Here is a 72,089-nt window from a genome sequence, read left to right as displayed (position 1 = left end):
GTATATTAGTAGTATATTAGCAGTATATTAGTAGTATATTAGCAGTATATTAGCAATATATTAGTAGTATATTAGCAGTATATTAGCAATATATTAGTAGTATATTAGCAGTATATTAGTAGTATATTAGCAGTATATTAGCAATATATTAGTAGTATATTAGCAGTATATTAGCAGTATATTAGTAGTATATTAGCAGTATATTAGCAGTATATTAGTAGTATATTAGCAGTATATTAGCAGTATATTAGCAGTATATTAGTAGTATATTAGCAGTATATTAGTAGTATATTAGCAGTATATTAGTAGTATATTAGTAGTATATTAGCAGTATATTAGTGGTATATTAGTAGTATATTAGTAGTATATTAGTAGTATATAAGTAGTATATTAGTACCGTAGAATATTTTTTAAGGGTAAAAATTAAAATTAATATTTTAAAGGTTCCCTTTACGATTATTCTTTCTAATTAAATTTGGGAGACCTAACCTACGCAGTGGTCAGTACCACAATATTATTTATATATCAGTAGTATGTTAGCAGTATATTAGTAGTATATTAGCCGTATATTAGTAGTATGTTAGTAGTATATTAGCAGTATATTATTAGATTATTAGCAGTATATTAGCAGTATATTATTAGTATATTAGTAGTATATTAGCAGTATTTTAATAATTTTAGTAGTATTTTAGCAGTATTTTAGCAGTATTTTAGTAATATATTAGCAGTATATTAATAGTATATTAGTAGTATATTAGCAGTATATTAGCAGTATATTAGTAGTATATTAGTAGTATATTAGCCTTATATTAGCCGTATATTAGTAGTATATTAGTAGTATATTAGCCGTATATTAGTAGTATATTAGTAGTATGTTAGCTGTATATTAGTAGTATATTAGTAGTATATTAGCCGTATATTAGTAGTATATTCGTATTATATTAGCAGTATATTAACAGTATATTAGTAGTATATTAGTAGTATATTAGTAGTATATTAGTAGTATATTAGCCGTATATTAGTAGTATATTAGTAGTATATTAGCCGTATATTAGTCGTATATTAGTAGTATATTAGCCGTATATTAGTAGTATATTCGTATTATATTAGCAGTATATTAACAGTATATTAGTAGTATATTAGCAGTATATTAGTAGTATATTAACAGTATATTAGCAGTATATTAGTGGTATATTAGTGGTATATTAGTGGTATATTAGCAGTATATTAGTAGTATATTAGTAGTATAATAGCAGTATATTAGTAGTATATTAGTAGTATATTAGCAGTATATTAGTAGTATAATAGCAGTATATTAGCAATATATTAGCAGTATATTAGTAGTATATTAGTAGTATATTAGTAGTATATTAGCAGTACATTAGCAGTATATTAGTATTATATTAGCAGTATATTAGTAGTATATTAGTAGTATATTAGCAGTATATTAGTAGTATATTAGCAGTATATTAGCAGTATATTAGTAGTATATTAGCAGTATATTAGCAGTATATTAGTAGTATATTAGCAGTATATTAGCAGTATATTAGTAGTATATTAGCAGTATATTAGTAGTATATTAGCAGTATATTAGTAGTATATTAGCAGTATATTAGCAGTATATTAGCCATATATTAGTAGTATATTAGTAGTATATTAGCAGTATATTAGCAGTATATTAGTAGTATATTAGCAGTATATTAGTAGTATATTAGCAGTATATTAGCAGTATATTAGTAGTATATTAGTAGTATATTAGCAGTATATTAGTAGTATATTAGCAGTATATTAGCAGTATATAAGTAGTATATTAGTAGTATATTAGCAGTATATTAGTAGTATATTAGCAGTATATTAGCAGTATATTAGCAGTATATTAGCAGTATATTAGCAGTATATTAGTAGTATATTAGCAGTATATTAGTAGTATATTAGTAGTATATTAGCAGTATATTAGCAGTATATTAGTAGTATATTAGTAGTATATTAGCAGTATATTAGTAGTATATTAGCAGTATATTAGCAGTATATTAGTAGTATATTAGTAGTATATTAGCAGTATATTAGTAGTATATTAGCAGTATATTAGCAGTATATTAGCAGTATATTAGCAGTATATTAGCAGTATATTAGTAGTATATTAGCAGTATATTAGTAGTATATTAGCAGTATATTAGCAGTATATTAGCCGTATATTAGTAGTATATTAGTAGTATATTAGTAGTATATTAGCAGTATATTAGTAATATGTTAGAAGTATATTAGTAGTATATTAATAGTATATTAGCCGTATATTAGCAGTATGTTAGTAGTATATTAGCAGTATATTAGTAGTATATTAGCAGTATATTAGTAATATGTTAGAAGTATATTAGTAGTATATTAATAGTATATTAGCCGTATATTAGCAGTATGTTAGTAGTATATTAGCAGTATATTAGTAGTATATTAGCAGTATATTAGTAATATGTTAGAAGTATATTAGTAGTATATTAGTAATATGTTAGAAGTATATTAGTAGTATATTAATAGTATATTAGCCGTATATTAGCAGTATGTTAGTAGTATATTAGCAGTATATTAGTAGTATATCAGTAATATATTAGTATATTAGTAGTATTTTAGTAATATATTAGCAGCATTTTAGTAATATATTAGTATATTAGTAGTATATTAGTATATATTAGTATATAAGCAGTATATTAGCAGCATTTTAGTAATATATTAGCATATTAGTAGTATATTAGTATAAATTAGTATATAAGCAGTGTATTAGTAGTATTTTTGTAGTATATTAGCAGTATATTAGCAGTATATTAGTAGTATATCAGTAATATATTAGTAGTTTATTAGAAGTATTTTAGTAATATATTAGTATATAAGCAGTATATTAGTAGTATATTAGTAATATATTAGTAGTATATTAGTAATATATTAGTAGTATTTTAGTAGTATATTAGCAGTATATTAGCAGTATATTAGCAGTATATTAGTAGTATATTAGTAATATATTAGTAGTATATTAGCAGTATATTAGTAGTATATTAGTAATATATTAGTAGTATATTAGCAGTATATTAGCTGTATATTAGTAGTATATTATTAGTATATTAGCAGTATTTTAGTAATATATTAGGCTTCTCATCTCTCCGGAGATAAATATACACGAGGTGTCTCTCATGTTCTCATAGTATTTGTCTTCGCTCATGGGAAATAAATTCCTGACATCCTGGGAAATCTCGGCCTCCCGGACTCCACTTCTCAGAGGATTTGGGATAAGATGAATAACCGTCTGCCTCAGGCGATGCTCCGTCTATGGCCAAAGTCCAAAGCAACGTTCCTTATCCGTCTGCGGATCTGACTACTCACTGACCGGTCACACGGATGAAGGGACGTCCATGACACTTAACCTACATATCAGAAGATGAACCCCAAAGTCTCCATGTTTGAGGTGATGACTGAGATCGCCCACACCTGATCCTACCTGAGGAGCGCCCACACCTGATCCTGCCTGAGGAGCGCCCACACCTGATCCTGCCTGAGGAGCACCCACACCTGATCCTACCTGAGGAGCGCTCACACCTGATCCTACCTGAGGAGCGCTCACACCTGATCCTGCCTGAGGAGCGCTCACACCTGATCCTACCTGAAGAGCGCTCACACCTGATCCTACCTGAAGAGCGCTCACACCTGATCCTGCGTGAGGAGCGCTCACACCTGATCCTACCTGAGGAGCGCCCACACCTGATCCTGCCTGAGGAGCACCCACACCTGATCCTACCTGAGGAGCGCTCACACCTGATCCTGCCTGAGGAGCGCTCACACCTGATCCTACCTGAAGAGCGCTCACACCTGATCCTACCTGAAGAGCGCTCACACCTGATCCTGCGTGAGGAGCGCTCACACCTGATCCTACCTGAGGAGCGCCCACACCTGATCCTACCTGAGGAGCGCCCACACCTGATCCTGCCTGAGGAGCGCTCACACCTGATCCTACCTGAAGAGCGCTCACACCTGATCCTGCGTGAGGAGCGCTCACACCTGATCCTATCTGAGGAGCGCTCACACCTGATCCTACCTGAGGAGCGCCCACACCTGATCCTACCTGAAGAGCGCTCACACCTGATCCTGCCTGAGGAACGCCCACACCTGATCCTGCCTGAGGAGCGCCCACACCTGATCCTGCCTGAGGAGCGCCCACACCTGATCCTACCTGAAGAGCGCTCACACCTGATCCTACCTGAGGAGCGCCCACACCTGATCCTGCCTGAGGAGCGCTCACACCTGATCCTACCTGAAGTGCGCTCACACCTGATCCTACCTGAGGAGCGCCCACACCTGATCCTGCCTGAGGAGCGCCCACACCTGATCCTGCCTGAGGGGCGTCTACACCTGATCCTACCTGAGGAGCGCTCACACCTGATCCTGCCTGAGGAGCGCCCACACCTGATCCTACCTGAGGAGCGCCCACAACTGATCCTGCCTGAGGAGCGCCCACACCTGATCCTGCCTGAGGAGCGCCCACACCTGATCCTGCCTGAGGAGCGCTCACACCTGATCCTACCTGAAGAGCGCTCACACCTGATCTTACCTGAGGAGTGCCCACACCTGATCCTGCCTGAGGAGCGCTCACACCTGATCCTACCTGAGGAACGCCCACACCTGATCCTACCTGAGGAGCGCTCACACCTGATCCTGCCTGAGGAGCGCTCACACCTGATCCTACCTGAGGAGCGCTCACACCTGATCCTACCTGAGGAGCGCCCACACCTGATCCTACCTGAGGAGCACCCACACCTGATCCTGCCTGAGGAGCGCCCACACCTGATCCTGCCTGAGGAGCGCCCACACCTGATCCTGCCTGAGGAGCGCTCACACCTGATCCTACCTGAAGAGCGCTCACACCTGATCTTACCTGAGGAGCGCTCACACCTGATCCTGCCTGAGGAGCGCCCACACCTGATCCTGCCTGAGGAGCGCTCACACCTGATCCTACCTGAAGAGCGCTCACACCTGATCCTGCCTGAGGAGCGCCTACACCTGATCCTACCTGAGGAACGCCCACACTTGATCTTACCTGAGGAGCGCCCACACCTGATCCTGCCTGAGGAGCGCTCACACCTGATCCTACCTGAGGAGCGCCCACACCTGATCCTGCCTGAGGAGCGCACACACCTGATCCTACCTAAGGAGCGCCCACACCTGATCCTGCCTGAGGAGCGCCCACACCTGATCCTACCTGAGGAGCGCCCACACCTGATCCTACCTGAAGAGCGCTCACACCTGATCCTACCTGAGGAGCGCCCACACCTGATCCTGCCTGAGGAGCATTCACACCTGATCCTGCCTGAGGAGCGCTCACACCTGATCCTGCCTGAGGAGCGCTCACATCTGATCCTACCTGAGGAGCGCCCACACCTGATCCTGCCTGAGGAGCGTCCACACCTGATCCTACCTGAGGAGAGCCCACACCTGATCCTACCTGAGGAGAGCCCACACCTGATCCTGCCTGAGGAGCGCCCACACCTGATCCTGCCTGAGGAGCGCTCACACCTGATCCTGCCTGAGGAGCGCTCACACCTGATCCTGCCTGAGGGGCGCCCACACCTGATCCTGCCTGAGGAGCACTCACACCTGATCCTGCCTGAGGAGCGCCCACACCTGATCCTACCTGAGGAGCGCTCACACCTGATCCTACCTGAGGAGAGCCCACACCTGATCCTACCTGAGGACCGCCCACACCTGATCCTGCCTGAGGAGCGCTCACACCTGATCCTACCTGAGGAGCGCCCACACCTGATCCTGCCTGAGGAGTGCTCACACCTGATCCTACCCGAAGAGCGCTCACACCTGATCCTACCTGAGGAGCGCCCACACCTGATCCTGCCTGAGGAGCGCCCACACCTGATCCTACCTGAGGAGCGCCCACACCTGATCCTACCTGAAGAGCGCTCACACCTGATCCTACCTGAGGAGCGCCCACACCTGATCTTACCTGAGGAGCGCCCACACCTGATCCTGCCTGAGGAGCGCTCACACCTGATCCTACCTGAGGAACGCCCACACCTGATCCTACCTGAGGAGCGCTCACACCTGATCCTGCCTGAGGAGCGCTCACACCTGATCCTACCTGAGGAGCGCTCACACCTGATCCTACCTGAGGAGCGCCCACACCTGATCCTACCTGAGGAGCGCCCACACCTGATCCTGCCTGAGGAGCGCCCACACCTGATCCTGCCTGAGGAGCGCCCACACCTGATCCTGCCTGAGGAGCGCTCACACCTGATCCTACCTGAAGAGCGCTCACACCTGATCTTACCTGAGGAGCGCTCACACCTGATCCTGCCTGAGGAGCGCCCACACCTGATCCTGCCTGAGGAGCGCTCACACCTGATCCTACCTGAAGAGCGCTCACACCTGATCCTGCCTGAGGAGCGCCTACACCTGATCCTACCTGAGGAACGCCCACACTTGATCTTACCTGAGGAGCGCCCACACCTGATCCTGCCTGAGGAGCGCTCACACCTGATCCTACCTGAGGAGCGCCCACACCTGATCCTGCCTGAGGAGCGCACACACCTGATCCTACCTGAGGAGCGCCCACACCTGATCCTGCCTGAGGAGCGCCCACACCTGATCCTACCTGAGGAGCGCCCACACCTGATCCTACCTGAAGAGCGCTCACACCTGATCCTACCTGAGGAGCGCCCACACCTGATCCTGCCTGAGGAGCATTCACACCTGATCCTGCCTGAGGAGCGCTCACACCTGATCCTGCCTGAGGAGCGCTCACATCTGATCCTACCTGAGGAGCGCCCACACCTGATCCTGCCTGAGGAGCGTCCACACCTGATCTTACCTGAGGAGAGCCCACACCTGATCCTGCCTGAGGAGAGCCCACACCTGATCCTGCCTGAGGAGCGCCCACACCTGATCCTGCCTGAGGAGCGCTCACACCTGATCCTGCCTGAGGAGCGCTCACACCTGATCCTGCCTGAGGGGCGCCCACACCTGATCCTGCCTGAGGAGCACTCACACCTGATCCTGCCTGAGGAGCGCCCACACCTGATCCTACCTGAGGAGCGCTCACACCTGATCCTACCTGAGGAGAGCCCACACCTGATCCTACCTGAGGACCGCCCACACCTGATCCTGCCTGAGGAGCGCTCACACCTGATCCTGCCTGAGGAGCGCCCACACCTGATCCTGCCTGAGGAGCGCTCACACCTGATCCTACCCGAAGAGCGCTCACACCTGATCCTACCTGAGGAGCGCCCACACCTGATCCTGCCTGAGGAGCGCCCACACCTGGTCCTACCTGAGGAGCGCCCACACCTGATCCTACCTGAAGAGCGCTCACACCTGATCCTACCTGAGGAGCGCCCACACCTGATCCTGCCTGAGGAGCGTTCACACCTGATCCTGCCTGAGGAGCGCTCACACCTGATCCTGCCTGAGGAGCGCTCACATCTGATCCTACCTGAGGAGCGCCCACACCTGATCCTGCCTGAGGAGCGTCCACACCTGATCCTACCTGAGGAGAGCCCACACCTGATCCTGCCTGAGGAGAGCCCACACCTGATCCTGCCTGAAGAGCGCCCACACCTGATCCTGCCTGAGGAGTGCTCACACCTGATCCTGCCTGAGGAGCGCTCACACCTGATCCTCCCTGAGGGGCGCCCACACCTGATCCTGCCTGAGGAGCGCTCACACCTGATCCTGCCTGAGGAGCGCTCACACCTGATCCTGCCTGAGGAGCGCTCACACCTGATCCTGCCTGAGGAGCGCTCACACCTGATCCTGCCTGAGGAGTGCCCACACCTGATCCTGCCTGAGGAGTGCTCACACCTGATCCTGCCTGAGGAGCGCTCACACCTGATCCTGCCTGAGGAGCGCCCACACATGATCCTGCCGGAGGAGCGCCCACACCTGATCCTGCCTGAGGAGCACTCACACCTGATCCTGCCTGAGGAGCGCCCACACCTGATCCTACCTGAGGAGCGCCCACACCTGATCTTGTCTGAGGAGCATTCACACCTAATCCTGCCTGAGGAGCGCTCACACCTGATCCTGCCTGAGGAGCGCTCACACCTGATCCTGCCTGAGGAGCGCTCACACCTGATCCTGCCTGAGGAGCGCTCACACCTGATCCTGCCTGAGGAGCACCCACACCTGATCCTGCCTGAGGAGCGCACACACCTGATCTTTCCTGAGGAGCGCTCACACCTGATCCTGCCTGAGGAGCGCTCACACCTGATCCTGCCTGAGGAGCGCTCACACCTGATCCTGCCTGAGGAGCGCTCACACCTGATCCTGCCTGAGGAGCGCCCACACCTGATCCTGCCTGAGGAGCGCACACACCTGATCTTTCCTGAGGAGCGCCCACACCTGATCCTGCCTGAGGAGCGCTCACACCTGATCCTGCCTGAGGGCCGCTCACACCTGATCCTGCCTGAGGAGCGCTCACACCTGATCCTACCTGAGGAGCGCCCACACCTGATCCTGCCTGAGGAGCGCTCACACCTGATCCTACCCGAAGAGCGCTCACACCTGATCCTGTCTGAGGAGCGCCCACACCTGATCCTGCCTGAGGAGCACCCACACCTGATCCTGCCTGAGGAGCGCCCACAACTGATCCTGCCTGAGGAGCGCCCACACCTGATCCTGCCTGAGGAGCGCTCACACCTGATCCTGCCTGAGGAGCGCTCACACCTGATCCTGCGTGAGGAGCGCCCACACTTGATCCTACCTGAGGAGCGCCCACACCTGATCCTGCCTGAGGAGCGCTCACACCACAATTAAGCAGCTGATAACATAGATCATTGTTATGCAACAGCATCTACTGATGGTTTATTATAGCCCCTAATTGGGAGCCAAAAAATGTGTAAAGAAAGTAAACAAAAGTTTTTTTTTAAACTAACTTCCCCCTAATAAACATTAAAATCCCCCCCTTTAAAAAATAAATAAATAAATAAATAAAGGTATTTGCTGTTGCTGCATGTATAATTATCCAAAATTGCTGATTTTTGGTCATGTCACATGTCAGGGAAAGAAAAACAAAAACATGCAGAAGTGATACGGGTAAAAATGACGGCTTGGATGGGGTTCACCTCGGGCGGCAGAGAGGCCTCCGTCATCTAGCCTGGGTGGTGTTATCGCTTCTCTCATTGGATCCACCAGTTTATTCGTTTTACCTGCAATTTGCCGTCATCTGATTTGATCAACGTTCTACTTTTCCTTCGTTTTCTTGATGTAGGTAAAAAGAAAAGAAAAATCTTATATGAAGCTTCAATAGAAAAAAATCAGCTGGAATAAACTATGTTTTTTTTTATTCCCCACATCAGTGTTTACCAACCAGGGTGCCTCCAGCTGTTGCAAAACTACAATTTCCAGCATGCCCCACAGCCTTCAGCATGCTGGGAGTTGTAGTTTGCCTACACTAAAGTTACTAGTGTTGCCTCTTAAAGGGGTACTCCGGACGGTCAAAAATGTTTTCAAATCAACTGGTGCCAGAAAGTTATAGAGATTTGTAAATTACTTCTATTTAATAATGTTAACCCTTCCAGTATCAGCTGCTGTATGCTCCACAGGAAGTTGTGTAGTTCTTTCCAGTCTGACCACAGTGCTCTCTGCTGACGCTCTTTTTATTATAAATATATAAAAACTTAACAAAACAGAAAAACAGGCTTAACTAGCATTAACAAAACACAACACAACAAAACCTGCCTAACTGGCCAGCCCAACTTAACTAAACTAACTAAACACATAACATTATACCTACATAGAAATGATCAAAAATACTATCACACACACATACCCACACATTCTTTACATAAATATAAAAATAGCTTTACTTAGCTTTAACTAAAAACAACCAGACTTGGTAAAACTCAACCATACATTACATTCACAACTAACCCACCCCAAAAACCCCCACCACCACCCCCCCCCCCCTTATTTTTTTTTATATATGTTTTTTAATATTTTTTAATTTTTTTTAATTTTTTTTTATATTTTATTTTTTTACTAAAATTAATTTTTTTCCCTCACATATATACACATATATACATATATACACACACATATATATATATATATATACATACATACATAAACATACATATACACACCCTTTTTTTTAATCTACACTACCATAATACAACCAATATTAAATTAAAGTAATATAAAAATGTTAACTAAATCGGATCCGACTGCCTATCCCCATCCCCTCAAATAAGATAACCAATCCATACTATATAATAATATATACAATACGAATATAAAAACACAAATACATAACCTAAACGCAAATACATACATAAACTATATACACCAACAAACCAAAATATACACCTACAAAACACATGACATCCTACACTAGACTAACCCATTACCCACACAACCACCCACATTGACATGGGTCAGAGTCCATAGTCCATGGATATCGAGTCCAGTCCACAACTGACCCATGCCAGCCCCTCCAAACATCCACCAACCCACCAATTCCCCCACCCAACCTAATCTATACCCAAAACCAACTATACAAATACAACTTCATAACATAACATATACAAAACAATACAACCCACCTTAGGCCCAAGTTCGGTCACCTGTAAGCCCTTTACGCAATCCATATTCTGAAAACAAAACAAAAAGACTAGGGTGTACATGCATAGCCCACCACCAGGAAGAAGGATGGCAATCCTGATGTTACTTTATAAACTCTCTCCACTAACTTTTCCCTACGACTCACCCTACTGTTATCCCTTCAACAAACTGACCCTGCACTCACCCTCTCTCTGTCCCTACATTGCTATCCCTAACCAGAAAAAGGGGTACTCTACCCAAGAGGTCTAGTACCTAGGGCACATCAAATGAAAAACCTCTCCACAGGAGAGAAGCCCTGCTGGTACCAAGACTGCCATACTCCAAAGACCTGATCTTCCCGAGGTCACCGGTGATGTTCCTACAGACCTCCACCTCGGAGAGGACTTTCCGCTGTGTAGATACTAGACACCGTGCGTTCCACGTGTAGTACCTAACTACTAAGCTGACTACAAATAAAGTGCCCCGGTCTCGGCCACCCAGGTTCCTGAATGCCCCATAAGCCCACTCCGGATAGGTAAGGCCGGCAAGTTGACTCCAGCCAATGGAAGCACCCACCCGGTTGTAGACCCCTATATTAAAGGGACAATGAAGCAGGAAGTGGTCCATGCTTTCCAGCATGTCCTCGCACTCTTCTCTGGGACATCCCCGGTCATCAGAGCTCCTACACTTCAAATTGTCCCTCACATATAGCTTCCCCTGAAAGCAGCGCCAGGCCAAGTCCCAAAACTTCTGGGGGATCCTTTTCATGTTTAAAAGGTACAACCCCACCCTCAGATCCCGACCTGGGCAGTCCCTGAGCGCCAGAGGCTTCTGGAAGTGGGTCAACAGAACCCGTTTGTCAAGGGACTGTCTTGACTGGGTCCTGATCTCCCACACTCCCAGACCCCACCGACGTATCGCCTTCAGAGTTGGGGTAGCATAAGCCGGAAGATATCCGTGTGGCGTACGGAGGTCCTTCACTTGCCCTCCTGTCTCCCATTCCTGGAAGAAAGGCCGAAACCATTCCCTGCAGGAGAGTACCCACGGAGGAGCCGTCTCTGACCAGAGGTTTGAGATGTTAGCTTTCAAGAAGGTGTTCGTTAAGAACACCACAGGGTTTACCATAGATAAACCCCCTAGTCTCCTCGTGTGGTACGTAACCTCCCTCTTGACTAGGTTCATCCTGTTCCCCCATAACAGTTGGAAAAACAGGCTGTAGATCCTAGTGTAGTAAGCCTCTGGCAAGATACATACGCTGCCCAGATAGATAAACAAGGGGAGCAGGTACGATTTGATCAGGTGTACCCTTTCCCTGAGGGTCATAGACCAACCCTTCCATTGGTCCTCCTTCTGAGCGGCATCCTGGAGCTTACCATCCCAGTTTTTGGTGGGATAATCATCCTGGCCGAAAGTGATGCCCAAAACTTTTGCTGACTCTTGGGGCCCTGGAAGGGTGTCCGGGAGATCAAACGTGGGATCTCCCCCTCCCAGCCAGAGACTCTCACACTTATCCCGGTTGATCTTAGACCCGGATGCCTCAGAGTAGCGGTCCACTTCCGACATCACCACATCGACCTCCTCTCTCGAGGACACGAAAATGGTGACATCATCAGCGTACGCCACTACTCTCTGGGCGACATCCAGCTCCGCCAGACTCATCCCGACTCCCGCCAACGGCCCACAATCTACCCTCCGGACGAAGGGATCGATCGCAAACACGTATAAAAGCGGGCTCAAAGGACAACCCTGACGGACTCCGGACCCCACCTCAAAAGAGCGGCCAGACCAACCATTCACAAGCGGGAAACTCTCTGCCCCTGCATACAAGATCTTAAGCCAATTAACAAAAGTACTTGGTAAGCCATATCTCAGTAGGACGGACCAGAGGTAGTCATGGTTCACCCGATCAAATGCTTTGGCCTGATCCAAGGACAGCATGTACCCCTTCCAGAGACCCGCACTACTCCGCTCCACTGCCTCCCTGACTCTGAGGACAGCACTTAAGGTGCCTCGGCCTGGAACAGAGCAGTGCTGGGCCCCCGAAAGGAGCCGGGGTGCAAACTTCACCAGCCGATTAAACAGTATCTTGGCCAGAAGCTTCCTGTCCATATTGAGAAGAGCTATGGGCCTCCAATTCTCAATCCGGCTAGGATCTTTACCCTTTGACAGGAGAATCAGGGCGGACCTCCTCATTGACTTCGGCAGAGTGCCCGAGGAGAGACACTCATTGAATACCTCAGTCAAGAGGGGAGCTAAAGACTCCTTAAAGGTCCTGTACCACTCGGATGTTAAGCCATCCGGACCTGGCGACTTCTTAGGGGCAAGCCCCTCGATCGCCAGTCTCACTTCCTCTTCCCTGATTTCTTCTGCCAAAACATCAAGAGAGGGGTCTACCCCTGGCTCAGGAAAGGTTTCAGCCAGGAAAACCGACATCCTGTCTCGATCTAGATCCTTCCTTCCCAAGAGGTGCGAGTAGAAGGATCTGACGACCTCCAAGATCCCGATCTGGACCGATTCAGAGATCCTGTACTATCGATCAGTCCTGAAATTACTTTACTACTCACTGACATCTTACAGTTTCTGTAAGGGTCGGGCGAGCGGTACTTCCCGAAATCCCTCTCAAAAACCAAAGATGCGTGCCTATCGTACTGACACCTCATCAGCAAGGATTTCACTCTGGAGATATCCTCTCGGCTACCTCCAGTCGAGACAAGAAGCTCGAGTTTCCTCCTCAGACCCTGATACAAGCGATACCTGTTCAGGGACCTGAGGCTCGAGAGCTGGCGGAAGAACCCCGCAACCCGCTTCTTGAATATCTCCCACCACTCCAGTTTATTACTACAAAGATCCAGTAAAGGTACCTGACTCTGAAGAAAATCCTCAAAGGACTGTCTTACCTCCGCTTCCACCAGGAGGGACGAATTCAGCTTCCAATAACCTTTACCCATCCGGGGGGTCTCTGAAACATTCAGGGAAAACAAAATCATACAGTGATCGGAGAACTCCACCTCAACCACGGACACTGCGGAAGAGACGGCTTCCTCCTTTAAATAAAACCTATCTATTCTAGACCTGCGGCTACCTTGATGATAGGTGAAACCCGCGTGGCCCGAGGGGCTCCGGATGTGGGCGTCCTCTAGGCGAGCTTCTCTAGCTATGCTAATCAGTGCCACACTATCACAAGTCAGCGGACCATTGGAGCCTCTCCTATCCTGGGACCTCGTGACATTATTGAAGTCCCCTCCAAAGATCACCTGCCGACTCGTAAAAAGAAAGGGCTTAATCCTCATAAAGAGATCTTTACGGCCCCGCTTAGTTTGCGGGGCGTAGATGTTAATGAGCCGGAGCTCTTGTCCCTTCATGAAGACATCAATGATCAGGCACTGTCACGATGCCGGCTGGCAGGAGGTGGATCCTCTGTGCCAGAGAGGGATTGGCGAGGACCGCGCTAGTGGACCGGTTCTAAGCCACTACAGGTTTTCACCAGAGCCCGCCGCAAAGCGGGATGGTCTTGCTGCGGCGGTAGTGACCAGGTCGTATCCACTAGCAACGGCTCACCTCTCTGACTGCTGAAGATAGGCGAGGTACAAGGGAGTAGGCAGAAGCAAGGTCGGACGTAGCAGAAGGTCGAGGCAGGCAGCAAGGATCGTAGTCAGGGGCAACGGCAGGAGGTCAGGAACACGGGCTAGGAACAGACAAGGGAACGCTTTCACTAGGCACTAAGGCAACAAGATCCGGCCAGGGAGTGCAGGGGAAGTGAGGTAATATAGGGAAGTGCACAGGTGATCACACTAATTGGTAATTGGGAAGATTGGGCCAGGCACCAACATTGGTGCACTGGCCCTTTAAATCGCAGAGACCCGGCGCGCGCGCGCCCTAGGGAGCGGGGCCGCGCGCGCCGGGACAGGACCGACGGAGAGCGAGTCAGGTACGGGGACCGGGGTGCGCATCGCGAGCGGGCGCCACCCGCATCGCGAATCGCATCCCGGCTGGAGGCGGTACCGCAGCGCACCCGGTCAGTGGATCTGACCGGGGCGCTGCAGCAACGAGGATGAGGCGAGCGCTCCGGGGAGGAACGGGGACCCGGAGCGCTCGGCGTAACAGTACCCCCCCCCTTGGGTCTCCCCCTCTTCTTGGGGCCAAAGAACCTGAGGAAAAAAAAGTCAATTTTTCCGTGATGAGGTCCGATGCACATTAGGAGGGGTTCTGTGCGGAAACGCATGAGACAGTCCAATCTTTTATTGTTAATACAATAGATGTAGAGGGGTCTGGCGAGACTGGTCACAGGGACGTAGAACCTGTTGATAAGAGAGGCCAAAAAAAATTTTCCTGCAGATCCGGAATCCAAGGAGACCATAGTAGAGAAGGAGAAGGTAGAGGCAGATATCCGCACAGGCACAGTAAGGCGTGGAGAAGCAGAGTTGACATCAAGAACTGTGTCACCTTTGTGCGGAGTCAGCGTACGTCTTTCCAGGCGGGGAGGACGGATAGGACAATCCTTCAGGAAGTGTTCGGTACCGGCATAGTACAGGCAAAGATTCTCCATGCGGCGTCGTGTCCTCTCTTGAGGTGTCAAGCGAGACCGGTCAACTTGCATAGCCTCCGCGGCGGGAAGCACAGGAACGGATTGCAGAGGACCAGAGGAGAGAGGAGCCGGGGAGAAAAAACGCTTCGTGCGAACAAAGTCCATATCCAGGCGGAGCTCCAGACGCCATCCGGAAGAACGCATGTCAATGCGAGTGGCAAGATGAATGAGTTCATGTAGGTCAGCAGGAGTCTCTCGTGCGGCCAGAACATCTTTAATGTTGCTGGATAGGCCTTTTTTAAAGGTCGCGCAGAGAACCTCACTATTCCAGGACAACTCGTAAGCAAGAGCACGGAACTGAATGGCGTACTCGCCAATGGAAGAGACACCCTGTTCCAGGTTCAGCAGGGCAATCTCGGCAGAAGAAGCTCGGGCAGGCTCCTCGAAGACACCACGGACCTCAGCGAAGAAGGACTGGACTGTGGCTGTGGCAGAATCATTGCGGTCCCCATCAAACTTGTCCGGCAGGGACAAGCAGGGGTTAGGAACGGCCGGTTGCTGCGGAGGAGTTGCAGGAGCCGGCGGAGGAGATGGTTGTTGCAGCTGTAGCTGTGACTGAAGTTGCTGTATCTGCGGCAGCAGCTGCTGTGACTGAAGTTGCTGTATCTGCGGCAGCAGCTGCTGTAACTGTGACTGAAGACGCTGTGTCTCGGAGATCAAGTATGCCAGCTGTTGATCTCGTTGGGCGATCTTTACGCCAAATTTGTCCGGCAGGGACAAGCAGGGGTTAGGAACGGCCGGTTGCTGCGGAGGAGTTGCAGGAGCCGGCGGAGGAGATGGTAGTTGCAGCTGTAGCTGTTGCTGTATCTGCAGCTGCTGTATCTGTGACTGAATACGCAGTGCCTCGGAGGTCAAGTATGCCAGCTGTTGATCTCGTTGGGCGATCTTTAGGGCTAGCTGGGCGACCAGTGTAGGATCTTCAGCGGGATCCATGGCCGGATCTACTGTCACGATGCCGGCTGGCAGGAGGTGGATCCTCTGTGCCAGAGAGGGATTGGCGTGGACCGTGCTAGTGGACCGGTTCTAAGCCACTACAGGTTTTCACCAGAGCCCGCCGCAAAGCGGGATGGTCTTGCTGCGGCGGTAGTGACCAGGTCGTATCCACTAGCAACGGCTCACCTCTCTGACTGCTGAAGATAGGCGAGGTACAAGGGAGTAGGCAGAAGCAAGGTCGGACGTAGCAGAAGGTCGAGGCAGGCAGCAAGGATCGTAGTCAGGGGCAACGGCAGGAGGTCAGGAACACGGGCTAGGAACAGACAAGGGAACGCTTTCACTAGGCACTAAGGCAACAAGATCCGGCCAGGGAGTGCAGGGGAAGTGAGGTGATATAGGGAAGTGCACAGGTGATCACACTAATTGGTAATTGGGAAGATTGGGCCAGGCACCAACATTGGTGCACTGGCCCTTTAAATCGCAGAGACCCGGCGCGCGCGCGCCCTAGGGAGCGGGGCCGCGCGCGCCGGGACAGGACCGACGGAGAGCGAGTCAGGTACGGGGACCGGGGTGCGCATCGCGAGCGGGCGCCACCCGCATCGCGAATCGCATCCCGGCTGGAGGCGGTACCGCAGCGCACCCGGTCAGTGGATCTGACCGGGGCGCTGCAGCAACGAGGATGAGGCGAGCGCTCCGGGGAGGAACGGGGACCCGGAGCGCTCGGCGTAACAGGCACCTCCCCATTTCTAGCTCAATAACCCGTCTGCATTCAACAGGAGCGGAAAAAAAGACCGCCACCCCACTATACGGCTCAGCCGCAAGAGACCAGTGGGAGGGACCGCGCCTCCACTCTCTCCTGGCTTTTGCCAGAGAGGCAAGATCTGACAACCTGGTCTCTTGTAAAAAGAAAATGTCGGCTTCAACACGGCCGAGAAAATCAAAGGCTGCAAATCTAGCCGTATCCGACTTTATACTGGCACAGTTAATAGATGCCAGCGTCAGTGGGGTGAGTGCCGCCATCATGGGTGATTGAGTTAGATGGCCTCACCCCTTAAACCTTCTTCCTCTCCTTCCCTCCACCCCCATCGGAATCAGAGGAAGACCCTTTACTTCTTTTTAAACTCTGGGACATATCCATCCTAGGATCTTTACCTCCGGCACCTGGTGTTACCTCTCCCCCTGAGGAAACTACCCCAGAGGAAGGAGGCTCGGTACCTCCTGGAGGCCGCACTGCCTCCTGACCCTCGAGAAGAGGAGGGGAGATGGTATCCCCGAGGGCCTCATATCGATTCGAAAGGACGATCAGAGGGTCAGAGACTGAGTTGTTCCTTCTATGGTCTGAGGCTACAATTGAAGAGGAGGACAGCGCCACCTTACTCTTACACTTCTTCCTCCTCTTCTTTTTCTGGCCACCATTTACTGTCTGCCCCTCCTCCTCCTCCTCCTCATCCACAGTTTCGGATTCAGAGGTATGACTGGAGGAAGGAGCATCTTGACCTTCTTCCCTACGCAGTCTCCCTATCTCCTCGTCCAGTTTGGCCTCACCCAAAGCCTCAGAGTTATTCTGACCTCCTTCTGAGCCAGTGTCTGGAGTGGGACCCCGAGCTACCCCTGGCACCTGGGCATTCTCAAGGGCCCTCTCCAACCTGCGCTTCTCCTCTCGCCTCCGCATAGAGGGGGTCTTATGTTTTTCCTTCACTGGCTTTGGTGCCCCCTCTCCTCCACTGGTCCCCTCCCCCGCCGGGGAAACTGTTAGGCTTTCCCCAGACGGGGCGGTCACAGCATTAGAGAACGAGCGCGGACACCGGCTGAATGGGTGACCTAAGTCACCACACAAGTTACACCGAATCTGCCCACAGGTGGCCGCCAGGTGACCCACCCCACAGCAGAGGGCGCATATCTGCTGAGTGCAGTTGGCATTAAAGTGGTTTGGGTCACCACACCTGTGACACAGCTTCGGCTGCCCCTGGTAGAAGATCTGAATCCTGTCGCGTCCCAGGAAGGCGGCCGAAGGAATGTGGGTGACCGTGTTCCCGGAACGCCTGAGACGGACGGAAAACGTCCAGGCCCCAGACCATATATTGTGCTCATCAAAGTTTTTCCGGGGGATGTCCATCACCTCCCCGTACCTGCCCAGCCAGGTCATAATGTCATAACAAGAAAGTGACTCGTTACAGGTCAAAACGGTCACTTTCTTTACCATACTCTGGCGAGATACTGCTTTTACAGCGAAATCTCGCCATCCGGGCTCATTTTTCACCAGCTCATAATTAGACCAGAAGAGATCTAGTCCCTCCGGCCTAACAAAGCTGACGTCAAACTCAGAGGAGCCGAAAGGGTGGATCAGGGCAAAGATGTCCCTAGCCCTGAAACCCATCTGGAAGAGAAGCTCCACCACCTTGCCCCTTTGGGGGCACGCATCTTCGCCTTTCCAGACCAGACGGGCCACATTCCTGCGACCTACCTCCTGCCCGGGTGTCTGGAGGGACCATACAGTCTCCCCATTTCTCTGTCGGAACGCTCCCAGACCATGTCTCTCCACCCAGAAAGATAGGTCCATCTCCTTTCCCTCTACCTGGAGGGTCCTTTCTCCTCTCTTTAGTGCCTCCAGGAGGCGCCGTTGCAACTGACCGTCACCAGATACAGGAGGTAAAGATCCCACTGAACCCCCGGCCGCCACGCTGGCATAACTCCTGGCGACCGAGGGGGCAGCCGGACAAGACCCTGTCCCTACGGCCCCACCTAAACCACCTGCACTGCCACAAACGTCACTATTATACACACCACTACTACTCCTCTCATTCACTCCACTATCACTCCTCCCATCTGCACCACTCCCACTCATTCCACTACCACCCTGTCCATTCACTCCACTACCACTCCTCCCATCCGCACCACCACCACTCCTCCCATTCAATCCACCACCACCACTCACTCCACTACCACTCCTCCCATCTGCATCACTGCCACCCCGCCCATTCACTCCACTACCACTCCTCCCATCTGCACCACTACCACTCCTCCTATTCACTCCATTACCACTCCTCACATTCACTCCACCATCACTCCCACATACACTCCTTTCATCCACAGCACTACTACTCCCATCATTCACACACCTTGTAGTGACATTGCTTTTGGTTTTATTAGCAGTGTTTTTGGGATCAGCCGCTGCTTCACCCACTACCTCTGGGCTGGCCAGGACATGCTTTAGCTGGATCTCTGTCGGCGATGCTGATTCCTCCTCCATGGGGGATGTCACCGCAGACATCACATCCCGAGGCCGAGGCTGCCCCTCCAAGCGCACCTCTGCCCCTCCAAGCGCACCTCTGCCCCTCCACCTGCCACTGACTTGCAGGGACCCTCCTGCCTCACAGGGGAAATCCCTACAGCGTCCATGCCACACACTGCGCCTGACTGCACGGGATCAGCAGCGGGTCCCGGTGCCTGGACACTCCCCCCCCTCTCAGGGGAGTGCCCTGCAGAGCTGATAACAATGCCAGGGACACCCACCATTAACCCATCCTGCTCTTCCCTACCAGCAGGATGCGTGACTGTAGCACCCACGGCCATGTTGGATGCAGCACTGTACCCCCCGTGCTGGTCCCGTTCCACAGCAGAAACTGGATCTGGCAGGGGGGGGGGGGGGGGGGGGGCCCAGCAGTCTGAACCAACTTCTCAGGTGGCCCAGACTGCTGGATAGGGAAGAAAACAAACATGACTTGCTCCTCAGCCTTTTTCTTCCTCCTGTTCTTTTTCTTCTTCTGGCTCTCCTCAGGGCCCAGGTCCTGGCCAAAACTGAAATTTTCCAGACGGGTGGGTGACTCCTGCATCACTATGGCCCGCAGGAGCCCCCCACCGACCGTGCCGCTGTCACCACCATCAATACTGTCGCTTTCCTCTGAGGTGGTTGGTAAGGCGACTTGGGCAGGGTTAATATATTCTGCACTTGGGGTGACAGAGGTCTTAGGGGTACACGGGGTATCACACACATCCCCCTCACTCTCATCACCCTCACTGCCGCCATCTCCCTCACCACCTTCCTCCATCTTCTCCTCTGTATCACACAGGTGTTCTTCCTCCCCCTGGCTATCCTCTTCCTCCTTCACAGGGGTCCGCATGATTTTATAGCGGTCCTCGTTTTTTAATTTTTCTTTAAACATACCCGCTCCCTCTATGATCTGCATTCGGGCTCTCACCACCTCCTGCTCCTCTGCCTTCAGCTCGCACATTCTAGCAGCAAACTTAGCCCTCATGGCCTTGGCAGAGTTATCTGTCTGGTAGCGGGCAAACTTCAGATCCTCCCTTAACACTTTCAGCTTCTTTCCCAGCTGTTCGTATTCCACCAGCTTTGCCTGCATGCGGGATCCAAACGTGGCAAGGGACTCCCTGGGTCCCTTCACCCCCCATTGCTGGGGTTCCGTAACATTAGAAACAGTCCCTGAAGACACAACAGTTATCTTCCTACCGTATGCCTTGCGGTTTCCAGCGATGGACGGGGGAGTGGGCTCCACATTACTGCGGAGCCTGCTGGATCTTCTGACCCCGTCCTTGGAATCGGCCGTAACTCTCTCACTCCCACCCCCCGCCGGCCTAGTACGGGAGGTGGAAGGCCGTGGGTCCATAGCAGGAGGCTCTTCCCAGGAGTCTGCCACCCTCCTGGGGAAAAGGTTGCTGGAAAAAACTCCTTCTCTCCTCTCTCTCTGGACAACTCTGGAAGTGAGACACACCCAACAGCTGCTGTGTTCCACAGGAAGTGCTCTCTGCTGACACCTCTGTCCATGTCAGGAATTGTCCAGAGCAGGAGCAAATCCCCATAGCAAACCTCTCTTGCAGAGAGCACTGTGGTCAGACTGGAAAGAACTCTACAACTTCCTGTGGAGCATACAGCAGCTGATAAGTACTGGAAGGGTTAAGATTATTAAATAGAAATAATTTACAAATCTGTTTAACTTTCCAGCACCAGTTGATTTGAATATATATATATTTACTCCATTAATGTGCACAGTATTTACAGGGCTGTCTTTGATTTTGATTGGACCCTGGGCTAACAATTTTATTGGGCCCCATCCTGTGCGGGTCTGCGGAGGGCCGGATTGGGATCAAAAATAGGCCCGGGCATAATAGACTATGCAGCCCATTTTTTGGGTGGGGAGGTCTTAACAGTCGGCCCCCACCAAATTAAAATTGACTGCATAGTCTAAAATCCCATTGGTTTAAGTGGCTTTCCAGTTTTTTGTGAAGCTTCCAATATGTATGGAGAGCCTCGGGCATGATGGGAGTTGTAGTTTTGTAACAGCTGGAGAGCCACAGATTGGGGTACAGTTTCTCCCATCATCACTGCAGAAATTACAAGTGATTCCAGCTCTGATGGGACAGTCAGGAGAAAACACAATGATATCAGTGAGTCCAGCTCTGATGGGACAGTCAGGAGAATACACATTGATATCAGTGACTACAGCTCTGATGGGAAAGTCAGGAGAAAACTCAATGATATCGGTGACTCCAGCTCTGATGGGACAGTCAGGAGAATATACAATGATATCAGTGACTACAGCTCTGATGGGACAGTCAGGAGAAAACACAATGATATCAGTGAGTCCAGCTCTGATGGGACAGTCAGGAGAATACACATTGATATCAGTGACTACAGCTCTGATGGGAAAGTCAGGAGAAAACTCAATGATATCGGTGACTCAAGCTCTGATGGGACAGTCAGGAGAATATACAATGATATCAGTGACTACAGCTCTGATGGGACAGTCAGGAGAATACACAATGATATCAGTGACCTGAGTGATTTCTTCTCTGTTGTCTTTTTCCTTTTCTTCTTTATCTGGTCCAGACACCAGGACATCTTCCAGCTCCATCTTACCTGTAGAGTCTGACACCCGGACATCATAGGTTTCTCACTATGTCAGCAGATCCTCATCCTCTGTATGATGACAATAATCATTATAATACTGCCAAATACTGTACCCCCTGAATATAATACCATGCACTGCGCCCCCTGAACACAACCCTGACAGACACTGTTCTGTCTGTTTGGCAGAATCCCAGACCCCTAAGGGCTCGTCCAAACTGCAAACATACAACCGGGGGAATGTCTCCTTGCAGCAGGTGCCACCGAATAGGACCACGTGGACGTGCGCCACCTCTTAGAATGCCCATGTTTATTCTTTGAGTGTACGTCCATTCCACTGGCAGAATTCCGCTGCCGCGATTCAGCAGTATGCACAGAGCAGCAGAATCCCATTGAAAACAATGGGACTCTGCTGCATATTAAATTCCGAAGTGTAATTTCACCGGTGGAATCTCTGCAGTGTGGACAAGCACTAAGTCCTCCTCCAGACCCCTATGCCCGGCCAGACAGCTAAGTCCTCCTTTAGACCCCTCTTCTTCACACTCCTCTGCCCCCCCAGACCCCTTCTCCACTTTTCTGAGCCCCACACACCCCCTCTCTCCGAGCACCTCCTGTCATCCTCCACACTCCTACAGCACCTCCTGTCATCCTCCACACTCCTACAGCACCTCCTGTCATCCTCCACACTCCTACAGCACCTCCTGTCATCCTCCACACTCCTACAGCACCTCCTGTCATCCTCCACACTCCTACAGCACCTCCTGTCATCCTCCACACTCCTACATCACTTCCCGTCATCCTCCACACTCCTACAGCACCCCCGTCATCCTCCACACTCCTACAGCACCTCCTGTTATCCTCCACACTCCTACAGCACCTCCTGTCATCCTCCACACTCCTACAGCACCTCCTGTCATCCTCCACACTCCTACAGTGCTCCCCATCATCCTCCACACTCCTACAGCACCCCCCGTAATCGTCCACACTCCTACAGTGCCCCCGTCATCCTCCACACTCCTACAGCACCTCCTGTCATTCTCCACACTCCTACAGCACCTCCTGTCATCCTCCACACAGCTACAGCGCCCCCGTCATCTTCCTCACTCCTACAGCGCCCCCGGTCATCCTCCACACTCCTACAGCACCTCCTGTCATCCTCCACACTCCTACAGCGCCCCCTGTCATCCTCCACACTCCTACAGCGCCCCCATCATCCTCCACACTCCTACAGCGCCCCCGTAATCCTCCACACTCCTACAGCACCTCCTGTCATCCTCCACACTCCTACAGCACTCCCTTTTATCGTCCACAGTCCTACAGCGCCCCCCGTCATCCTCCACACTCCTACAGTGCCCCCCATCATCCTCCACACTCCTACAGCGCCCCCATCATCCTCCACACTCCTACAGCACCTCCTGTCATCCTCCACACTCCTAGAGCACCTCCTGTCATCCTCCACACTCCTACAACACCCCCGTCATCCTCCACACTCCTACAGCACCTCCTGTCATCCTCCACACTCCTACAGCACCTCCTGTCATTCTCCACACTCGTACAGCACCTCCCGTCATCCTCCACACTCCTACAGCACCTCCTGCCATCTTCCTCACTCCTACAGCACCTCCTGTCATCCTCCACACTCCTACAGTGCCCCCGGTCATCCTCCACACTCCTACAGCACCTCCTGTCATCCTCCACACTCCTACTGCACCCCCTGTCATCCTCCACACTCCTACAGCGCCCCCTGTCATCCTCCACACTCCTACAGCGCCCCCGTCATCTTCCACACTCCTACAGCGCCCCCGTCATCCTCCACACTCCTACAGCACCCCCCATCATCCTCCACACTCCTACAGCACCCCCCATCATCCTCCACACTCCTACAGCACCCCCCATCATCCTCCACACTCCTACAGCGCCCCCGTCATCTTCCACACTCCTACAGCGCCCCTGTCATCCTCCACACTCCTACAGCACCTCCTGTCATCCTCCACACTCCTACAGCACCCCCCGTCATCCTCCACACTCCTACAGCACTCCCTCTCATCGTCCACAGTCCTACAGCACCTCCTGTCATCCTCCACACTCCTACAGCACCTCCTGTCATCCTCCACACTCCTACAGCACCCCCCGTAATCCTCCACACTCCTACAGCACCCCCGTCATCCTCCACACTCCCACAGCACCACCTGTCATCCTCCACACTCCTACAGCACCTCCTGTCATCCTCCACACTCCTACAGCACCTCCCGTCATCCTCCACACTCCTACAGCGCCCCCGTCATCCTCCACACTCCTACAGTGCTCCCCATCATCCTCCACACTCCTACAGCACCCCCCGTCATCCTCCACACTCCTACAGCACCTCCTGTCATCCTCCACACTCCTACAGCACCTCCTGTCATCCTCCACACTCCTACAGCACCTCCTGTCATCCTCCACACTCCTACAGCACCTCCTGTCATCCTCCACACTCCTACAGCACCTCCTGTCATCCTCCACACTCCTACAGCACCTCCTGTCATCCTCCACACTCCTACAGCACCTCCTGTCATCCTCCACACTCCTACAGTGCTCCCCATCATCCTCCACACTCCTACAGCACCCCCCGTCATCCTCCACACTCCTACAGCACCTCCTGTCATTCTCCACACTCCTACAGCACCTCCTGTCATCCTCCACACAACTACAGCGCCCCCGTCATCTTCCTCACTCCTACAGCGCCCCCGGTCATCCTCCACACTCCTACAGCACCTCCTGTCATCCTCCACACTCCTCCACAGTCCTCAGCATTGCTCCTGTCATCCTGCACAGTCCTCAGCATTGCTCCTGTCATCCTGCACAGTCCTCAGCACCCCCTGTCATTCTCCACAGTCCTCAGCATCGCTCTTGTCATCCTCCACAGTCCTCAGCACCCCCCTGTCATCCTCCACAGTCCTCAGCACTCCCCTGTCATTCTCCACAGTCCTCAGCACCCCCCCCTGTCATCCTCCACAGTCCTCAGCACCCCCCCTGTCATTCTCCACAGTCCTCAGCACCCCCCCCTGTCATCCTCCACAGTGCTCATCACCCCCCTATCATCCTCCACAGTCCTCAGCACCCCCCCTGTCATCCTCCACAGTCCTCAGCACCCCCCCTGTCATCCTCCACAGTGCTCATCACCCCCCTATCATCCTCCACAGTCCTCAGCATCCCCCCCCCTGTTATCCTCCAAATTAAAGGGGTACCCCAAGGAAAACTTTTTTTTTAAATCAAGTGGTGCCAGAAGGTTAAACAGATTTGTAAATTACTTCTATAAAAAAAAATCGTAATCCTTCCAGTACTTATCAGCTGCTGTATACTACAGAGGAAGTTATTTTCTTTTTGAATTTAGTTTCTGTCTGACCACAGTGCTCTCTGCTGACACCTCTGTCCATTTTAGGAACTGTCCAGAGTAGGAGAAAATCCCCAGAACAAACCTAGGCCAAGATGGGAGGTTCAGGGAAGATTTCTTTTAGCATCTCATCTTCCGCCAATATCGGCTGCAGGTCCTTGATAATTTAGCGTATTTCTACAAGGGCCGGATTGTATGTGGCTCCAGTGGTTCGCGTGGAGATGGCTGTATCTCTCTGGTGGTGGTGTTTGAAGGGCGGAGTGTATTTTCCTATTGATGGTCCTTGGTTTGTATCCTTTTTTGTTTGGATTTCTCAGACAGTTTTTGTAGATGTCTCTGTCATCAGGGTTGGAGCAGATGCGATGGTACCTGGTAACTTGGCTGTATACGATGCATTTCTTTGTGTGTGAAAGATGGAAACTTGAAGAAATACGCAAAATTATATCCTTTTATATCCTGTTCTGTACTGGATTCTCGTTTGCCTCTCACTTTGTCCTGCTTAATTATGAGTCTCTCCCCTGATCCCTCCTCCCTCCCTCTTTTTCTCATCCTTCTCTATTTAGTCTATGTTCCTATAGCTGGACAATTTATGGCCTATCTTATTGTGAATTCTCCACATCTATTGTCTTTAAGGGGTATTCCGGGCAAAAACATTTTATCCTCTATCCAAAGGATAGGGGATAAGATGTCTGATCGTTGGGGGGGCCCGCCGCTGAGACCGGCCGTCACGCCCCCTCCCATAGACATGAATGGAGGGAGCATGGCGTGACGTCACGTCCTCAGTCCCAGAAACCCGGAGGTTTCCGAAACTGGAGATTTCCGAAACAGGAGAATGCGGGTGCTACAGGGAGATCGCGGGGGTCTCAGCAGCGGGCCCCCCGCGATCAGATATCTTATCTCCTATACTTTGGATAGAGGATAAAATATTTATGCCCGGAATACCCTTTTAACCCCTGCATTTTTGTGAGATGTAACCTGTGTCTTCTGCTTGTGAGATTAGATTTGCTTTGGACTTGATAAAGGGAGGAATCCCGAAACTTCTCTACAAAATTCTGTTAGTCCAAATAAAAAAAAATTATTACAAGATACTGCAACATTTTTTGATTTGCATCTATATATATATATATATTTATAGTGCAGATTTTCTAGCGTTATCTCAGTACTTAGTCATCTCTATCAGAGAAAGAACCTAAAAGAAGCTGCCGGAATGTTCCGCACAGGGCATTAAGCCCCCGGTATTCTCCGTGATAACAAAAGATGATGACAGCTCCACTTGTTTGGGATTCCTGAAATTCCACAACTCTAGAAGTTTCCGGGATGTGATCAGAGGACGCGGCCTTTATTTTCGGATAAGTTCTAACCTGCAGCGACAGTAAATCCCATTACCATCTGTATGGCGGGAGATAATGTATCACCCGAATCCCATTGTACACGGCCGCCTGGTTTCTGTCATTTGTTTCTGAGTTTCATTCGGGACGACAGACTTCGTATTTGCAGATTCTATTATGTGACTGCGGTGGGGCTTGAAAGTTTGTGAACCCTTCGAGATGTTCTGTTTCTGCATAAATTCGACCTAAAACTATATCAAGTCCTAAAAGTAGAAAAAAGAAAAATAGAAATCAAAGAAATTAGTTAAAAATATAAGACTTATTTATTAAGCAAAATAATCCAATATCACAAATGGAGAAGTGGTAAAGTATGTGAACCTGGTCTGTACATCAATAACTGCATCGAAATATTTTAGGTAACTGCTCCTTACAGGTCAATCCACAACATTTCTATTGGATTAAGGCCAGGATGTTTACTTGTCCATTCTAAAACATTAACATTATTCTTCTATAAAAAAAAATAAAAAATCTTTGGGTAAACAATTTGTAAGCTAAGGACTCGTGCACATGGGGGAACCACTTGTGAGCTAAGAGTTTGTTCACATTTGGAACAACTTTTAAGCTAAGAGTTTGTTCACATGGGGAAGCAACTTGAGAGTTAAGGGCTCGTTCACGTGGGGGAGCAACTTGTGAGCTTAGGGCTCATTCATGTGGGGGAGCAACTTGTGAGCTTAGGGCTCGTTCATGTGGGGGAACAACTTGTGAGCTTAGGGCTCGTTCACATGGGGAAACAAATTGTTAGCTTAGGGGTCGTTTATGTGGGGAAACAACTTGTGAGTTAAGGGCTTGTTCATGTGGGGGAGCAACTTGTGAGCTTAGGGCTCGTTCACGTGGGGGAGCAACTTGTGAGCTTAGGGCTCGTTCATGTGGGGGAACAACTTGTGAGCTTAGGGCTCGTTCACATAGGGAAACAAATTGTTAGCTTAGGGCTCGTTTATGTGGGGAAACAACTTGTGAGTTTAGGGCTCGTTCACATGGGGGAACAACTTGTGAGCTAAGGGCTTGTTCACATTGGGAACAACTTTTAAGCTAAGCGTTTGTTCACATGGGGAAGCAACTTGTGAGTTAAGGGCTCGTTCACGTGGGGGAGCAACTTGTGAGCTTAGGGCTCGTTCATGTGGGGGAGCAACTTGTGAGCTTAGGGCTCGTTCATGTGGGGGAACAACTTGTGAGCTTAGGGCTCGTTCACATGGGGAAACAAATTGTTAGCTTAGGGGTCGTTTATGTGGGGAAACAACTTGTGAGTTAAGGGCTTGTTCATGTGGGGGAGCAACTTGTGAGCTTAGGGCTCGTTCACGTGGGGGAGCAACTTGTGAGCTTAGGGCTCGTTCACGTGGGGGAGCAACTTGTGAGCTTAGGGCTCGTTCATGTGGGGGAACAACTTGTGAGCTTAGGGCTTGTTCACATAGGGAAACAAATTGTTATCTTAGGGCTCGTTTATGTGGGGAAACAACTTGTGAGTTTAGGGCTTGTTCACATGGGGGAACAACTTGTGAGCCAAGGGCTTGTTCATGTGGGGGAACAACTTGTGAGCTTAGGGTTCGTTTATGTGGGGGAACAACGTGAGCTAAGGGCTCGTGCACATGGAGGAACAACGTGAGCTAAGGGCTTGTGCACATGGAGGAACAATGTGAGCTAAGGGCTCGTGCACATGGAGGAACAATGTGAGCTAAGGGCTCGTGCACATCAAGGAACAACGTGAGCTAAGGGCTCGTTCACATGGAGGAACAACGTGAGCTAAGGGCTCGTGCACATGGAGGAACAACGTGAGCTTAGGGCTCGTGCATATGGGGGAACAACTTGTAAACTTAGTTCACAAGTTGCTTCCCCATGTGCACAAGTCCTAAGTTTACAAGTTGTTCCCCCATGTGCACGAGCCCTTATCTCACGTTGTTCCTCCATGTGCATGACCCCTTAGCTCACGTTGTTCCCCCACATAAACATACCCTAAGCTCACAAGTTGTTCCCCACGTGAACAAGCCCTTAGCTCACAAGTTGTTCCCCCACGTGAACAAGCCCTTAGCTCACAAGTTGTTCCCCCACGTGAACGAGCCCTAAGCTCACAAGTTGTTTCCCCACATGAACGAGCCCTAAGCTCACACGTTGTTTCCCCATGTGCATGAGTCCTAAGGGCTTGTTCACATGGGGGGGGGGACAACTTGTAAGCTTAGGGCTCATGCACATGGGAGAACAACTTGTGAGCTTAGGGCTCATTCACATGGGGAAACAAATTGTTAGCTTAGGGCTCGTTCACATGGGGAAACAACTTGTGAGCTAAGGGCTTGTTCACGTGGGGGAACAACTTGTGAGCTTAGGGCTTGTTCACATAGGGAAACAAATTGTTATCTTAGGGCTCGTTTATGTGGGGAAACAACTTGTGAGTTTAGGGCTTGTTCACATGGGGGAGGGGACAACTTGTAAGCTTAGGGCTCATGCACATGGGAGAACAACTTGTGAGCTTAGGGCTCATTCACATGGGGAAACAAATTGTTAGCTTAGGGCTCGTTCACATGGGGAAACAACTTGTGAGCTAAGGGCTTGTTCACGTGGGGGAACAACTTGTTAGCTTAGGGCTCGTTCATGTGAAGAAACAACTTGTGAGCTAAGGGCTTGTTCATGTGGGGAAACAACTTGTTAGCTTAGGGCTCGTTTATGAGGGGGAACAAATTGTAAACTTAGGGCTCGTTCACATGGGGGAACAAGAGTGAGGACAAACCTTTAGAACACAGGATGACTTACCAAGAGAGCAAAAGATATGAGGTATTTGTGAGAGAAATATATGTGTTAGACACCTACAAACTATATGTGCATGATCAGGTTTAGATGCTGACTTTTTTTTGTGGGATATGAGAGGTACTCTTTAAGCCAAAAAGTCCTATGTTGGTCTCATCCATCCACAAAACCTTTTTCCAATAAGTCTCATTCCTGGAGCCCTGGTGATATCTACCAGCAGCTGCAAGAACTTCATTTCCCTACATCTACGCTTTCTTTCAGGTAGTGAAGAAAATAATTTTAGGAATATTCATATATTTGGAAATAGCTTATAGTGAAATTCTCATGTATTAGATAAAGAAGTTTTACTATCAATGGTGGACAATGATTGGTGGCGGTCATCTGGTGAGTTGGACTGTTTTGGATGAATCGGATGGAGTGCGGTGTTGGAACTAGAACAGAAATGTATGGAGATATGATGGGGCCATAACTGAAATGTGGTGGACACTCCCCCACCACTACCATTGATTAGGCAATTATGGCTTATATCTGGCTGTATTGTCTGTGGTGAGACAATCTTCACGTGACTCTACAGGTGGAGCATTACTTAAAGGGGTACTCCACTGCCCTGGCATTTGGAACGTTTAGTTCTGAACGCTGGGTGCGGGCTGCAGGGGGTCGTGACGTCAAACCATGTCCCCTGAATGTAAGTCTATGGGAGGGGGCATGGTGGCCGCCATGCCCCCTCTCATAGACTTGCATTACGGGGGCATGGCATGATATCATGACCCCCGCAGCACGCACCTAGCATTCCAAACTAAATGTTCCAAATGCTGGGGCAGCGGAGTACCCCTTTAAGGTTCTAAGACAGTGGTCTCCAAACTGTAGATTCTAAAACAATCAACTTAGATCTGGTCAACACGTGACAATGTATAAGTCAAATGTCCAAGTAGAGGGGGATCAGGGACGGCGAGTATCATTTATTTTATTATTTTACAACATCTTGAGCTTCAAATAAATAAATAAATATAAATAAATAAAAAATAAATAAAAGGCACCGAATCCCTAGGTGTCCAGTTCTAGGTGTCCAATTTAGGTCAACACAATAGTTTTTGACTGATATATTGGGTTCTCTTGTAGAATGAGGAATATTCTCTTACTTCACTTCTTATTACACTTGGCTGCGTTTCCTCCTCCGAGGTCACACGTGTTCTATGTCTTTCAGCGTCTTATGTGGTGTAATGGACACTGATATCGGAATAAGAGGCGATAAAAAACGAGAGGAGGAAACCGCGTGCGCTGTGACTCCGCCATTTATCTTCTTATTTTGGAACTGAGGGTAAAACAAACACTTGACACATCTATAGAGATAAGCTGCACCTGGTTTACACTGAATGCCGCCATATATGGTGAGGAAACCTGTAATACTGCTATGTAGAGTTATTGGGCTTAGCCTCCATAATGGGCCTGTGGGTGCATCAGCCTGTCTAGTGTATAGAGCACAGCAGCACAGTGTATAGGCCCCAGCGGAGATTCCTTCAGCCACATAGAAACCATACTGGAGGAGGGCAGAGGAGACTGGGGGAGGAGGACAGAGGAGGCTGGGGGAGGATGGACGAGGACAGAGGAGTCTGTAGGAGGTCAGAGGGGTCTGGAGGAGGAGGACAGAGGAGGCTGGAGGAAAAGGACAGAGGAGGTTGGAGGAGGACAGAGGAGGCTGGGAGGAGGACAGAGGAGGCTGGAGGAAAAGGACAGAGGAGGCTGGAGGAGGAGGACAGAGGAGGCTGGAGGGTACAGAGGAGTCTGGGAGGAGGACAGAGGAGTCTGGAGGAGGAGAGAGGAGTCTGGAGGAGGACAGAGGAGTCGGGAGTAGGAGAGAGGGGTCTGGAGAAGGACAGAGGGGTCTGGTGGAGGAGGACAGAGGAGTCTGGAGGAGAAGAGAGGAGTCTGGAGGAGGACAGAGGAGTCTGGAGGAGGACAGAGGAGTCTGGGGAGGAGGACAGAGGAGTCTGGAGGAGGACAGAGGAGTCTGGGGAGGAGGACAGAGGAGTCTGGAGGAGGACAGAGGAGTCTGGGGAGGAGGACAGAGGAGTCTGGAGGAGAAGGACAGAGGAGTCTGGGGAGGAGGACAGAGGAGTCTGGCAGAGGTTAACCTCGTTTCTTCATGTACTACATATAAATGGTTAACTGATAGTATAATTCATGTGTATGGGGGGAATGTGGAGATTGCTGTTGGCAGGATAACCTTGTGACTGATAACTATTGTGTGCGGCCATCAATATTAAAGTTCCAACAAAAACTTTTTTACTCAAACTGTGCAAAACTTACATTCCTCAAAACTTGTCCTTCTAATTAGATAGTGTAGTTTATTCCTTCATGGTCCTCATTATCATGTGTTTTAGGGAAGACCCCTTCAGATTATACAGGACAGCAGCTCCTTTAGGTTTGTTCTTTAACCTCAAACTGGCCATAAATGGGGAGATCTGTGCCAGGAAGGGGCTGAAGCATGAGGAGACCATATAGTGGCTGAATGACCGCCTGGAGTTTGTGGCAGCATGAAGAGACCATATGGTGGCACAATGACACAGTCTGGAGGTGGCGGCAGCATGAGTAGACAATAGGGCTTCACAATCCCAAAGATTAAAAGATGAATTTTAAAATTGAAGATTTATGGTAGCTAGTGCTACCATCAAATATTTTTAGGCACAGCAGCATCAGTAAACCATATAGTGGATGAATGGCACAGCCTGGAGCTGGCGTCAGCATGAGTAGACAATAGGGCTTCACAATCCCTAAGATTATAACATGAATGTTAAAATTAAAGTTGAAGATTTTGAAATTGAAATTTAAGAATACACTCCCAAGTTTTAATTTCCCGGGCCCCGGCGTGTGGTTACAAAGAACCAAATCTAGCAAGGAGTCACATGTCACATGGCAGCATAATGACAGAGCCTTGAGGTGGCATCAGCATGAGGAGACCATATAGTGTCTGAATGGCACAGCCTGAAGGTGACTGAAGCATGAGAAGACCATATAGTGGCTGAATAAGACAGCCTGGAGGTGGCAGCAGCCTCAGGAGTCCTTAAAGTGACCCTAATGCAGAGGAATTTCTGAAACTGGGGACCAGCACCTCAATTGTGTTTGGCAGTATTCATGGCAGCGCATTTGTTGCGAATCAAAATTTTCATGAAATTCACAACGAGTTCGTCAGCTTCGATTCGCTCATCTCTAGTTATATTGAAATGGACTTCCAGTCCCCACAGCAGGCACTGTGCAGATTGGATAGCAGCGGGGACTGGAACCAGTGGTGTATTGTGGGAAATGAGCCACCTGGTAAGGAGACCATGGCGTCCATTTATTCCCGGAGAGGAGACCATGGCTTCCATTTATTCACAGTCAGGAGACATGGCGTCCATTTATTCATGGGGATGAGACCATGACATCCATTTATTTACAGTGAGGAGACCATGGTGTCCATTTATTTACAGTGAGGAGACCATGGCATCCATTTATTTACAGTGAGGAGACCATGGTGTCCATTTATTTACAGTGAGGAGACCATGGCATCCATTTATTTACAGTGAGGAGACCATGGTGTCCATTTATTTACAGTGAGGAAACCATAGCATCCATTTATTTACAGTGAGGAGACCATGGTGTCCATTTATTTACAGTGAGGAGATATGGCGTCCATTTATTTACAGTGAGGAGACCATGGCGTCCATTTATTCATGGGGATGAGACCATGGCATCCATTTATTTACAGTGAGGAGACCATGGCATCCATTTATTTACAGTGAGGAGACCATGGTGTCCATTTATTTACAGTGAGGAGACCATGGTGTCCATTTATTTACAGTGAGGAGACCATGGCATCCATTTATTTACAGTGAGGAGACCATGGTGTCCATTTATTTACAGTGAGGAGACCATGGTGTCCATTTATTTACAGTGAGGAGACCATGGTGTCCATTTATTTACAGTGAGGAGACATGGCGTCCATTTATTCATGGGGATGAGACCATGGTGTCCATTTATTTACAGTGAGGAGACCATGGCATCCATTTATTTACAGTGAGGAGACCATGGCATCCATTTATTTACAGTGAGGAGACATGGCGTCCATTTATTCATGGGGATGAGACCATGGCATCCATTTATTTACAGTGAGGAAACCATGGCGTCCATTTATTTACAGTGAGGAAACCATGGTGTCCATTTATTTACAGTGAGGAGACATGGCGTCCATTTATTTACAGTGAGGAGACCATGGCATCCATTTATTTACAGTGAGGAGACAATGGCATCCATTTATTTACAGTGAGGAGACATGGCATCCATTTATTTACAGTGAGGAGACCATGGTGTCCATTTATTTACAGTGAGGAGACCATGGTGTCCATTTATTTACAGTGAGGAGACCATGGCATCCATTTATTCACGGTAAGGAGACCATGGTGTCCATTTATTTTGGTGAGAAGACAATGGCGTCCATTTATTCTTGGTAAGGAGGCCATGGTGTCCATTTATTTACAGTGAGGAGACCATGGTGTCCATTTATTTACAGTGAGGAGACCATGGCGTCCATTTATTCTCGGTAAGGAGACAATGGCGTCCATTTATTCTCGGTAAGGAGACCATGGTGTCCATTTATTCCCGGGAAGAAGACCATGGCGTCCATTTATTCATGGTGAGGAGACCATGGCGTCCATTTATTCACGGTAAGGAGACCATGGTGTCCATTTATTTCGGTGAGAAGACAATGGCGTCCATTTATTCCCGGGAAGAAGACCATGGCGTCCATTTATTCATGGTGAGGAGACCATGGTGTCCATTTATTTACAGTGAGGAGACCATGGTGTCCATTTATTTATGGTGAGGAGACCATGGTGTCCATTTATTTACAGTGAGAAGACCATGGTGTCCATTTATTTACAGTGAGGAGACCATGGTGTCCATTTATTTACAGTGAGGAGACCATGGCGTCCATTTATTTACAGTGAGGAGACCATGGTGTCCATTTATTCATGGTGAGAAGACCATGGCGTCCATTTATTCACGGTAAGGAGACCATGGTGTCCATTTATTTCGGTGAGAAGACAATGGCGTCCATTTATTCTTGGTAAGGAGACAATGGCGTCCATTTATTCCCGGGAAGAAGACCATGGCGTCCATTTATTCCCGGGAAGAAGACCATGGCGTCCATTTATTCCCGGGAAGAAGACCATGGCGTCCATTTATTCATGGTGAGGAGACCATGGCGTCCGCTATCATAATTTCAGGAAAGAAAACTACAAAACTCCAAGGTTCTTTCTGCCCGTGTACAATAGTTGACCCCATTGTTTCTCCCCTATAAACTAATTTTGTACTTTCAGTAGCTCAGACGCAGATTTCCAGAGTTATCAATAGAACAAATCATGGGAAAATTCTTCAGTGCGTTCCGGTGGCTGAAGAGAAATGATGACAATGTAAAGTATGGAGGACACTTATTATAGTAAACACAAACATCTGCTAATAGATGAAGGCTGCGTCCGCCTAAATCCCCCCATGTGGTAAAACTCTTATTCTGAACCATCGGGGCCCCTGAGGAGTTTGTGACGTTCCTCCACATTGTTTATCCTGGGATCAGGGGACACGACAGGACGAGATCTCAGGAAGGAAACAAAAACAGCACAAACCCGAAATTACCGAGATGGGATGAAATACCTGCGACCGGAAGATGAAGAAGCAGCGGACGGGGGTGGAAGGAAGAAGAATTGGTTGCAGGGAGATATCTATGAAAAGGCCGTTATACCAAGTGAGGGTCCCCAAGAGGAAAGAGAGACATTATAGAGGGGCCGACCTCTGTGTATGATGTCAAAAAGCAGAATAAAGCAACTTAATAATATAATGTTATTAACAATAGTGCTGAGATCTCTCCATATCAGTTCTGTTCTCTGCCTTGTAGCTGTCACGTCCCATCACACTCAGAGCTCCCAACCCTCCCTGCTCCCCCTTGTCCTACTGTCTGCTGCTGACCAGACCAGTGATGTGAAGGGGGAGCACGTATTACTTCTCATTACATTTTAACACAGCAGGAAACCTTTCTTTTTAGTAGTTTACCCAAGAACAGACTCACTGGTGTCTTATCTTAGAAAGGTTTCCTGCTGCCTTTAAATGTGATGAGTAGTAATACAAGCTCCCCTTCTTTACATCACTGGTCTCATCCTGAGAGGACAGAAGGGGAGAGCAGGACATGGAGCAGACTGCATGTACAGCTACAAGTGACAGCTCAGCTGATATGGACGATCTCTGAACTATGGCTATTAACATTATATTAGTAAGTTACTTTATTATACTTTTTGACACCAAACACAGGTTATTTGGCCAGACGTGATTCCATCAGGTTGTAGTTACATCACTTCTTATTTATGCATTGGTGCTGACATGTCTGGAGTAGGGGTTAGTGCTGACTAGTGCTCGCCCCAATACCACTGTCCTTACTAACTTGGATGATCTGTCGTAAATGGGTTCTACACTGGATGGGATGGCTGCAACACACAGAGTCACCGGGGCAATGAGAAATACCACCAGAGAGAGAACCGGAGGCGGATTAGAGCGAGGCCAAGTAAGTTCAATACAGGCGTAACCGTAGGGGTTAGAGAGGTTGAAGTTGCCTCAATAAACCGCTAACAATCACTCAGTGCAGAAGGCTCTGGTTCTGCTCTGCTCAATAAGGGTATGTTCACACTGCGTAATTCCCACGGATTCCAAGAGCAGAAATTACACGCAGTGAACATTAACATCAGTGTGAATGGGCCTTCTGCGAGACCCGTTCACACTGAGGAATGTGAGAGAACTGTGTGGTCATGCAGTTACAGCTGCACAGTCCTCTCTATCCCCTCCCTGCACTCATCTCTATGATCATATAGAGAACTGTGTGGTCATACAGATACAGCTGCACAGTCCTCTCTATCCCCTCCCTGCACTCATCTCTATGATCATAGAGAGAACTGTGTGGTCATGCAGTTACAGCTGCACAGTCCTCTCTATACCCTCCCTGCACTCATCTCTATGATCATATAGAGAACTGTGTGGTCATACAGTTACAGCTGCACAGTCCTCTCTATCCCCTCCCTGCACTCATCTCTATGATCATAGAGAGAACTGTGTGGTCATATAGTTACAGCATCACAGTCCTCTCTATCCCCTCCCTGCACTCATCTCTATGATCATATAGAGAGAACTGTGTGGTCATACAGTTACAGCTGCACAGTCCTCTCTATCCCCTCCCTGCACTCATCTCTATGATCATAGAGAGAACTGTGTGGTTATACAGTTACAGCTGCACAGTCCTCTCTATCCCCTCCCTGCACTCATCTCTATGATCATATAGAGAACTGTGTGGTCATACAGATACAGCTGCACAGTCCTCTCTATCCCCTCCCTGCACTCATCTCTATGATCATATAGAGAACTGTGTGGTCATACAGATACAGCTGCACAGTCCTCTCTATCCCCGCCCTGCACTCATCACTATGATCATAGAGAGAACTGTGTGGTCATGCAGTTACAGCTGCACAGTCCTCTCTATACCCTCCCTGCACTCATCTCTGTGATCATAGAGAGAACTGTGTGGTCATACAGATACAGCTGCACAGTCCTCTCTATCCCCTCCCTGCATTCATCTCTATCATCATAGAGAGAACTGTGTGGTCATACAGTTACAGCTGCACAGTCCTCTCTATCCTCTCCCTGCACTCATCTCTATCATCATAGAGAGAACTGTGTGGTCATACAGTTACAGTTGCACAGTCCTCTCTATCCCCTCCCTGCACTCATCTCTATCATCATAGAGAGAACTGTGTGGTCATACAGTTACAGCTGCACAGTCCTCTCTATCCCCTCCCTGCACTCATCTCTATCATCATAGAGAGAACTATGTGGTCATACAGATACAGCTGCACAGTCCTCTCTATCCCCTCCCTGCACTCATCTCTATGATCATAGAGAGAACTATGTGGTCATACAGATACAGCTGCACAGTCCTCTCTATCCCCTCCCTGCACTCATCTCTATGATCATAGATAGAACTGTGTGGTCATACAGATACAGCTGCACAGTTCCCTCTATCCCCTCCCTGCACTCATCGCTATGATCATATAGAGAACTGTGTGGTCATACAGTTACAGCTGCACAGTCCTCTCTATCGCCTCTCTGCACTCATCTCTATCATCATACAGAGAACTGTGTGGTCATACAGATACAGCTGCACAGTCCTCTCTATCCCCTCCCTGCACTCATCTCTATGATCATAGAGAGAACTGTGTGGTCATACAGATACAGCTGCACAGTCCTCTCTATCCCCTCCCTGCACTCATCTCTATGATCATATAGAAAGCTGTGTGGTCATACAGTCATGTATCTGTATTTATAAATTATTTGTACAACATGCAACAATTTGATAAATGTAAGAGAAAAAAAAAACTGTTCTTCTGGACTTTTCCTTCCTGTGCTCAGGACGTCAGACACTTGGAATCCCATCATTCTGTACCCGCCGTATATGCAGCGAACGGAGCTAGAAGCAGACAGCGCCACACATAGTATAGTGGCCATGCTAGGGTACTGCAGCAATGACATGAATGGGAGCTGAGCTGCCTGATTCTCTAGATCAGTGTTTCTCAACCAGGGTGCCTCCAGCTGTTGCAAAACTACAACTCCCAGCATGCCCGGACAGTCTTCGGCTGTCCGGGCATGCTGTGATTTGTAGTTTTGCAACAGCCGGAGGCATACTTCTTGGGAAACACTGATCTAGATATATGAAGGCGTCTGATCAAAGAGCTGCCAGACCCCTCTGATCAAACACTAATGGTCTATCCCAGTGTTTTCAAGCCAGGGGGCGGTTGGCTGTCCGGGCATGCTGGGAGGTTTAGTTTTGCAACAGCTGGAGGCACCCTGGTAGGGAAACACTGGTCTAACAAGAACCAATTTACCAGAAGTCATATCCAATAGACATCACTCGGGGGTTAATTAATCACAAGACTCCATTTTATTTCCCATTCACCTTTATTTAGAAAATAAATCCTATAAAAATAAGTTATTCCTTTCACAAATAACAAATAAATTTAATAATCTAATAATAAACGTATTGATAGAAATCATCTGTTATATAAATAGTCCCTTGATTGACAATGTAGAAAAATCCCCAAACAACAATATAAAGAGCCCAAATCTCTACAGAAATCCCTTTATAAAATGACAATATTCCTCTAAGTGCCTTGTCCGCAGCATATACAGGTACATGCATAGTTACTTATACACATACATACACATATATACACATACATACACACATACATAGTTACTTATACACATACATATATACACATACACACATACATACACACATACATAGTTACTTATACACATACATACACACATATATACACATACATACACATACACACATACATAGTTACTTATACACATACATACATACACATATATACACATACATACACATACACACATATATACATAGTTACTTATACACATACATACACATACATACATAGTTACTTATACACATACATACATACATAGTTACTTATACACATACATACACACATATATACACATACATACACATACACACATACATAGTTACTTATACACATACATACATACATACACATATATACACATACATACACATACACACATACATAGTTACTTATACACATACATACATAGTTACTTACACACATACATACACATATATACACATACATACACATACACACACATATATACACATACAGGTACATACATAGTTACTTATACACATACATATATACACATACATACATAGTTACTTACACACATACAGGTACATACATAGTTACTTATACACACACATACATATATACATAGTTACTTATACACATACATAGTTACTTACACACATACATACACATATATACACATACATACACATACATAGTTACTTATACACATACATACACATATATACACATACACACACATATATACACATACATACATAGTTACTTATACACATACATACATACACATACAGGCACATACATAGTTACTTCTACACATACATACACACACATATACACATATACATACATACACATACACACACACACACACATACATACACACACACACACATACAGGTACATACATAGTTACTTATACACATACACACATATATACATACACACAGGTACACACATACATACACATACATGTACATACATAGTTACTTATACACATACATACATATATACATACATATACACACACATACATACATAGTTACTTATACACATACATACACACATATATACACATACATACACATATATACACATACATACATAGTTAGTTATACACATACATACATAACTACATACACACAAACAGGTACATATATACATAGTTACTTATAGACATACATACACAGGTACATATATACATACACAGGTACATATATACATACACAGGTACATATATATACATACACAGGTACATATATATACATACACATGTACATACATAGATTATACATACAACTGTTCACACATCTCCCTAGCAGAATGTTTTCCTTACATAGTGTAGATCCATATGGTGAGAGCCGTGTACAGTAGATATCTATAGAATCTCCCGCTGTATAATATCCATACATTATATCATCCATACATTATAATATCCATACATTATATCATCCATACATTATAATATCCATACATTATATCATCCATACATTATAATATCCATACATTATCTCTCCGATTGTCTTTATCGCTGTCAGTGTTTTCCCCTTTAAGGGATTTTCCAGCTACAGATATTACAGCAAATCTGCATTAGTTACAATTGTTGCGAATCTGTGAACCCGTCAAAAATCCGCAGTAATAGTGTATCCAACCTATGTACCCAAGATAAAGAGTGTATCCAACCCATGTACCAAAGATAAAGTGTATCCAACCCATGTACCCAAGATAAAGAGTGTATCCAACCCATGTACCCAAGATAAAGAGTGTATCCAACCCATGTACCAAAGATAAAGAGTGTATCCAACCCATGTACCCAAGATAAAGAGTGTATCCAACCTATGTACCCAAGATAAAGTATCCGAGAGTGCCTGGATCCCATGAAGGGGTCATTGCTCATCCCCAGGTATGTGTCAGAGCTGAAGGTTCCGGAGACTCCTCCATATTGATGATTCCCGGAACGTCTGATGGGCGGTCGGGAAATCCAGCTGCTCGTTCTTGTGGGATTTGTTTTCCTGGAGATAAGCGTTGCCAGGAATGAGTGGTGGCTGCTTATCTCCATAGAGCTAATAAACAGTCTGTGTAACATTTCTGGTATAAGGAATGATTTAAAGGCAGTGGTCTCCAAACTGTGGACCTCCCGATTTTGCAAAACTACAACTCCCAGCATGCCCTGACCGCCAACGGCTATCCGAGTATGCTGGGAGTTGCAGTTTTTCAATATGTGGATTGGCTGTCTGAACATGCTGGGAGTTGTAGTTGTGCAATAACTGGTTTAGTGTCCTGGGATGTTGGGAGTTGTTGTTTTGCAATACTTGGATTGGCTCTCTGGGCATGCTGAGAGTTGTAGTTCTGCCATACGTGGATTGGCTGTCCGGGAATGCTGGGAGTTGTAGTTTTGCAATATCTGGATTTGCTCTCTGAGCATGCTGGGAGTTGTAGTTTTGCAATATCCAGATTAGCTGTCTGGGATTGCTCGGAGTTGTAGTTTTGCAATATCTGGATTAGCTCTGTGGGCATGCTGGGAGCTGTAGTTCTGCCATACTTGGATTGGCTGTCCGGGAATGCTGGGAGTTGTAGTTTTGCAATATCCAGATTAGCTGTCCGGGAATACTGGGAGTTGTAGTTTTGCAATAACCAGATTAGCTGACCGGGCATGCTGCGAGTTGTAGTTTTGCAACATCTGGAGGTCCACAGTTTGGAGACCACTGTTGTAAGGCAGTGAATGGAATGTTGTATAGAATACAGGACCCTTGTAGTGTTTGCTGGTTGTGCTTCCAAAGTTACATATTATTATTATAAAATATATAAAATTATTATTATAATTATTATTATAAAGCATTCGCCATTTAGCGCTAAGTCCAGTAGCGCCAACTATACATCTGACCAATGACGACCTCCATCTAGTGTCACATGACATGGGAATGCTGCAGTCAGTTTTACGTCTTCACTTGTGTCCAATCAAAGGTTGATTCAACCAAGAAATAATAAGTAGATTGAGAAGGTTTCACGGAAACCAGGATTGTAACGCGCTGCCCGGACTGCGGGGGGCGCTGTGCAGCAGGTGATGGCAGTAGTCCACGTGTGTGGTGTGTATGGCGCCCTCTCTGGAGCCCCCGTGTCTATACACCGTTCAGCGGCGCCGTCTCCTTGGGGTTATCCTCCTTCTTCTTCCTGCACAGACAGAGGGTGACGGACAGCACCACGATGAAGACGATGAGCGCCACCGCGATCCCTACGGCCACCAGGATAGTAAGATCAGATTCTGGGGGGAGAAGAGGAGGGTTAGAGGGACGGAGGCGACAATACGGGGCGTGCGGTAACCTGCAGCGCAATATGTATCTCACGTATCCGCCAGATACATATAAGGGTTATTTCCTTCTACACCAAAGCTTCACCTCATATTAGTAGAATGTTCTGTGTATAAAGAACTGGTTATAATAGAGGGAAGGAAACGTCTGGCCCTCGCACCACAGCAATACCTGGAGGAGTCAGGAAACACATTTTATGTACTGAAAGACTGCATGACTTCCTCCAGGGCATACAGCAGCTGATAAGTACTGGAAAGACTACATGACTTCCTCCAGAGCATACAGCAGCTGATAAGTACTGGAAAGACTACATGACTTCCTCCAGGACATACAGCAGCTGGTAAATACTATAAAGACTACATGACTTCCTCCAGGGCATACAGCAGCTGATAAGTACTGGAAAGACTACATGACTTCCTCCAGAGCATACAGCAGCTGATAAGTACTGGAAAGACTACATGACTCCTCCAGGACATACAGCAGCTGATAAGTACAGGAAAGACTACATGACTTCCTCCAGGACATACAGCAGCTGGTAAAAACTATAAAGACTATATGACTTCCTCCAGGACATACAGCAGCTGATAAGTACTGGAAAGACTACATGACTTCCTCCAGGGCATACAGCAGCTGATAAGTACTGGAAAGACTACATGACTTCCTCCAGGACATACAGCAGCTGATAAGTACTGGAAAGACTACATGACTTCCTCCAGGACATACAGAAGCTGATAAGTACTGGAAAGACTATATGACTTCCTCCAGGACATACAGCAGCTGATAAGTACTGGAAAGACTACATGACTTCCTCCAGGGCATACAGCAGCTGATAAGTACTGGAAAGACTACATGACTTCCTCCAGGACATACAGCAGCTGATAAGTACTGGAAAGACTACATGACTTCCTCCAGAGCATACAGCAGCTGATAAGTACTATAAAGACTACATGACTTCCTCCAGGACATACAGCAGCTGATAAGTACTGGAAAGACTACATGACTCCTCCAGGACATACAGCAGCTGATAAGTACTGGAAAGACTACATGACTCCTCCAGGACATACAGCAGCTGATAAGTACTGGAAAGACTACATGACTTCCTCCAGGACATACAGCAGCTGATAAGTACTGGAAAGACTACATGACTTCCTCCAGGATATACAGCAGCTGATAAGTACTATAAAGACTACATGACTCCTCAAGGGCATACAGCAGCTGATAAGTAGTGGAAGGTGGACCCCTTAGCTATAAAGTCTCTAAAGCATATCATGGTGGTAAAACCCATTCACGGACCCCCCATTGTCTATGCTTGTTGCCCCTGACCCCGCCCTGTCCACTTATTAGTGCAGCCATAAAAGAAGCCACAACACATCACAAGGAATGTGTTGGTAAAATATAGGAGACAGTAAAGCCAGCAGGATGTGGTGAGAACAGGGAGGAAACTATAGGGGGTCCGGGACCTATTAACCTGACTATGGTGGGAACGGACTGCGAGGAATAGAATAGCAGAAGTTATAAGACCCATCGCCCGCAATGTCTACTGAGGTCTATGAGAGGCGTCAACTTACACTGAGGAACAAAACTCCAATGGAGGGTAAAAACCCAGCTGGAAGGTAAAAGCAAATTCAGAAGTGATGGCGTTTATATGGATGAGACAAAACAGGTCATAGAAAAGGATCTAAACTAAGACCAATGGAAAGTCAAGGGACTATAGAAAAACATTGATGGCGTTTATATGGATGAGACAAAACAGGTCATAGAAAAGGATCTAAACTAAGACCAATGGAAAGTCAAGGGACTATAGAAAAACATTGATGGCGTTTATATGGATGAGACAAAACAGGTCATAGAAAAGGATCTAAACTAAGACCAATAGGTCAAGGGACTATAGAAAAACATTGATGGCGTTTATGTGGAGACAAAACAGGTCATAGACAAGGATCTAATCTAAGACCAATGGAAAGTCAAGGGTCTATAGAAAAACATTGATGGCATTTATATGGAGACAAAACAGGTCATAGACAAGGATCTAATCTAAGACCAATGGAAAGTCAAGGGACTATAGGAAAAACATTGATGGCATTTATATGGATGAGACAAAACAGGTCATAGAAAAGGATCTAATCTAAGACCAATGGAAAGTCAAGGGACTATAGGAAAAACATTGATGGCATTTATATGGATGAGACAAAACAGGTCATAGAAAAGGATCTAATCTAAGACCAATGGAAAGTCAAGGGACTATAGGAAAAACATTGATGGCATTTATATGGAGACAAAAAACGCCATCAATATATAAAAGTCCCCATGCTGGGAGTAGTAGTTTTGCAACAGCTTTAGGCTATATTTAATTTATTTATTTTCATATTTATTTATTTATTAATATAAAACATTTTTTATTTATGTACATATTTTTTTTATATATTTATTTACCTATTTATTAGTACATTAATATATATATATACTTATTCATTTAATCAATCCTCAATTGTTTTAGAACATTTTGGTAATTTTCGATGGCGGGCACCTACCTCCCCCATCGGACGGGGTACACAGTTCATCGGAGTTCTGGCTCACGCGGTTCTGCTTGCGAGATTTCACCGAGGTCTGGACGTAGAAGCAGTAACTTTCTCCTTTATCCGTATTGATGGCGATTTCGTTGGTGGAAGACGACTCCTGTTTCTGCAAAAGACAATTCACAAAAAGATCATCTCACCGCCGCTCAATAAACTTATCGGACCGTCTGTAACCTGCTGGAAAAGTATTACTTCTGAGGCTGCAAACACAAGACGGGTCATAGACAAGGCTCTAAACTAAATCCAATGGAAAGTTTAGTGACATACAGAATTATGGCTTCATAATATATAGAAGTGGTGTTTATAATATGGCGCGCCTCTCAATGCTTCTCATATCATATATAGCAGTGTTTCCCAACCAGTGTGCCTCCAGCTGTTGCAAAACCACAACTCCCAGCATGCCTGGACAGCCAAAGGCCAGTTTTTCTCAACCAGTGTGCCTCCAGCTGTTGCAAAATCACAACTCCCAGCATGCCCGGACAGCCAAAGGCCAGTGTTTCTCAACCAGTGTGCCTCCAGCTGTTGCAAAACTACAACTCCCAGCATGCCCGGACAGCCGTTGGCTGTCCGGGCATGCTGGGAATTGTACTTTTGCAACAGCTGGGGGCACCTTGATTGGGAAACACTACTATAGATGCTATGTCTATAGAAATGTAGGGAAAGCATGTGCACCATGAAATTTTTCTGGCCAAAAAAACAGCGGCCAGACACCAATAGGGCAGTGTTTCCCAACTAGGGTGCCACCACTTGCATGCTCAGCCGAGTTGAACGTGCATACATATATAGAAAGTGTTCAGCCAACATCCATCTAATACAGTGCTTCTTAACCAGTGTACCTTCAGATGTTGCAAAACTACAACTCCCAACGTCCCCAGACAGCCTTTGGCTTGCACAACTCTCTCCATTGAGACACATGCATGCTTGGCCGGATTGAACGTGCATACATATATGGAAAGTGTGCAGCCAACATCTATTTAATACACTGTTTCCCAAACAATGTGCCTCTAACTTTTGAAAAACTACAACTCCCAACGTCCCCAGACAGTTTTTGGCTTACACACCTCTCTCCATTGAGACACATGCATGCTCGGCCGAGTTGAACGTGCATACATATATGGAGATATGTTCAGCCAACATCTATCTAATACAATGTTTCCCAACCAGTGTACCACCAGCTGTTTTTAAACTACAACTCCCAGCATGCAACAGTAAAGAATGTCATGAGAGTTCAGCTCTGAAGCCATCAGAATAGTAAATGATGCCCTGGACTATGATACCTGCTGTAATCTGGGAGCAGGACAAGATGTCACATAAAGTCGGTCACATGTTTACGGACTGGACCCGATATCGGCAAAGTCAGTCAAAATTATATATACGGTATATAAAAAGTATAAAAAATATATATATATATATATAAAGTATAAAAAAAAAATATATATATATAAAGTATAAAAAATATATATATATAAAGTATAAAAAAATATATATATAAAAAGTATAAAAAAAAATATATATAAAAAGTATAAAATTATATATATATATATATATATAAAGTATAAAGTATAAAAAAATATATATATAAAGTGTTTACCTTCCCGGTGCTGGACGCCTTCCTGTAGAATAACGTATAGATGAAGTCGTTCTGGAACACGTCCCGCAGGGTCATGTAGGTGTTATTGTTGTCATACTTGTAGGGCGTCCGGGTGTCGCTGACCACGACTGTGAGGCGGCTCTGGTCATCGCTGAGCGAGAAATTCTGGATCTTCGGTTTTCCAATAATTGCTGCAAATAAAAAGCAAAATAAATAACAGGAACCAAGTAATAATATAGGATTATAAAAGAAGAAGAAGGAATTAGGAGAAATGGCGAACGTCTCCCATGACAGTCCGCTATTATATCACTGATAGGGAATCAAGCGTGAGGACGGAGCCGCTGCCAGACACCTCTGGGATTAGGAATGTTAAAAAACCAACAAAGCCATTATCTCCCCTGACGTCTCCTGTAAGGCTATGCACTAAACTATGGGGATGTACCGAATGCTGTCCGGGCATGCTGGGAGTTGTAGTTTTGCAACAGCTGGAGGAACCCTGATTGGGTAACACTGCACTATGTGGGATTCCCTGAAGGCTGTCCGGGCATGCTGGGAGTTGTAGCTTTGCAACAGCTGGAGGCACACTGGTTGGGTAACACTACACTAATGGGAGGCACTGAAGGTCGTCCGGGCATGCTGGGAGTTGTAGTTTTGCAACAGCTGGAGGCACCCTGATTGGGTAACACTGCACTAATGGGAGGCACTGAAGACTGTCCGGGCATGCTGGGAGTTGTAGCTTTGCAACAGCTGGAGGCACCATGATTGGACAACACTGCACTAATGGGATGCACTGAAGGCTGCCTGGGCATTCTGGGAGTTGTAGTTTTGCAACAGCTGGAGACACACTGGTAAGAAAACACTGCATTAAATGGTTGGCCGATCCTGACACCACTGGTAGATACGGATGACATACGACATGAAGAACAGAGCCCCCTATATGATGAAGGGCGACGCTGCCATAGTAAAGGGGGCTTCATCCTCCTCTGCCCCATGAACCCCCCAATACCAGCACATAACGGAGACCACTTACTTTGCTCATAGGGAGTGAACGTTGGGCCCTCGGCGTAAGGAAATTCCTCGACATCTGTGGATCGTATTTCGGAACTGATCCGGACCTCGTAGGTGCTGCGCACGTCCTTCATCAGGTCGGTGACATCGCACGTGGTGCTCCGGGTGTTGATGCATTTCTTAATCCAGTCGGTGAATGGACTGTAAAGACAGGAGAAACAGATCAGCATCTGGGGGGTGTCCGCCATTCATCTAGAACAGGGGGAGGGGGGAAGGAAGGCTGACAAGGAGCCGAGATCTGCAGCCGCCATGTCCCTGATCACATGACGCAGCTCTTTAAAGTCAATGTATCACCTAGATCAGTGTTTCCCAAACAATGTGCCTCCAGCTATTGCAAAACTACAACTCCCAGCATGCCCGGACAGCCAACGGCTGTCCGGGCATGCTGGGAGTTGTAGTTTTGCTTCAAGGCAAGGATGTCCAACCTGTGGTCCTCCTGCACAACTACAACTCCCAGCATGCCCGGAAAGCCATCAAAAAAAACACAAAAACGCCATAGAAAAAAAAGTGGAGCAAAAATTGCACCTTGGGAGCACAAAATGATCAGGCAGTTCTAAAAATACATTTTGTTTAAAAAAACTTTAGGTTAAGTTTCCTTTTTAGTTTATTCTAGTGTTTCTTTGACCAGAAAAAATAAAATAAAAATTGCCATTTTTGGGCTCCCAAGATGCTGTTCTTGTAGCGTTATTTCAAAAACAGTGGGTTTTAATTTTGGAGTTTTTTTTTTTTCTTTTGACTTTTTTTATTTTTATTACCCTGTGTTTTATCATAAGTCATGCGATTCTTTCATAATGTGACTCAAAGAATTCTATTACATAAATGGGGGGGGGGGGAGGGGCGACACCATAAAAAATGCCGATACTGAACCCACATGGCACTTTTTTTTTTATAGTATTTTTTTGCTCCCATAAACCTCTACGGGAGAGAAAATAAAACTAAACAAAACATCCGCAAAACATGCCGTGGTCTCAATAATGCTGATTTTGGAAAACTGCTACTGAGTAGTGTTGGGCGCGAATATTGCGCTATATATTCGCAATTACCAATATTCGCATTTTTTCCCCACTCTACACATCCCAGTGATCATCCCTCCCCGCTTCCAGCTTGTGGTCTAAACAAGGGTCCAGTACTAGTTACTGTGTCAGACCGGCGCGCGCGCGAAAATTTGCATATGCAAATATTGATCCCTCCTTTCTTTTTAGCTTGTGGGCCAATGAGAATGATCATGTTTGCTGAAGATCAGTCACGCGATATTGCACAATGCGAATTTTATGGGGAATGCGCAGACGCATTCGAATTTTATGGCGCATAGTAAAAAAAAGGCTGTGAATATGCAAATTTTGCAAATATATGAATATATAAATATTAGTCCATATATTTGTGAAATATCGCGAATTCGAATAAGGCCTATGCTGCTCAACACTACTTAATGAGCCCGAAAACACCCAATAATGGCCAAAATGAGTGAAAAAACTCCAAGTGGATTTAGCATTTCATAAATCCATCCAGCTGACATTCACCAAACAAATAAAAATAAATGCTGTGCCGCAAAAACAAAAAACAAGTTGAAACCGACCCTTAGTGCCCTATAATACAGACTATTTGGTTTTTGAGAAATATATATACACACAAAGCAGCTCATTACACAACCTTCTCAGGTAGTGTTCCCTGGTATCAGCTTGGCTCCTGTTAAGGAATATAAAAAGCTAATCGGGATTAATGCCAAGCCATACAACTCCTGTAGTCTGGCATAAAATCCCGATCAGCTTTTTATATTCTTTAACAGGAACTTAGCTGATACCAGGGAACATCACCTGAGAAGGTGATGTAATGAGCTGCTTTGCATATTCCCCTACCCAGAATGCCTGCGGAGTGCTTAATGACCTTCTGAAGCTCCGTTACATCAGGAGTGGTGGCCTCGCCCTGAGGTAAATACTCAGCCCCTATATATATATATATATATATATATTATACTATATGAAGTGTCTCTCTATAGGTTATATATATATATATATATATATATATATATATATATATATATATATACACACACACACACACACATTATACTATATGAAGAGTCTCTCTATAGGATATATATATATACACACACACACACACACACACATTATACTATATGAAGTGTCTCTATAGGTTATATATATACACATTATACTATATGAAGTGTCTCTCTATAGGTTATATATATATACATTATACTATATGAAGTGTCCCTCTATAGGTTATATATGTATATATATATATATATATATATATATATATATACACACATTATACTATATGAAGTGTCTCTCTATAGGATATATATATATATATATATATATATATATATATATATATATATATACACACACACACACACATTATACTATATGAAGTGTCTCTCTATAGGATATATATATATATACACATTATACTATATGAAGTGTCTCTCTATAGGATATATATATATATATACACATTATACTATATGAAGTGTCTCTCTATAGGTTATATATATATACATTATACTATATGAAGTGTCTCTATAGGACTCAGTGATAAATCTCAATGTGAAGTTCTTCTCATTCCTTCCTTTGTGAAGCTTCACAAGTGCGTGTGACGCGGATCACGTCTGGCGTGCAGGAACAAGCAGACGGGATATAAGGCGCGGCCCCTACGTCAATATCTCCGCTATCAGTGAACCTGACCGTACACAGAGTAATGATCCGCACCTCAACAGGGCGAAGATCCTGCAAATAACTGCAGGAACAACTATAAACACCAAGTGCAATGGAAGCTGAGAAGAACGTATATATTCCTGGGCCCCGGGGCCAAGTGTGGGGTGTCGGGGTGCAATGTTATACCCATTACACTTCCTATAGGATGCTGCACCCATAGAGAGAGGATACTGCAGAACCCTATAGGTCAGGAACCGGGAACCCTTAATTACAACCCCCATCAGAGCTGGAGAGGCCCCTATAGAGACCCATATACAGGGGTCAAATCCTGAGGGAAAAAAAAGTGCAGGAACTCACCCAAGATTTCCACAGAAGGGCTGGTTCTGCAGAACTCCTGCTAATGGGAACTGTGTTCCTGCTGTGGAAAAAGTGCAGGAACTTAGTTCCCACATGTTCCTGCAGGACTTGAGCCCTGCCCATATATATAATACATGATATACATCTATACGGCTGGTAACAGGACGGCCACTCACCTTCTCACCAGCACCGTGTACGTGTAGTTTGTGGGTTCGGGGCTCCAGTCCAAAATAGTTTTGAAGTTGATCGATGACCATTTAATGTCAGTCGCTGTAGGAAGGTCCAATACTGCAAAAGAAGAAGAAGAAGGATGGCATTTTATAGGTTAACACTGCTAACTCTGGCATTTTATAGGTTAACACTGCTAACTCTGGCATTTTATAGGTTAACACTGCTAACTCTGGCATTTTATAGGTTAACACTGCTAACTTTTATAGGGTTCCAAACTGTTGATGTTCAGATTTGGCAAAACTACAACTCCCAGCATTCCCGGACAGCCGTTGGCTGTCCGGGCATGCTGGGAATTGTAGTTTTGCAATATCTGGAGCTCTGCAGCTTGGAGACCACTGTGTATAATTCATACAACATCTGAATTTTTGAAGGTCATTTTCCCGTAACGCGCCCCTATGGGGTTGTTATGGATTTTAGATGCAGAATTTCAACAAAAGATTTCAATGTTATTTAAAATTCCGCAATACAATCCACAACAAAACTCCACCGCAAAGTCACCAAATTTAACTAAATTTTACATTTAAATAACATTTTTTTTACCTCTGTATTGAGGATTGTAAAAAAAATTAAAAAAATTACAATCATGCTGCATAAAAAAAAAAAAACAACAAAAAAATAAAAAACAACAAAACACACTAAAAATAACAAAGTGGTTGGAAAAATCGTAAACTTGAGACTGAGCTCCTATTTTCTTCTCTATGTAGGGAGGGGGAGGCTAAGCTCCTTTTGCCTTCTTTATGTACAGAGAGAGGGAGGCTGAGCTCCTATTGTCTTCTCTATCTACAGGGAGTGAGAGGCTGAGCTACTAGTGTCTTCTCTATCTTTAGGGAGGGGGAGGCTGAGCTCCTATTGTTTTCTCTATCTACAGGGAGGGCAAGGCTGAGCTCCTATTTTCTCTATCTACATGGAGGGGGGGAGGATGAGCTCCTATTGTCTTCTCTGTCTACAGGGAGTAGGATGCTGAGCTCATATTGTCCTCTCTATCTACAGGAAGTGGGTGGCTGATATCCTATTGTCCTCTCTATAGGGAGGGGGAGGCTGAGCTCCTAATGTCTTCTCTATCTACAGGGAGGGGGAAGCTTAGCTCCTATTGTCTTCTCTATCTACAGGGAGGGGAGGCTGAGCTCCTATTATCTTTTCTATATACAGGGATTCTGATACTAGTGACCCACAAGGAAATATGGCGGCTGGTATCAGCTCCGGTGGCGTTTTCGTGGCGCGGTCAGCAGCCCGTAGACATAATATTCATTTCCTATAATACATTATTTGTTTCAGTTGGAAAAGTTGCAACAATTTGTTACAATATATTTAGATTTATTTCCAGAATGACGCTCAGTTTGTAGTTATTGTAACTTTCTAGCAGTGATCTCCAGGCTGTGCCTCTCCAGCTGGTGCAAAACTACAACTCCCAGCATGCCCGGACAGAAGTCATTCCGGAGTAAAGTAAGTGCTGCGGCTCTTCACCCTTCACAGGCTCCTGAGGTCAAAGTTCAGATTCCAACAAGTCAATTGAAAGGAGAACGATTGATCATGAAGGTAGAAAACACCGTGTGGGGGAGGGGAGGGGGGGGGGGGATGTAGAAACTGATGAACACTTACGAAAAACACTTACAGAATATTCTTATTTTGCGCATTGACTTGTGCTGAAATTGTGAACTCATTTTAGGTCATTTGCACTAAATTTGTTATGTTTCTTGCAGTGCGCTTCCATGGGGCGCGTGAACCAGTTGGGGCGCTGAATTTATCACAAATGTGGCGAGCGGCTGGAGCGGGAAGGTGTGTGAGGCTTTTCACCCTTTTTTTGCACTATCCACATTTTTTAAAGGGGTAGTCCAGTGCTGAAAAACGTCCTAAGGATAGGGGAGGAGTTTGAGATCGCGGAGGTCCGACCGCTGGGGCCCCCCGCGATCTCCTGTATGAGGCTCCAGCAGCCCACGGGAAGGGGGCGTGTTGACCACCGCACGAACCGGCAGCTGACACGCCCCCTCAATACAACTCTATGGCAGAGCCGGAGCGCTACCTTCGCCAATCTCCGGCTCTGCCATAGCGATGTATTGAGGGGGCGTGTCATCCGGCGCTTTGTGCGGTGGTCGACACCCGCTATCTGGCTAGCGAGCCGGGGCCCCGTACAGGAGATCGCGGGGGCCCCCTGCGATCTCCTGTATGAAGCTCCAGCAGCCCACGGGAAGGGGGCGTGTTGACCACCGCACGAACCGGCAGCTGACACGCCCCCTTAATACAACTCTATGGCAGAGTCGAGCGCTACCTTCACCAATCTCCGGCTCTGCCATAGCGATGTATTGAGGGGGCGTGTCATCCGGCGCTTCGTGTGGTGGTCGTCACCCGCTATCTGGCTAGCGAGCCGGGGCCCCGTACAGGAGATCGCGGGGGCCCCCAGCGGTCACACCCCCTGCGATCTCAAACTTATCCCCTATCCTTATGATAGGGGATACGTTTTTCAGCACTGGACTACCCCTTTAAGCCTCGTGCGAAACATAATAAAAGTAAAAACTAGCGAAGCCGGTTTTCACACTGCGCAAAAATCTTCTCCAAGTAACAAATTCCTCCCTAAGGCCTTGTTCACACAGCGGAAAATTTACGGAATGTCTGGCCGGAAAGATATTCCACATATCTGCATGTTCAGCCGGCGCTAGGACTGCGCAGAAATACAACGTCTCCATAGACGGCAATGCATTTAATCAAAATCAATGGGACTCTGCGCTGTGTGAACGTGGCCTTAAAGTCACAACATTCCTGCAGGACGGGAGCTTCTGAGGATCTTATATTTTCGGATAAATCCTGCACGGAGCCATCAGATGGCGGCACGTCTGCAGCACGGGACTGCGCAGGTGACTAGAAAGGGGGCTTGAGACCCTTTTTTTTTTTTTGTTCAGCCCCTGCCCCCCATGTGCACGCCTCTGCAGCCATGTGTCAGTGTAATGTCTAATATCTCAGGTTAGGCGACCATATGGCGGTATAATTCCTGGGGTCACTGTCATCCTGAATCCATGTTATGTCCCGGCTCTTCTCTTCCTCTTGTAAATGTAAAACATAAGGAGCCAATTACTGGTCCCAATAAAACAAAAAAGACCAACCCCCCCCCCTGAGAATGTGGCCCCCGACTTCAAAGAGGAGCGGACATGACTGGAGCCCATGTGCTTGTAATACAAGGACCCGATCTCCACATTACATTATAGGGGCCGTGTGACCCCCTGATTGTATCCGCCTGAGGTCGTACTCCTAATAATATACAGGGCTGAAGAATGTGAGAACATACAGTGCCATGTAATATAGGGGGAGGGGGGAAGTGAAGCTGGTGAGGAGCCGAGATCTGCAGCCGCCATGTCACATGACTCAGCTCTGTAGGTTCATTTCTATCAGCATTACAAAAACTACAACTCCCAGCATGCCCGGACAGCGAGCTGTAGTTTTGCAACAGCTGGAGGCACCCTGGTTGGGAAACACTGACCAATGTTATTTTTTGTACTGAATAGCGCCAGATACTGAAACGTGTTCTTTTTTTGTAAACTGTTTCTATTTGCTGGTTGTGAATGTGATTTCCTTTTCATTTATTTGTTGTTGTTGTTGTACATTTTTAACAGCATTTAGGGATATGCTTTACAGCCAGCCCCATGGATGTAGACACAATGAACATCTCCCTATTCTTTGTATGGGGCCTGTGAGCTGCTCTGTGTAGGGGGGGGTCGTTCTTCAAAGGAGGGGGAGGCTGAGCTTCTATTGTCTTTTCTATCTACAAGTAGGGGGAGGTTGAGATCCAATTGTCTTCTCTATCTACAGGGGAGGGGGAAGCTGAGCTCCTATTGTCGTCTCTATGTTCAGGGAGGCAGAGTCTGAACTCCTATGGTCTTCCCTATCTACAGGGAGGGGGAGGTTGAGGTTGAGCTCCTTGTTTTCTCTATTTACAGGGGAGGGGAGGCTGAGCTCCTATTGTCTACTCTAGTAAGTCTCAGTTCAGTTTTAGCCCTAGTGGTTAAAATGAAAAGTGCAAGATTTCAGGATTATTTTATAATATAAATAGTAAAATTGAAAAAAAAAAAAAAAAAAAAAAATACGGTAGGTACCAGATATATGTGATAAACAGTATAGGTAATAATATGATGGGATAAGTGTACATATTATATAAGTAATTATATATATAAAATAAAAAAATTATATATATATTATACTGAACAGGTGTTATGTGATAAGTGTATATGATAAAGGTAACATATGGTCACATGTCCTTATGTAGTCAAACAACCTGTAATATCCTTATAATCTAAATCAGTAATCTCCAACCTGCACAGGCTGTCAGGGCATGCTGGGAGTTGTAGTTCCACAACAGCTGAATATTATCGATCTCTGATCTGTAGTAAAATACTGTGAACATTATAAGATCAATAATATCATTGATATCTGACGCTGATCACATGAATATTATACGATCAATAATAGAATTGATATCTGACGCTGATCACATGAATATTATACGATCAATAATATAATTGATATCTGACGCTTATCACATGAATATTATACGATCAATATAAATGATATCTGACGCTGATCACATGAATATTATAAGATCAATAATATAATTGATATCTGACGCTGATCACATGAATATTATAAGATCAATAATAGAATTGATATCTGACGCTGATCACATGAATATTATAAGATCAATAATAGAATTGATATCTGACGCTGATCACATGACTATTATAAGATCAATAATATAAATGATATCTGACGCTGATCACATGAATATTATACGATCAATAATAGAATTGATATCTGACGCTGATCACATGAATATTATACAATCAATAATATAATTGATATCTGACGCTTATCACATGAATATTATACGATCAATAATATAAATGATATCTGACGCTGATCACATGAATATTATAAGATCAATAATATAATTGATATCTGACGCTGATCACATGAATATTATAAGATCAATAATAGAATTGATATCTGACGCTGATCACATGACTATTATAAGATCAATAATATAAATGATATCTGACGCTGATCACATGAATATTATACGATCAATAATAGAATTGATATCTGACGCTGATCACATGAATATTATACGATCAATAATAGAATTGATATCTGACGCTGATCACATGAATATTATAAGATCAATAATATAATTGATATCTGACACTGATCACATGACTATTATAAGATCAATAATAGAATTGATATCTGACGCTGATCACATGAATATTATAAGATCAATAATATAATTGATATCTGACACTGATCACATGACTATTATAAGATCAATAATAGAATTGATATCTGACGCTGATCGCTCCTATAATCTCCGATTCTTTGATGATGATCTATGAGCTGTAGTGATCAGACACTGGACGATCCTCTCCTCACATTGTCCCTCATTTACTATTCTAAACCCGACTTGTTTTGTCGGTTTTTTTGGCGCATCTTTGTCTGCGTCATGTAGTAGACATCGTGCGCCAGTCTGCGACACGATGCGACATTTTTTCCCGACGGACCTGATGTGGATTCTCTCAAACCCGAAAAAGGGGCGTAACCCGACATTTCTGAGCCTTCCCACGTATTTATAAAGGTTTCCAACCCAAATTTGTTGAATTGTTGTGGATTTTTTCCCCCGACAACTCAGAGGAGTTGGAAACCAAAACCAACAAAACCCACGTGCGACAAACAGGACGCGACATAATAATAAATACCAGGGAAAAAAGCAGCATAGACTTACAACCCGATTATCTAAGTAAATGAGGGACAATGTATCAGATTTATATTATTTCATTGTTTTCAATATTTTGAATGAATTGATACAATTTTTCTTCTGAATATTAGAAGTAACGACCCCGGATCGTCTGTGATCTCTGTTCGGTCGGGTTCGCACCACGTTCTTGCAGTACAGTTCCCGTGTACGTTATCAATTTGAAAACCGTACGGAACCGTATTGAAAACCGTATGTATTGAAAACGATATACCAGACGATGCATCAGGTTGCGTCCGATTTGCATGTTATACGGTTTTGTCAGTTTTTTTCCTGTACCCAAAACCGCAGCCTACCACAGTTTCTGGTCCAGATCAACTTATTGAAACTTATACTTTAAAAAATTTTTTTTTTAAAACATGGGAGTCAATGGGAACCGTGCAGACCTGTATGTGTGTACGGTTCCATCCGGTTTTCACCATCCGGTTTTTGACTTTGCACAGTTTTTTTTTCTTAGAATTTCAATCAAACAAGTGAAACTTTATTCATAATGGCATGAAAAGTTAAAAGTATACGTTTTTTTCTTAAAAAAACAGAAGCAACCGGACATCATTTTTCAAACCGTATCCGGCTTTAAATTTGTCCATACGTTTTGATACAGTTTAGTCAGGTTTTGAGGAATCAGTTTTTTATCAAAAACCTGATTCAGGAAACTGTACTGCAAAAACGTGGTGTGAACCCGGCCTTATTATTACTGCGGCCGATACTAAACATTTACAATAAATTGTAAGCAGAAATATCTAGATACTTTATACATAAGATTCTAGATCCTTTATACATAAGATTCTAGATCCTTTATACATAAGATTCTAGATCCTTTATACATAAGATTCTAGATCCTTTATACATAAGATTCTAGATCCTTCATACATAAGATTCTAGATCCTTTATACATAAGATTCTAGATCCTTTATACATAAGATTCTAGATCCTTTATACATAAGATTCTAGATCCTTCATACATAAGATTCTAGATCCTTTATACATAAGATTCTAGATCCTTTATACATAAGATTCTAGATCCTTTATACATAAGATTCTAGATCCTTTATACATAAGATTCTAGATCCTTTATACATAAGATTCTAGATCCTTTATACATAAGATTCTAGATCATTTAGGCTAAGTTTCCACTTGTTTTTTATTTTAATTTTTCTGGCAGTTTTTGAGCCAAAGCCAGAAGTGTATTCAAAAGGAACAGGACAAATAAAGGAAGGACTCCACTTCTCCTCCCTTATGGATCCACTTCTTGGCTCAAAAACTGCAGAAAAAAAAACAAGTGGAAACTTCGCCTTAAAGATAAGATTCTAGAGTCTCATGGAGTCATATGGGGCGACACAGTTGGGGGGGGGGGTGACACAGTTGGGGGGGTGACACAGTTGGGGTCAGTTGGGGGGGGGTGACACAGTTGGGGGGGTGACACAGTTGGGGTCAGTTGGGGGGGTGACACAGTTGGGGGGGGGGGGGGGGCTCTTACCTTGTGCACAGCTCCTCCTCCAGCAGAACATGGTGACCATCAGCACAATATACAGGCAGCGCATGATGTGATATAATCCGGGGAAGAGATTATTACTGGATTCCTGTAATCCTGGGATCAGACGATTATAGTGCAGAATAATAGATCCCCAACTGCTCGGGCTCTCCTAGTGAGTGCTGTATGGAGGGTGCTCCTCTGTAGAGTGCTGTATGGAGGGTGCTCCTCTGTAGGGTGCTGTATGGAGGGTGCTCTGTTGTGCTGTATGTAGGTTGCTCTGATGTGCTGTATGGAGGGTGCTCCTCTGTAGGGTGCTGTATGGAGGGTGCTCTGATGTGCTGTATGGAGGGTGCTCTGTTGTGCTGTATGTAGGTTGCTCTGATGTGCTGTAATGTAGGTTGCTCTGATGTGCTGTATGTAGGGTGCTCTGATGTGCTGTATGGAGGGTGCTCTGATGTGCTGTATGGAGGGTGCTCTGTGTGTTCGCTGTGTGACTTTCTGCTGTCCCGCCGCCTCCTTTATAGTCACCTCCTGCCTAGAGCCGGGTGTATAGGTGAGGAGGAGGAGGAGGAGGAACAGGAGGAGGGATCCTGATTCACTGTGCCGCTCCTGCTGCAGTTACCGCCCAGCACCACTAGAGGCCGCTCTCCCTCCGCTCTGATTTGTTACAAATTACTGAGGTTTAGAAACAAATGTAACAAGAAGTCACAGAAATCACAACAATTTAGGGGAAACAAGAAAAAGAATCCTGGAGCCAAATCATTAGGTTTCTGTGTATTTATCTACAGTCATGGCCGTAATTGTTGGCACCCCTGAAAATGTTCAAGAAAATGAAGTAATCCTCACAGGAAAGGATTGCAGTAACACAGGTTTTGCTATACACATGTTTATTCCCTTTGTGTGTATATATATAGATCTCCTCTCCTCTGTATATATATATATATAGATCTCCTCGCCTCTGTATATATATATATATTGCAGTAACACAGGTTTTGCTATACACATGTTTATTCCCTTTGTGTATATATATATATATATATATATATATATATATATATATATCTCCTCTCCTCTGTATATATATATATAGATCTCCTCTCCTCTGTATATATATATATTGCAGTAACACAGGTTTTGCTATACTCATGTTTATTCCCTTTGTGTGTATTGGAACTAAACCAAAAAAGGAGGAAAAAAAGCAAATTGGACATAATGTCACCAAACTCCAAAAATGGTCCGGACACAATTATTGGCGCCTTTTCAAAATTGTGGATAAATAAGATTGTTTCCAGCATGTGATGTTCCTTTATACTCACCTGGGGCAAGTAACAGGTGTGGGCAATATAAACATCACACCTGAAAGAGATAAAAAGGAGAGAAGTTCACTTAGTCTTTGCATTGTGTCTGTGTGTGCCACACTAAGCATGGACAACAGAAGGAGGAGAAGAGAACTGTCTGAGGACTTGGGAACCAAAATTGTGGGAAAATATCAACAATCTCCAGGTTACAAGTCCATCTCCAGAGATCTAGATTTGTCTTTGTCCACAGTGCGCAACATTATCAAGAAGTTTGCAACCCATGGCACTGTAGCTAATCTCCCTGGACGTGGACGGAAGAGAAAAATCGATGAAAGGTGTCAACACAGGATAGTCCGGATGGTGGATAAGCAGCCCCAAACAAGTTCCAAAGATATTCAAGTTGTCCTGCAGGCTCAGGAGGACCCCACTATGGAGGGGACCCAGGAGGACCCCACTATGGAGGAGACCCAGGAGGACCCCACTATGGAGGAGACCCAGGAGGACACCACTATGGAGGAGACCCAGGAGGACCCCACTATGGAGGAGACCCAGGAGGACACCACTATGGAGGAGACCCAGGAGGACCCCACTATGGAGGAGACCCAAGAGGACACCACTATGGAGGAGACCCCGGAGGACCCCACTATGGAGGAGACCCAGAAGGACCCCACTATGGAGGAGACCCAGGAGGACCCCACTATGGAGGAGACCCAGGAGGACCCCACTAAGGAGGAGACCCAGGAGGACCCCACTATGGAGGAGACCCAGGAGGACCCCACTATGGAGGAGACCCAGGAGGACCCCACTATGGAGGAGACCCAGGAGGACCCCACTATGGAGGAGACCCAGGAGGACCCCACTATGGAGGAGACCCAGGAGGACCTCACTATGGAGGAGACCCAGGAGGACCCCACTATGGAGGAGACCCAGGAGGACCCCACTATGGAGGAGACCCAGGAGGACCCCACTATGGAGGAGACCCAGGAGGACCTCACTATGGAGGAGACCCAGGAGGACCCCACTATGGAGGAGACCCAGGAGGACCTCACTATGGAGGAGACCCAGGAGGACCCCACTGCTGACACAGAGACAGAAAAAAGCAAGACTACATTTTACCAAAATAAACTTGAGTAACCAAACAGATGAGACAGATGAGACCAAGATAGAGCTTTTTGGTAAAGCACATCATTCTACAGCAGGAAATGCTAGCAGAATGCTTGGATGTATAGGGAGAGGTATTAGCAGTAGAAAGAGGGAAGTGCTCATGGGTGTATAGTGAGAGGTATAAGCAGTAGAGAGAAGTGCTCATGGGTGTATAGGGAGAGGTATAAGCAGTAGAAAGAGAGAAGTGCTCATGGGTGTATAGGGAGAGGTCTAAGCAGTAGAGAGAAGTGCTCATGGGTGTATAGGGAGAGGTATAAGCAGTAGAAAGAGAGAAGTGCTCATGGGTGTATAGGGAGAGGTATAAGCAGTAGAGAGAAGTGCTCATGCCGCTGTACAGAACACTGGTGAGACCTCACTTGGAGTATTGTGCGCAGTACTGGAGGCCGTATCTCCAGAAGGATATAGATTCTCTATGGAGAGTTCAGAGAAGATACTAAACTAGTCCATGGATTGCAGGATAAAACTTACCAGGAAAGGTTACAGGACCTGATCATGTATAGAAGAAAGAAGAGACTGAGGGATATGATAGAGACTTTATATACAGAAAGGGAATCAACACGGTAAAGGAGGAGAAGATATATAAGAGAAGAAAAACTACCACAAGAGGACATAGTGTTATATAGAGGACATATAGTGTTATATAGAGGACATATAGTGTTATATATATATATAGAGGACATAGTGTTATATAGAGGAGATAGTGTTATATATAGAGGACATAGTGTTATATAGAGGACATAGTGTAATATATAGAGGACATAGTGTTATATAGAGGACATAGTGTTATATATATATAGAGGACATAGTGTTATATAGAGGAGATAGTGTTATATAGAGGACATAGTGTTATATAGAGGACATAGTGTTATATAGAGGACATAGTGTTATATAGAGAGGAAGGTTTCTGCAGTAATATCTGGAAGTATTACTTTACTGAGAGAGTAGTGGATGCATGGAATAGCCTTCCTGCAGAAATGGTCGCTGCAAATACAGTGAAGGAGTTTAAACATGCATGGGATAAGCATAAGGCTATCCTTCATATAAGATAGAGATAGGTATAAGACTATCCTTCATATAAGATAGAGATAGGCATAAGGTTATTCTTCATATAAGATAGGGATAAGCATAAGGCTATCCTTCATATAAGATAGGGATAAGCATAAGGCTATCCTTCATATAAGATAGAGATAGGCATAAGGTTATTCTTCATATAAGATAGGGATAGGTATAAGGATATCCTTCATATAAGATAGGGATAGGCATAAGGCTATCCTTCATATAAGATAGGGATAGGCATAAGGCTATCCTTCATATAAGATAGGGACAGGTATAAGGCTATCCTCCATATAAGATAGGGATAGGTATAAGGCTATCCTTCATATAAGATAGAGATAGGTATAAGGCTATGCTCCATATAAGATAGGGCTAGGTATAAGGCTATCCTTCATATCAGATATATATAGACATAAGGCTATCCTTCATATAAGATAGAGATAGGTATAAGGCTATCCTTCATATAAGATAGGGATAGGTATATGGCTATCCTTCATATAAGATAGGGATAAGCATAAGGCTATCCTTCATATAAGATAGAGATAGGTATAAGGCTATCCTTCATATAAGATAGAGATAGGAATACGGCTATCCTTCATATAAGATAGGTATAAGGCTATCCTTCAAATAATATGGGGATAGGCATTAGGCTATCCTTCATATAAGATAGAGATAGGTGTAAGGCTATCCTTCATATAAGATAGGGATAGGTATAAGGCTATCCTTCATATAAGATAGATATGAGGCTATCCTTCATATAAGATATAGATAGGTATAAGGCTTTCCTTCATATAAGATAGAGATAGGAATGAGGCTATCCTTCATATAAGATAGGGATAGGTATAAGGCTATCCTTCATATAAGATAGGGACAGGTATAAGGCTATCCTTCATATAAGATAGGGACAGGTATAAGGCTATCCTCCATATAAGATAGGGATAGGTATAAGGCTATCCTTCATATAAGATAGAGATAGGTATAAGGCTATCCTTCCTATAAGATAGGGATAGGTATAAGGCTATCCTTCATATAAGATAGGGATAGAGATAAGGCTATCCTTCATATCAGAGATATATAGACATAAGGCTATCCTTCATATAAGATAGAGATAGGTAGAAGGCTATCCTTCATATAAGATAGGGATAGGTATATGGCTATCCTTCATATAAGATAGGGATAAGCATAAGGCTATCCTTCATATAAGATAGAGATAGGTATAAGGCTATCCTTCATATAAAATAGAGATAGGAATAAGGCTATCCTTCATATAAGATAGGTATAAGGCTATCCTTCATATAAGATAGGGATAGGCATTAGGCTATCCTTCATATAAGATAGATATAGGTATAAGGCGATCCTTCATATAAGATAGAGATAGGAATAAGGCTATCCTTCATATAAGATAGAGATAGGTGTAAGGCTATCCTTCATATAAGATAGGGATAGGTATAAGGCTATCCTTCATATAACATAGGTATAAGGCTATCCTTCATATAAGATAGAGATAGGAGTGAGGCTATCCTTCATATAAGATAGGGATAGGTATAAGGCTATCCTTCATATAAGATAGGGATAGGTATAAGGCTATCCTTCATATAAGATAGAGATAGGTATAAGGCTATGCTCCATATAAGATAGGGATAGAGATAAGGCTATCCTTCATATAAGATAGGGATAGGTATAAGGCTATCCTTCACATAAGATAGGGATAGGCATTAGGCTATCCTTCATATAAGATAGAGATAGGAATGAGGCTATCCTTCATATAAGATAGGGATAGGTATAAGGCTATCCTTCATATAAGATAGGGACAGGTATAAGGCTATCCTTCATATAAGATAGGGACAGGTATAAGGCTATCCTCCATATAAGATAGGGATAGGTATAAGGCTATCCTTCATATAAGATAGAGATAGGTATAAGGCTATCCTTCCTATAAGATAGGGATAGGTATAAGGCTATCCTTCATATAAGATAGGGATAGAGATAAGGCTATCCTTCATATCAGAGATATATAGACATAAGGCTATCCTTCATATAAGATAGAGATAGGTATAAGGCTATCCTTCATATAAGATAGGGATAGGTATATGGCTATCCTTCATATAAGATAGGGATAAGCATAAGGCTATCCTTCATATAAGATAGAGATAGGTATAAGGCTATCCTTCATATAAAATAGAGATAGGAATAAGGCTATCCTTCATATAAGATAGGTATAAGGCTATCCTTCATATAAGATAGGGATAGGCATTAGGCTATCCTTCATATAAGATAGAGATAGGTGTAAGGCTATCCTTCATATAAGATAGGGATAGGTATAAGGCTATCCTTCATATAAGATAGATATGAGGCTATCCTTCATATAAGATATAGATAGGTATAAGGCTTTCCTTCATATAAGATAGAGATAGGAATGAGGCTATCCTTCATATAAGATAGGGATAGGTATAAGGCTATCCTTCATATAAGATAGGGACAGGTATAAGGCTATCCTTCATATAAGATAGGGACAGGTATAAGGCTATCCTCCATATAAGATAGGGATAGGTATAAGGCTATCCTTCATATAAGATAGAGATAGGTATAAGGCTATCCTTCCTATAAGATAGGGATAGGTATAAGGCTATCCTTCATAAAAGATAGGGATAGAGATAAGGCTATCCTTCATATCAGAGATATATAGACATAAGGCTATCCTTCATATAAGATAGAGATAGGTAGAAGGCTATCCTTCATATAAGATAGGGATAGGTATATGGCTATCCTTCATATAAGATAGGGATAAGCATAAGGCTATCCTTCATATAAGATAGAGATAGGTATAAGGCTATCCTTCATATAAAATAGAGATAGGAATAAGGCTATCCTTCATATAAGATAGGTATAAGGCTATCCTTCATATAAGATAGGGATAGGCATTAGGCTATCCTTCATATAAGATAGATATAGGTATAAGGCGATCCTTCATATAAGATAGAGATAGGAATAAGGCTATCCTTCATATAAGATAGAGATAGGTGTAAGGCTATCCTTCATATAAGATAGGGATAGGTATAAGGCTATCCTTCATATAACATAGGTATAAGGCTATCCTTCATATAAGATAGAGATAGGAGTGAGGCTATCCTTCATATAAGATAGGGATAGGTATAAGGCTATCCTTCATATAAGATAGGGATAGGTATAAGGCTATCCTTCATATAAGATAGAGATAGGTATAAGGCTATGCTCCATATAAGATAGGGATAGAGATAAGGCTATCCTTCATATAAGATAGGGATAGGTATAAGGCTATCCTTCACATAAGATAGGGATAGGCATTAGGCTATCCTTCATATAAGATAGATATAGGTATAAGGCGATCCTTCATATAAGATAGAGATAGGAATAAGGCTATCCTTCATATAAGATAGGGATAGGTATAAGGCTATCCTTCATATAAGATAGAGATAGGTGTAAGGCTATCCTTCATATAAGATAGGGATAGGTATAAGGCTATCCTTCATATAAGATAGATATAAGGCTATCCTTCATATAAGATAGAGATAGGAATGAGGCTATCCTTCATATAAGATAGGGATAGGTATAAGGCTATCCTTCATATAAGATAGGGATAGGTATAAGGCTATCCTTCATATAAGATAGGGATAGGTATAAGGCTATCCTTCATATAAGATAGGGATAGGTATAAGGCTATCCTTCATATAAGATAGGGATAGGTATAAGGCTATCCTTCATATAAGATAGGGATAGGTATAAGGTTATTCTCCATATAAGATAGAGATAGGTATAAGGCTATCCTTCATATAAGATAGGTATAAGGCTATCCTTCATATAAGATAGGGATAGGTATAAGGCTATCCTTCATATAAGATAGAGATAGGTATAAGGCTATCCTTCATATAAGATAGAGATAGGTATAAGGCTATCCTTCATATAAGATAGGGATAGGTATAAGGCTATCCTTCATATAAGATAGGGATATACATAAGGCTATCCTTTATATAAGATAGGGATAGGTATAAGGCTATCCTTCATATAAGATAGGGATAGGTATAAGGCTATCCTTGATATAAGATAGGGATAGGTATAAGGCTATCCTTTATATAAGATAGGGATAGGTATAAGGCTATCCTTCATATAAGATAGGGATAGGTATAAGGCTATCCTTCATATAAGATAGGGATATAGAAAATAAAATAATAGTAATATAACATATCACTAAATCATCATATAAAAAGGTGTTAGCTAAACCCCCAACGCCTCGTCATTTTAGGTAGCAATACAAATTCTACAATCAGCCCAGTATTGTGACATCACGGCTCCGCCCCCGGTGTGACATCATGCCCCGCCCCCTCAATGCAAGTCTATGGGAGGGGGCGTGACGGCCCCAGATCTACAGTGAAAATGGCGCTATCAGAATAATCTTTTCATTTCAGCCCGCCATCTGATTTATCCATTTCATGCAGCCGACATATGATGATATTAGTGTGGTGACCCAGTACAGAATTACGTGTTCTTCTGCCTATCCTGTGTGGTAGATGCTGCCTCAGTGCCCGTCTTGGGCCCCCACTCCCCAGAACTCTCTATAATTCACAATATAATGTAATGTTATATAATGGATAATGTATCGGTATTTTCTATGCACTTGTTACTCCTGTTGCTATGAACCTTGTTGTTTGGGGAGTATGCAGAGGTGAACCAGGTGACTTATCCGGCCAATGGGATCTCTCTAAATTGCTCCCTTATATAGTGAGGTCAGGGTTAAGTCCGCTATCTCTTGCTGAGTTGCAGTTTGGTGAGGAGTGGAGTCTGTGCGGTGATTCTGTGAGGTCTGAGGCCTAGTCCAGCAACCACACGTCTACCACCAGTTAACCCCAGTACGCAGGTGAAGGTCAAAGCCTTGCGGTAAACCTACAGTCCGGGGATTAACTCAAGTCAAGTCCAAGTCACTAAAGTCTAGCCTGGGCGGCATACAAGTCAAGTCATTCATGTACAGCACAATCAGGGCTCAAGTCCTGCAGGAACTCATGGGAACTAAGTTCCTGCACTTTTCCACGGCAGGAACACCATTCCTATTAGTAGGAATCCTGCAGGACCAGCCCTTTAATGCAAATCTTGGGGGAGTTCCCACACTTTCTTTCCAAGGACTTGACCCCTGAGCACAATCAACTATAAGTCCCAGCAAGCCGATAAGCTTCCCAAAGTTCACCCGGCATCTCCTTCATGCTAATCTGAGCTGTAACGGATTGTACCATCTTTCCAATCTCAGTAAAGCGTAACCTTGCATCGGAGTGATTATTTTCCCCTAGCTTGGCACAGGAGAAGCTGCTCTGCCTCGGGTGGTGTATAGGTTAACCACGCCCTGGCATCACGAATGGTTAAGTCACACATTACCCTTACCTGACACCACGTTATCTTGCCCTATATGCACTTTCCCATACTACCAGCTGATATGCCAGCCAACTAATCCAGCCGTTGGCTGTCCGGGCATGCTGGGAGTTGAATGGCGGCGACGGAGAGCGAGGATGCCGGGGAAGCAGAGACCTTGCCGGAGCGGCGGGGACACCCCGGGGACGCGGCGACAGCGATGGAAGACAACATCCAGGGCAGCGGTGATGAGCGGTGACGGTCCGGAGCGGCGGGGACACGTGAGTATAACCTCCAATACCAGTGGTCTTCAATCTGCGGACCTCCAGATGTTGCAAAACTACAACTCCCAGCATGCCCGGACAGCCGTTGGCTGTCCGGGCATGCTGGGTGTTGTAGTTTTGCAACATCTGGAGGTCCGCAGGTTTTAGACCACTGTCCTATAACTTTACATTGCACGGATCCCTCAACATACGATGGTTTCAACAAACTATGGTTCATTTGGAACGGATTACCATCGTATGTTGAGGGACCACTGTATAACATATCACTAACATATCACTGACTCGGGTGGTGTATAGGTTAACCACACCCTGGCGTCACGAATGGTTAATTCACACATTACCCTCACCTGACACCACATTATCTTGCCCTATATGCACTTTCCCATTTCCCAGCTGATATGCCAGCGAATCCAGCCGTCGGCTGTCCAGACATGCTGGGAGTTGAAGTTTTGCAACATCTGGAGGGCCACAGTTTGAGACCACTGCATTACACTGACTCCATGGATACCGTTCTATATGTTGTAGTCTGTGATTCATCCATATACAAGGGTCTATTCATATTCACTCCGAGCTTTCAGGCTTGTTCCTGCCTTAATGGTTTCCAGTTCATTCCTTTCCCCTCAACCAACAGTGACTGGTCCCCCCCCCCCCTCCCCCCACAACGAGCGCCGTCATCCCTTAATTCTTTGTACTAATATGAGAACTTTGATGACCTAATATGGCTGCACATGGCTTCATGTTCAGGGACTTCTAAACCATCAATGTCTCATCAGAAATAAGAAACTTCTGGAATGCATTATAGGTTATTATTATAGAATAATGTAGAGGTTCTTGTGTATGCATTGCACTTACCTTTTTTAGCTGATGTGGCAGGAATGTGTTTTTTGACCATAGTGATCATATTTTAAAACAGAAATGATTGTCTCATGCTGCTTGCATTTTCCATGTTTCCTCTGGCTTTGCAGAGAGAGGGGATGGGGTCTCATCACTACAATTCACATTATGAGACCGACCTAATCACCTGACTAGAGTCCAGCAAACAGAAGCCTAAACTGCTGAGATTCATAGGTCGGTTGAGGTCAGTTCACATTACAGGCAGAATAAATGCATTTTCTTATTAAAAGTACTTTTTTTTTTAGAGCGGTATAAAACTACTATATATCTAAATATAGATAGAAACAATATACAGATAGAGCTGGAAAGGAGGTGTATCAATACTATATATCCTAATCCCATAGAGATAGCAGCAGTATACAGATAGAGCTGGAGGGGAGGGATGTAACTACAATACATCCCAATTCCATAGAGATAGCAGCAGTATACAGATAGAGCTGGAGGGGAAGTGTATAACTTCTACATATCCCGATCCCATAGAGATAGCAGCAGTATAAAGACAGCGCTGGAGGGGAGGTGTATAACTAATATAAAGTATCCAAGCAAGATACAGCTCACTCCTGCAATGCGCACACCTGTGTCTCGGACCCGCCGGCACCGCCCCGGCTTCCACAGTAAATCCAACACAAACGAATGTCCAGCACTGGGTATGCGAATACATTTTTTTTAGTTTATTGAAGTTGCACAGGACAAACAGGTACAAGTGGTCTTTCTGACGCGTTTCGCGCTTAGATGCGCTTAGTCATAGAATGACTAATATATATCCTGATCCCATAGAGACAGCAGCAGTATACAGATAGAGCTGGAGGCAAGGTGTATAACTGCTATATATCCTGATCCCATACAGATAGCAGCAGTACACAGATAAAGCTAGAGGGGAGATGTATAACTATGATATATCTAGATCCCATAGTGATAGTAGCAGTATACAGATAGAGCGGGAGGGGAGGTGTATAACTACAATATATTCTAATCCCATAGAGATAGCAGCAGTATACAGATAGAGACGGAAGGGTATAACTATTAAATATCCAGATTAAATAGGAATAGCAGCAGCAGTATACAGATAGACCTGAAGGAGATGTGTATAACTACTATATATCCTGATCCCATAGAGATAGCAGCAGTATACAGATAGACCTGAAGGAGATGTGTATAACTACTATATATCCTGATCCCACAGAGATAGCAGCAGTATACAGATAGGCCTGAAGGAGATGTGTATAACTACTATATATCCTGATCTCAGAGATAGCAGCAGTATACATATAGAGCTGGAGGGAAGGTGTATAACTACTATATATACTGATCCCATAGAGACAGCAGCAGCAGTATACAGATAGAGCTGGAGGGGAGGTGTATAACTACTATATATCCTGATCTCAGAGATAGCAGCAGTATACATAAAGAGCTGGAGGGAAGGTGTATAACTACTATATATACTGATCCCATAGAGACAGCAGCAGCAGTATACAGATAGAGCTGGAGGGGAGGTGTATAACTACTATATATACTGATCCCATAGAGACAGCAGCAGTATACAGATAGAGCTGGAGGGGAGGTGTATAACTACTATATATACTGATCCCATAGAGACAGCAGCAGTATACAGATAGAGCTGGAGGGGAGGTGTATAACTACAATACATACTGATCCCATAGAGATAGCAGCAGCAGTATACAGATAGAGCTGGGTGTGTGTGTCTGGGAGCTAACAGGGGCGTTCTGATAGCAGATGATGTCATCTTGTAGTTCACAGGACATTAAATACATTCTGATTTTCAGTGGATTAAGCTGGTGATCACATGACCCTGATACAGCAATAATACACATAGATGCAGTGGTGCTGAAATAAGACAATTGTGCTGTAGGGTGTGAGGGTGGGTGTGCAGCATGTGGGCAAAAAAGCCTTGAGTGCTTCTTAATATGTAGGAATTAGTGGTCAAGGTTGTTTAATGTCAGGGACACACTGACCGCGAGGTGAACCGCTGCCGGAAATGCAGTTCTTTATTCTTCAGTCCTGTAGTCCTGCACATCCTTCATATATTTGGGTCTTTGGAGATTATTATACAATCTGCAACATGGAGGAGAGGACGGGGGCTCAGGTGCCATCCTGCCTAAAATCCGAAGAAAACAGCATCATAAAGAAATGATCCTATTACTGTCCTATAATGATAATAGATGGCTCTGCTGACTATACTTACCTCCTCCTCCCCCCCCCCCCCCGCCACAGTCCTGCTCCCTGATGCACCGCACTTCAAGAATCAGCGTCCGCAGTGGTGTCCTGCCTCAGGGTAATACTCAAGTCCTTTCTTCTTGAATTAATGCACATCTCCTCTGCCCATTGAATTTAAAGGGGTACTCCGGCGATAGGGGATAAGATGCCTGATCTCGGGGGTCCCGCCGCTGGGGATCCCCGTGATCTCGCACGCCACACCCCGTTAAAATCAGTCCCCGGAGCGTGTTCGCTCCGGGTCTGATTGCTGTTGATCACGTGGCCGGAGCATTGTGACGTCAAGGCTCCGCCCCGTGTTACTTCATGCTCCGCCCCCTCAATGCAAGCCTATGGGAGGGGACGTGACAGCTGTCACGCCCCCTCCCATAGGCTTGCATTGAGGGGGCAGAGCGGGATAAGATGTCTAAGCGCTGGAGTACCCCTTTAATGTTTTTTCCACAGTCCTGTTCAAACTGCGGAAATTCTGCTAGCGGAATTCCGACGCTGAATTCCGTTCCGCTTGATGAAAGAGCATGTTCATTCTTCAAGCGGAATCCGCTAGCAGAAATCAATAGAAGTCAATGGTAAAAAAATTTTACGCCCGACATAGTTTTCATGTGGAATTTGCGCAGAATTCGCGCTGAGATGGCTGAAAACCCTTCACTTTTTTTCTCCCCCATTTCCGCGCATATTTCGGGCAAATTTCGGGCAAATTTCACACAAATTTCACGTGGAAATAAAATCTTTTTTTCCGCCTGTAAATTTTTCGCCGTGAATTCCTCTTGATTTGCTCAGTGTGAACGCACCCTCAGATGCAGTACAGCGGAGCATCGGGGGAGCAGGGAGGGTAAGTATGCTTTCATTTTCCCCTCTATGGATTGTGACATAGAACATGATATAAAGAAGAGCAGGACGCCTGGTGGGTGTGACAGATATACGAGGTTTGCAGTAAATATATTTTCATGACAATGTGCAGAGATTATTTTCCCACAGGATTTTGATTGACAGGTCATCCACCGCCCCGATCCTCACCAAACTACTTCAGAAACTTGTTCCAAACTGGGTCATACCGGGTGTAATATAATAAACTATAGACATCTATGCACCGGGTGCTGTCATATACTGTGCCTGATGGGAAGAAAAAATGTAGGACACAATATAAAGGGGCACTCCGGGGAAAACATCGTTTTATAACCATCTGGTGACAGAAAGTTAAACAGATTTGTAAATTACTTCTATATAAAAATCTGAAGCCTTCCAGTACTTATAAGCTGCTATCTGTCCTGGAGAAAGTCATGTAGCGCTCTCTGCTGACACCTCTGGCTGTGTCAGGAACTGTCCAGAGCAGGAGAGGTTTGCTATGGGGATTTGCTTCGGCTCTGGACAGTTCCTGACACGGACAGAGGTGTCAGCAAAGAGCACTGTGGTCAGACTGGAAAGGACTACACAACTTCCTGTGGATCATACAGCAGCTGATAAGTACTGGAAGGATTAAGATTTTTATATGGAAGTAATTTACAAATCTGCTTAACTTTCTGGCCCCAGACACACCGGAGTACCCCTTTAAATTCACAGCTGACACTAGTCTGACCGGACTGAGCATATCCGCACCAGTATAATGTGATAATTCCAGCTTTTCCAATTCTTTCGTTTTCTTACGCTGATATTTCCGTGTTTTTTTTTATATATTTCTCTGTACCCGAGTTTGGTCTCACAGAACACGACGCCGTCTGAATTTCGTGCATAACTCTTGTCTCTTCCTCATTAATTATCTCTTCTCCTCGCTGATTCTGAGACACATTCATGTTGGATCATGAAGAAGAATTTCAGAGATGATCAGATCTAAACCATAATACAAAATTATCAATAGTGCGATCAGAGCGAAGAGTAACATGGACGCCGCGAGCGACTATTCCTGGTAACTGAGCCCCATCGTAATTATTATTATTATTATTATTATTAAAGGGGTACTCCAGGGAAAAACTTTTTTATTTTTAAATCAACTGG

General features: G+C 45.4%; 1 protein-coding gene across 2 annotated transcripts; it reads right to left on the bottom strand.

Annotated features, from left to right (window-relative positions):
* Positions 1-38,707: 38,707 nt before the first annotated feature.
* On the bottom strand, positions 38,708-58,059 carry F3 (coagulation factor III, tissue factor). 2 transcript variants are annotated; one of them, XM_056523112.1, is made up of 7 exons: positions 57,806-58,059; positions 50,483-50,594; positions 47,231-47,409; positions 46,201-46,391; positions 44,565-44,715; positions 43,602-43,639; positions 38,708-41,987 (listed from the first exon to the last, which is right to left on the bottom strand). In XM_056523112.1, exons 1-7 carry the CDS (start codon positions 57,867-57,869, stop codon positions 41,958-41,960), a joined length of 765 nt encoding a protein of 254 aa, XP_056379087.1. In that variant the 5' UTR covers positions 57,870-58,059; the 3' UTR covers positions 38,708-41,957. The 2 variants fall into 2 exon arrangements, with proteins under 2 accessions (XP_056379087.1, XP_056379086.1); XM_056523111.1 differs by lacking the exon at positions 43,602-43,639 and having other exon boundaries at positions 57,806-58,056.
* Between the last annotated feature and the right edge of the window lie 14,030 nt (positions 58,060-72,089).

The sequence above is a fragment of the Hyla sarda genome, chromosome 6 (genome assembly GCF_029499605.1).
Source record: "Hyla sarda isolate aHylSar1 chromosome 6, aHylSar1.hap1, whole genome shotgun sequence".
NCBI classification, from domain to species: domain Eukaryota; kingdom Metazoa; phylum Chordata; class Amphibia; order Anura; family Hylidae; genus Hyla; species Hyla sarda.
The sequence above is the reverse complement of the archived record's forward strand: the minus strand, read 5'-3'. Positions and strand labels throughout refer to the sequence as shown.

Bases quoted from the DNA above. Each gene is read 5' to 3' on its own strand.
- F3 (XM_056523111.1), bottom strand. From the start codon at position 57,869: ATGCGCTGCCTGTATATTGTGCTGATGGTCACCATGTTCTGCTGGAGG. The intron at 47,410-50,482 runs GTGAGTGGCCGT...CTGTCTTTACAG, and splicing joins TACACGGTGCTGGTGAGAAG to TCCATTCACCGACTGGATTA. The intron at 41,988-44,564 runs GTAGGTGCCCGC...TTCTCCCCCCAG, and splicing joins TACCCCGTCCGATGGGGGAG to AATCTGATCTTACTATCCTG.